The sequence below is a fragment of the Dipodomys spectabilis genome, unplaced genomic scaffold (genome assembly GCF_019054845.1).
Source record: "Dipodomys spectabilis isolate Male_0828 unplaced genomic scaffold, ASM1905484v1 ptg000112l, whole genome shotgun sequence".
NCBI classification, from domain to species: Eukaryota; Metazoa; Chordata; class Mammalia; order Rodentia; family Heteromyidae; genus Dipodomys; species Dipodomys spectabilis.
The window spans coordinates 1,740,858-1,804,637 of record NW_024870789.1 but is presented as its reverse complement, the minus strand read 5'-3'; the positions used below and the strand labels follow the sequence as shown (position 1 = coordinate 1,804,637).

At 42.1% G+C, this 63,780-nt stretch overlaps 1 protein-coding gene across 1 annotated transcript; it reads left to right on the top strand.

Annotated features, from left to right (window-relative positions):
- Positions 1-3,034: 3,034 nt before the first annotated feature.
- Septin14 (septin 14) lies at positions 3,035-27,549 on the top strand. The gene is made up of 7 exons (XM_042688158.1): positions 3,035-3,105; positions 5,443-5,604; positions 7,929-8,025; positions 10,523-10,691; positions 11,667-11,799; positions 12,780-12,985; positions 27,540-27,549. Exons 1-6 carry the CDS (start codon positions 3,085-3,087, stop codon positions 12,954-12,956), a joined length of 759 nt encoding a protein of 252 aa, XP_042544092.1. The 5' UTR covers positions 3,035-3,084; the 3' UTR covers positions 12,957-12,985; positions 27,540-27,549.
- Positions 27,550-63,780: the final 36,231 nt, after the last annotated feature.

Genomic DNA, 63,780 nt, shown 5'->3' with positions numbered 1-63,780 from the left:
TTTAATCCTTGATCAGCATGCTTATAGCTCCATTTACCTCTCTCTTTTTTTTTGTAGTGAGACATTTGAATTTCATTCTCTTAGTTTTTAAATTAAATTAGTGTTGTTCTGAACTTGAAAAGGCTGTTTAAGGGGTTACAGTTTAACATGTACTTCCTGTTTGCATTCACCCCTTCCATCATTCTCCCTCATAACCTCCGATCCTCCCTCTCCCAGGCTCCTCTTACACTTCTCACTTCCTCTGCCACATGTGTGCATCGCGTGTTCTCAGATATTTGTCCTGTTTCCTTTTTCACTCACACATCTCCTCCCACCACCCTGTTCTACAATCTTGAAGTCATTTGGAATCACACACTTTATTGTTAACTGTAGTCTCCTTGAGATGTTCATGATCCCCAGACTTATTTGTCTTATTTACTTGAAACTTTGAACTTCTGTGTGTGTGTGTGTGTGTGTGTGTGTGTGTGTGTGTGTGTGTATCAGTTGTGGGGCTTGAACTCTGAGCCTGGGCACAGTCCCTTAGCTCTTCAGCTCAAGGCTAGCACTCTACCACTTGAGCCACAGCGCCACTTCTGGTTTTTCTGGTGGTTAATTGGAGATAAGAGTCATAAGGATGTTCCTGCCTGGGCTGGCAATCCTCAGATCTCAGCCTCCTGAGTAGCTAGGATTACAGGTGTGAGCTACTGGCTCCCGGCTTTTTGTACCTTTCTTTAATCAACAACTGTCCATGCTTTCGCCAGCCTTTAACCACCATTGTATCTTTCTTTCTGGGAATTTGACTTTTTTGGATTTTGGGGGGAATCCTTTAAGCCACCCTTTAAGGGTTCAGAGGATTACTTTTTTTTTTTTTTTTGCCAGTCCTGGGGCTGAACTCAGGGCCTGGGTTCTGTCCCTGACATTCTTTTGCTTAAGGCTAGCACTCTACTACTTGAGTCACAGCGCCACTTCTGCTTTTTTCTGTTTATGTGGTACTGACGAATTGACCCAGGGCTTCATGCATGCTAGGCAAGCACTCTACCACTGAGCCACATTCCAAGTAACACTTTTTTTTTTTTGGTGCTGGTCTTAGGGCTCGAACTCAGTGCTACCTAAGAGCTCTCCCTGAGCCTCCCCCCACACTTTTTTTGGTCAGTCGTGAGGCTTGAACTCTGGGCCTGGGCACTGTCCCTCAGCTCTTCAGATAAAGAGAGCACTCTACTACTTGAGCCACAGTACCACTTCTGGTTTTCTAGTGCTTTATTGGAGATAAGAGTCTCATGGACTTTCTTGTCTCGGCTGGCTTTGAACCATGATCCTCAGATCTCAGCTAGGATTACAAGCCTGAGCCACCAGTGCCCGGCTCCTGAGCCTTTTTCTTTTTGTGCTTATGGCTAATGCTCTAGCATTTGAGTCACAGCTTTACCTCTTCCTCCTCCTCCTCCTCCTTTTCTTCCTTCCATTCCTCTTTCCCTTCCCCCTTGTTCTTTTTGGTGGTTAAGGGGAGATAAAAGGCAGGCTGGCTTTGAACCACAATCCTCAGATTTCAGCCTCCTGAGTAGCTAGGCTTACAGGTGCTGGGCCAGAGAGTCACTTCTAACCCATGATCTTTTTTTTTTTTTGGTCCAGTCATGGGGCCTGAACTCTGGGCCTGGGCGCTGTCCCTCAGCTCTTCAGCTCAAGGCTAGCGCTCTACCACTTGAGCCACAGCGCCACTTCTGGCTTTTTTCTTTTTGCTTATGTGGTGCATGCAAGGCAAGCGCTCTACCACTGAGCCACCTTCCCAGCCCATAACCCATGATCTTATGATGATCTTTCTGTTCATGACAGGGGAAACTGGAATTGGAAAAACAACACTCATAAATACATTGTTTAACACTAATCTGAAAGACAGCAAGTCCTCACATTTCCACTCCACTGTTGGACTTAAAGTGAAGATATATGAGCTCCAGGAAAGCAATGTGCACCTGAAGCTGACTGTGGTGAAAACTGTGGGGTTTGGGGACCAAATAAACAAAGAGGCCAGGTGGGTGTCTCATGTTTCAAGGAATTTACCTCTTTTCCTAGGCTAAATAGCAATGTCCTTCCAAGATGATTGCATGTTTCCTTCTAGATTTTAATTTTTTCCTCATCAAGTAATGTTCTTATTAAATTGATGCCTTTACATACCCAGCTGTCTGATTTTCTTACAAGATTTAAAATGAGCAAATTACAACAAAAATAGTTATTTATGTAGTTTCTAGTAGCTTTAGCTTATTTTCTTTTCTTCTTATGATATTATAAGGAAAATTAATAGTTCCTATATCAGATTTATACTCTCTGTGATAGAGGAAAATAAATGGAGGCAAAGAAATATGCATTTTTTGGACCAGTCCTGGGGCTTGAACTCAGGGCCTGGACATTTTCCCTGACCTTCTTTTGGCTCAAGGCTAGCACTTACTACTTGAGCCACAGTGCTACTTCAGTTTTTTCTGTTTATGTGGTACTGAGGAATTGAACCCAGGGCTTCATGCATGCTAGGCAAGCACTCTACTGCTAAGCCACATTCCTGGCCAAGAAATGTTTTTAGATTCCTACTTTTTTTGTGTGTGTGCTGGACCTGGGGCTGCTCAGGGGCTGGGTGCTGTTCCTGAGCTCTTTAAGACTCTTGCTCTACTACTTTGAACCTCAGCACCATTTCTGGTTTTCTGGTGGTTAATTGGAGATAAGAATCCCATGGACTTTCCTGCCTGGGCTGGCTTTGAACTCAGATCCTCAGATCTCAGCCTCCTGAGTAGTTATGATTATAGGCATTAGCCACTGGCACCCAGCTTGCCTAGTTTTTTTTTCTAAAGCCAATGTGAGAAACTGTTTAGTATACATATATATTAATTCTTATTAAATGTTGAAAAACAGATTTGTATGTTGTTAATCTGTTATGCTATTTTAAAACATAATTTTAGCTACCTACCAGTGGTTGAGTACATCGATGCTCAATTTGAGGCCTATCTTCAAGAAGAACTGAAGATTAAGCGTTCCTTCTTTGAGTATCATGATTCTCGAGTCCACGTGTGCTTATACTTCATTTCACCCACTGGACATTCTCTAAAGACCCTTGATCTGTTAACCATGAAGAGCATTGACAGTAAGGTATGTTTAGCAAATCTGCCAGCCTTACAAGACTTAATATGTGTTTTGAGATGATAATCTATTATAAAAGCATCTGCTTTGTTTGTAATTTGTATACATATTTCAATTTTTTCCTTTTAATCTTGACAGCAATTGTTTGAATTTTCTAGTATTTCCATAACAAAATGCCACATAACAAAAATTAAAAAAATCATTTTCTTGTAGTCCTATAGGCTGGAAGTCCGGGCTGGAAGCTCAAGATGTCAACAGACTTTTTTCTGTCTGCCGGAGGGCTGCCTCCTTGCCTCCTCACACTGGGGCTTTCTCTGTGTCTCCTTAAGGACACTGATCTGGGTTGATCATCACAGTGATGGCCTCATGTTGACTTAATTACCTCCTTATAGACTCTACCTACAATACCAGATGGAGGGGGTTAGTGAGGGCTTCAACAGAGGAGCTTGGAGGAGGGACCATGGACCCTAGATAGGACTCAACCTCAGGTTACTTTCTAGACAAATTTAATAAAGAATTAAACCTGTCCGCTAAGGGAGATGCTGTTAAGCACAACTAAAATAGAACTTAATTAATTTTTCTTCGATTAAATGCTAATTCAGTTCAAGCTTCATTGCATGTAGTATGGGCATCAATTTTATGAGGGTTGTAGGGTAAAGATAATACCATGAATCTCTGCATGGTGTGAACCATGCGGCTTTTCTGACTCTGGCTACAAGTCCTACCAGAGCTGACTCAAGATGCAGGAACAGGCAGGCAGCTACTATCTGCTATGTGAAAAGAGCCAACAAAATAAAACTCCTTTAACAAAAGCTTGGGAACTATGGGGACTTCCTTTTAACAGGCTGCGTATCTCAGACTAAACAAATGGACAACCTCTTTGTGGCAAAGTCTTGTAAAGGCTAGATCTTGGGGTGGGAGAACTGGATAAACACTAGTCTGTGAGGATAAAGGCACTAGACAGGGTTAAGGACATTATCTCTTCCCTGAAATTCTCTCTCCAAGATTAAGTGCTTGATTAATCATTTATTCTGTAGTCAGGGGCACGATTTTTTTTCTTTTTTTAAATTAAAAAAAATTGTGGCTGGTCCTGGGGCTTGAACTCAGAGGTGCTATCCTTAAGCCTCTTTGTGCTCAAGGCTAGCACTCTACCACTGGAGCCACAGCACCACTTCCAGCTTTCTTTGAGAAGTTTATTGGAAATAAGGGCCTCATGGACTTTTCTGCCCAGGCTGGTTTTGAATTGCGATCCTCAGATCTCAGCCACCTAGTGTGTGAGCCACTGGCACCCAGCTTGGTTTTATCTTAATCTTATGGCCATCTGTTGAAGTGTTCCTGAGTATTAAGCTGTCTTTACAGGAAGCACATTTCCACCTCAGGTATGACATGCAGGACATGGAAAGCTCCTACTTCTTACTGTGAGTCATTCATGATCACTAGAGCAAGACATTCCAAAAATCTACCTAAGTTTGAATCTACCTTAGAAAGTCTGCTTATTTACTGTGCTTATTTACTTGTATATACTGAAATTACATTTGTGTACATTGAACTTTAAACATCTATGTTATAATATTTTGGATTTTTGTAAGGATTTAAAAAGTGTGGTTTGGGACATCTAAAAAAGAGCAATTTCCTAAAATCTGATGTTTATTTATTCCCACAGTAATGCTGATTTTTTAATATCTGTAGCTATGATCTAATTAGATAGCCTAACAGTAGTATAGTATACTTTTTATGTTTTCATATTGTTATTTTTTTCTTTTTGCTTTTTTTTTGTTGGTTGTGGGGCTTGAACACTGGGCCTGGGTGTTGTCCCTGAGCTCTTCTGCTTGACGTGAGCCTCTACCACTTGAGCCATAGCGCCACTTCCTGTTTTCTGAGTGGTTTATTGGAGATAAGAGTTTCATGGGCTTTTCCTGCCAAAGCTGGCTTTGAACCCGAGATCCTCAGATCTTAACCTTCTGAATAGCTAGGATTACAGGTGTGAGCCACTGGCACCCAGCTTGTTCTGACTTTTATAACTAAAGATAATAATAAAAAATGGCAGTTAGACAAATAGTTAACTTCAAATCCCACTCCTTAAACTTTAAATTCCTTAACTCCAAATGTGTTAGAAATGTGAGATTTTTAGAAGTACAAGATTGAGACTTCTAAATGTGAATTCTGGTAAAGATCAATCTTCTAAGGGAATGTTGATTTTGTACTAACAATTCTGTAAATAAGGCTTAACCATCACTAAGTAGCTATATATATTTATTTCCAAAGGCAATAAGACTTAAACTGCAAAATATAGGGTGAACAATAAGCCCTTCAGGGTGAGATTCTGTGTGTTTCCTTTCTTTATAGGTCAACATTATACCGTTGATTGCCAAGGCCGACACAATTTCTAAAAGTGATTTGCAGAAGTTTAAGAGTAGGATAATGCATGAATTGAACAGCAGTGGTGTCCAATTGTATCAGTTCCTGGAAGACGATGACGCAGCCGCTCAAGCAAACACCTCAACAAGCGTAAGTGCCTAACCTGGGGTATTAACAGAAGTGGCCAATGATATATGAGTTCTACTGCAATATTTGTGTTTGTCCTCTGTATCTGACAAACAGGCAGGAAACAATGTATTCCCCCCCTCCAAAGACCACTGTAGGAAATAATGTAATTTTCCTCCCAAAGTCCACTGTAAGGAAATAATTTTTAAAAATGTTTTCCAAGAATCAGTTAATCAAAAACAGATTTCTTTAGATTGAATTCACATACCAAAAGCTTCACTTATTTAAAGTATATAATTTATTCACTTTTAATACATTCACAGTCACCTTGGCAATCAGTTTAAGAACATTTTCTTCATTCTGTAGAAGCAGGAAAAAGTATAGGTAAGCATTTAAACTCAAATTAGCATATATTTCTATTTCTTTTTCTTTTTTTGGTCAGTCGTGGGCCTTGAACTCTGGGCCTGGGTACTGTGCCTCAGCTCTTCAGCTCAAGGCAGGCATTCTACCACTTGAGCCACAGCACCACTTACAGTTTTCTGGTGGTTTCTTGGAGATAAGAGTCACCCGGACTTTCCTTGCCCGGGCTGGTTTTAAACCATGTTCCTCAGATCTTAGCCTATGAATAGCTAGGATTACAGGTGTGAGCCACTGGTGCTTGGCTATCAAATTAGCAAATATTTCTGTAAAAGAAATCTCATCACAGAATCTTCTCCTTTCCCCCTCCACCTCATGCTGTTTCCCCAGTGAGCTCCCCCTTTATTCACTATTATTATCACCATCCTCATTTTAGGTCTAGACTCTGGAAATAAGCAAAAGCAAGTGATATTTGGCTTTTGAGGCTTGGTTTATCTTTCTCAACAGGATGACTATTGTTATGCAAATGACATAATTTTAGTTTTCTTTATGGCTAAGAAATACTCCTTGGTATGCACCTCTATCTATATATCTACATACACACACACATTACCTTTATCCATTCATTCATTGGTGGGTACTTATGTACTCCTGACATTGCATCTAGAATATAATAGGTAATTGATAAATGTTAATTCCATTTTCTTCTCTTATTTCATATATTAACATACTTAAAACCAAATACATTTATTAGTTGAGAAACTGAGTAGTATATTTTCTTTATTAAAAATCTTCTTTATGGGCTGGGAATGTGGCTTAGTGGTAGAGTGCTTGCCTAGCATGCATGAAGCCCTGGGTTTGATTCCTCAGTACCACATAAACAGAAAGTCAGAAGTGGTGCTATGGCTCAAGTGGTAGTGTGCTAGCCTTGAGTAAAAGAAGCTCAGGGACAGTGTCTAGGCCCTGAGTTCAAGCCCCTAGAATGGCAAAAATAAATCTTCTTTATGTCATATCATGAGTATTTTGGCCTCTCCTACATTGTATTTCTAGAAGCTGAACTATAGGGAATCCTAATATAGAATAATTTTTTTCTTGAGCAACTAATAAATAAATGTTATTCTGGCATTTGACATAATGTCAAAACTTAAACCTTAGCATTTCCCCTTTATTGATAAATTTATATTTTAGGCAATACTAAGATGACACTCTTTGTGTTTACATCCTGGAACTGATCCATGCAAAAATCAACTAGCACAGAGGTTCTGTGAAGTATTAAAATCACATTCAGGGTAGATCCCTTACTTGATTAAATATATCATGATATTATTATTATTAGTTTTTAGTCCGGTCGTGGGCCTGAGCTCTGAGCCTGAGTGCTGTTCCTCAGCTCTTCAGCTCAAGGCTAGCACTCTACCACTTGAGCCACAGCGCCACTTCTAGCTTTTTTTTCTGCTTATGTGGTGCTGAGGAATCGAACCCAGGACCTCATGCATGTAAGGCAAGTGCTCTCCCACTGAGCCACCTTCCCAGCCCCCCATGGTATTATTTTTTAAATATGTTTTTTTATTGTAGAAATAGTGTACAGAGGGGTTACAGTTACATGAGCAAGGTAATGAGTACATTTCTTATTGAGCATTGTTACCTCCTCCTTTGTTTTTCCCCTCCCAACCCTTTCCTCCCTACTTCCCCAACTCCTTCCTCCCTCCCCCCCACAAGTTGTAAAGTTCGTTTTCAACATAGTTCTTGTACATCTCATTGTTGCAATGGGTCAACCTGTATCCCTATTTAAGCATTTTGTTTTTTTCCCCTCCCCTCCCCAAATTAGAAAAGTCTATATACAAGATGCAGGGCACCAGAATTAAATATAGTGAAAACAGGGGTTATACTATATATCATGATATTTTTACCTGTGTCATTTTTATAACAAGAAAAAGAATGACAACTAATCCATATTATTTAAGGAACTCAGTTTATATTCTTCCTATTTCTAGGGCCTGTTGCCTTTTGCTGTGGTGGGCAGCATGGAGGAGGTGAAAGTCGGGAAGAGGATGGTCAGAGGTCGCCACTACCCTTGGGGAGTTTTGCAAGGCAAGTATGATGAGAGTGAGCATGCTCTGTAATGATTACACCAAATACACATTATATGCCTGTGTAGTCTCAAGCAGCTTTTCCATTTGAACTAGTATTGGTAACTCTTGGTAAGCTGTGAGCTAATAGTTATTAATGAGGAGTGTGAGGAAGGGTGGAATAGAGGACCGATTGATCAATGCAGGGTCCATACATAGATGTAGACGTCACAGTGAAATATATTAGTTTGTACAAGTATTGAATATGAGTGAAGAAATAAATTAAGTACACACACATGCACACAGTAAATGCCCAGTCCAAGCTTAACATAAAGTTGATAAAGTAAAATGAGGAATTAATTATTTGTTGCAACCTGGATGAAATGGGAGCTCATTCTGCTGAGTGGAGCAAGTCAGGCACAGACAGCAAGCATCATATGATCTCACTTCTACATGGAATCCCAAACCCTGGACTTTTGGATGGTGTTTACTGGAGGCCAAGGATAGTGGGTGGGGTGGGGAAAGGGTTGCCATCTCTATTAACTGGCAGTTAGGAGCAAGAAGCTCCTAAGTTGTACAGAATGCTGACTGCAGACAGATGGAATGTACTATACATCTCAAGAAGTTTGAAAAAAAGATCTGAGAACTTTACCATAAAGAAATAAAAATTGGGGACTCTAGGCATTCACACACAGTGAGTCCAAAGGAGAATACTCTTAGGGAAGGAACACACAGGTACAATGCCTATGTGCCTCTGATCATATAAAATAATATGTATCAAAAATGAACTCTAGGAAATGGAAATAAGAATTTTTTTCGTTTGTTTTACTTATTTCTTTTTCTTTTCTTTTTTGCCAGACCTGGGGCTTGAAGTCTGGGCCTGGGCGCTGTCCTTGAGCTTTTGTGCTCAAGGCTAGTGCTGTACCACTTGAGCCATAGCTTCACTTCTGGCTTTTTGTGGTTAACTGGAGATGAGAGTTTCATGGACTTTTCTGCTTGTTCTGGCTTCATACCACGATCCTCAGATCTCAGCTCCTGAGTAGCTAGGACAATAGGTGTGAACTGTTGGCCTGGCATTCTTTTCCTTTTTGCTTTGTTTGTTCATTTATCTGTCTTCAGGAGGACAAGTGGGGGCACAGAAATGGAGGGACAAAGGTTGAACAAATATAGCAGTGGTATTCACTAAATACTGTGAACTCTACAACTTGTGGGTGGGGACAAGAGGGAAAAACTGGGAGAGAGGTAAAGAAGAGGTAACATTGTCCAAAAGAAATGTGTTCATTACCTGATTTATTTATGAAACGGTAACTCCTCTGTACCCCTCACATGTATGTATGTATGTATGCATGTATGTATGTATGTTATGTATGTATGTATTTTTGTTGATCATAAGGCTTGAATTCAGGGCCTGGGCGTTGTCCCTGAGAGCCTTTTACTCAAGGCTAGTGCTCTACCACTTGAACCACAATGCTATTTCTGGCTTTTTTGTGGTTAATTGGAGATAAGAGTCTCACGGACTTTCCTGCTCAGGCTGACTTTGAACTGTAGTCCTTAGAGCTCAACTTCCTGAGTAACTAGGATTATAGGTGTGAGCCACTGGTACCAAGCTGTACATTACCTTTATAATAACAATAAAAATATTAAGAAAAGAAATAAATATTTGAATCTATATCTATCTATATATCCCAGCTTAAATATTAGAATTCAATAATTAAAGGTTGCATAGTTCTAAAGTAGTTTTGTTAGAAGAATGTATGTATGTATGTATGTAAGTATGTGTTTGCTGTTGATGATACTGGGGTTTGAACTCAGTGTCTTGAGCTTTTTAGGCTTGCTTCCTTGTTTGGATTGGCACCTTACCATTTAAGCCACTTTTTCAGCAGGGCTTTTGCTGGTTGTAATGGAGTCTTTCAGAATGGCTTTGAGCATTGATCCTCAGGATCTCAGACTCCTGAGTAGCTAGGATTGGAGTGAGCCAGTGAGACCCATTCAGATGAATTTATTTAAAAAAGATTTAGCTTAGTGAAGCTACATTATATAGTCTCTTGGCTGTGAGAGATTTCAAGAATCATTACAGAACACTAATACAACTTGAAGGAAATTCATTGTATTTACTAACATAATTTATTTTTCACTATTACTAATATAATATTATAGGTCATGTAGTTCAAAGAATTATGGCTGTTTATTGTTTTAAATGTTTAACATCACTGGGGGGAGGTTCAGATAAATGGAGAAAGGAATGATGGGTGAATACAGTCACAATACTCAGTGTACCAATGTGGAAATGAACCAGGCACCTTGAGGGGATGGGTGGGGTTGAGGTGGATGAGAGAAGAGAGAATGAGGGAAGGGTGACACTAATCAAGATGCATTGTAATCATAAATTGATATGTTGAATTAAACCCTTTGTCCAACTACTTAGTATAAAACATGTTTATCATCCATTAATTTACTCAAGAATATTTGCTGAGTTCCAGTAATTCATGTACTTGTGGTGGTTTTATTTCTTTGACTAGTGGAAAATGAAAATCACTGCGACTTTGTTAAGCTCCGGGATGTGCTTCTTTGTACCAACATGGAAGACTTGAAAGAGAAGACCCATAGCTATCACTATGAATGTTACAGGTACCGCAAATTGAAGACAATGGGCTTCACAGATGTGGGCCCTGACAACAAGCCAGTTAGGTGAGTTTAGAATCTGCTACCACACCTAAATAGGTGAGTTAGAAAACCCCCAAACCCACATGGTGCAATGGTTTGTGAATGGAAATGATTGTACTTTTCTCATCTTGATCCAGCCTAATTTTAAAAATCATCTTCAGACTTGGATTGAAATTCTAGGAGTAGCATAATGAAAGAGCTCGTTTATATGCCAAAGTGTGTCTCCAGTGCAGACACAAATGGAAATGTGTGACTAAGATAAAAATATTATTTGTGTGGATATTTGATAACAACAACAACAGCAGCAGCAATAACAGAGGGTTGGGGAAAATAACGAAGCCTTAGCAAAGGATATTGAAGAGTTTGGCAGAGGGAAGTGTTTCAAAGCAGAAGTGCAATGTCTCTGAAGTCAGGTGGAGGAAGTGTGGGCACTGTGCTGGAGAGGGGTGGTGGAGGTAGGGAAGGAAGTGTGGTTGCTGTGCTGAAGAGGGTGGATGGTGGTGGTGGTGGTGGAGGAAGTGTGGGCGCTGTGCTGAAGAGGGGTCGTGGCGGTGTGGAAGGCATGTGAAGCACTACTTATGACCATTTATATAGTTCTTTGAAAAGAGTCCAATTGAACGCTCTTAAGTAAACAATACTTTAAAATATGCTTTGCTGATTTAAAATGTTAAAAAAGCAATGTCATCCCTACAAGGTTGTTTTGAATTTTATTGCCCAAAGATGTGAACAAGTATGTTATAATGGACAGTGTTTGGAACCAAAAAGTCTCTGATATAAATGTTTCAAAATTCTTATTTTATGTAGACATACATATATTGATTTTATTTATTGGGCCCGAATTTTTACATTCCATGGTATAGCAATTTCTACTTTGTGTTTGTCCATGTAGCAGAATATTAGCCGCTGTCATCTTCAGGGCCTAGCACACACATACACACACAGTTTATATGTGATTTGGACTAGCATTTTAACAGGAAAGTAATGACATTTCCTTTTTAGTTTTCAAGAGACATATGAGTTCAAAAGACAAGAGTTCCAGGATCAGTGCCAGCGGGAAGAGGAGGAGTTGAAGCAGAGGTTCATGCAACGCGTGAAGGAGAAGGAGACGGCGTTCAAGGACGCTGAGAGGGAGGCAAGTTCTGTGTTTGCGAGTTTGCGTTGTGCCATCCCCTGGAGCTCAGTCTGCTGTTGAGTTTGTGCATTTGCAATGGCTGTGCAACTTTTTTTTTTTTTCAGATAGGCTTGCTATTATCTGCACTGATAGATATTGCAGAGACTCTGCTTCCCCTCTGTCCTGGCCTGGAGCTGGAGGGCAAGTGGGGATATGTTGTTCCTGGGTCTCTGGATACTACAAGGCTTCTCTGTTGTTGGCTTGTTCTTGCTTTGGCTGTTTGTGGAGGAGCTGGTTAGCACTAGTTGCCTTTATTTGGCTGCCTTGCCTGCCTCCAATGTGACTTTTAGTGGAAAACTGTATAGGAAGAGATTTTTGTGGAAAAAACTGTTGAGAAAGCACACTTCTCTCTCTCTCTCTCTCTCTCTCTCTCTCTCTCTCTCTCTCTCTGTGGATGTTGGGGGGAAAGCTTGCTCAAGACCTGAGTGCTATCCCTAAGCTTCAAGGCTAGTGCTCTACCACTTGAGCTACAGCTGTAGTTCTGGCTTTTTTGGTGTTTCATTGGAGATAAGAGTCTCACAGACTTACTTGCCTGGGGTTGGCTTCTAATCATGATCATGATCAGTAGATCTCAGCTTCCTGAGTAGCTAGGATTACAGATGTCAGCCACCAGTGCCCAGCCAGCTGATTTTTTTTGGTTGGTTGTGGGTCTTTAACTCTGGGCCTGGGCATTGTCCCTCAGCTTTTTAGCTCAAGGCAAACTTTCTACAACTTGAGCCACAGCACCACTTCTGGTTTTCTGGTAGTTTATTGGAGATAAGAATCTCATGGACTTTCCTGGCCTGGGCTGGCTGGCTTTGAACAGTGATCCTCAGATCTCAGCTTCCTGGGTAGCTAGGATTACAGACTTGAGCCAACAGTGCCCAGCCAGACTGACATTTTTTAAAGAAAGACAAGCATCTTCTTTGAGATCACATCTGCACTTTTTTTTCTTTTTACAGCTGCAGGACAAGTTTGAGCACCTTAAAAAGGTTCAACAGGAAGAAATAATGAAACTCGAAGAAGAGAGATCGAAATTGGAGGAAGAAATAATAAATTTTTGTAAAATGAAAGCTGCTTCTGAAGCGCCATACTCCCAGGTGACCAATATGAGGAAGGACAGAGATCGTAAGAAATAGCCATTTCTTACCATTATCTCTGTTGTAGGGTGCTACCATTCTCTATCTACCTGTGGGGTTGTCTTCATAGCATTTAGTTCTCATTGCTCTTCTAATTTTTAATATTTGCTTACATATTGCATATCTTTTTCAAATAGAATGTGAAATACTCAGGAAAATGTTCTGTGACCTAGATTAGTACAAAGATGACACCAGTAAGCATTTTAAAAGATAACCAACCAAAGCATAGAATGTAGTATTACAGTCAGACATGGTTAGATGTATACATGGTTAGCATTGTGTGACTCCAGTAATAACTTTAAAAATTCACATTTCAGTAGAAGCTGTGGGCTTTTGTTGTGGCTAATACACATAAAACATTGCTATGAAAAGAGAAATATGAGGCATATTTTCCTCATCAAATTCTGTTAGTTACAATTTCTTGATAATTTTCATTAACTTTGATTAGAACGCCTTGGCATATTAGAAAAGCTTAGGGTGGGACAAAATGCAATGGGCAGCACTTTGGTGTCAGTATTATGCCTCACAGAGTTTTGGTTATAATTAAAATCATTATCAAAATTATAGAGAGTAAGAGTATTTTTTTAAAAAACTTTTTTTTTGACTTTACATACTGAGCTTCCTTCATTTAAAATGCTTTTCTTAGCAGGATGCTGGTGGCTCACGCCTGTAATCCTAGCTACTCAGAAGGCTGAGATCTGAGGATTATGGTTCGAAGCCAGCCTGGGCAGACAAATCTGAGAGACCCTTATCTCCAATTAACCTGTAAAAAGCTTGACGAGGAGCTGTGGTTCAAGTGGTAGAGCACTAGCCTTGAGCAAAAAAGGTAAGGGACAGCACCAAGTCCCTGAGTTCAAGCTCCAGTACACACACACACACACACACACACACTTTTGTCCAGTTTTCCTATTTAAATACCGTTGAGTTTTTCTGTGACACATTCTTCTAAAATGCAGCCTCTCAGGGAAGTTTACTCCAGCTACATCTAGGTTATGATACAGAGACCTTCTCCTTTTCATAAAAGAAGATACTTTGTTCTTTTTTCCCTTTTTTATCGTGAAAGTACTGTACAGAGGGGTTACAATTACATGGGCAAGATAATGAGTACATTTCTTATCAAGCATTGTAGCCTCCTCCTCTGTTTCCCCTTCCAATCCCTTCCCATCCTCCCCCCCCGCCCCCCCCCTTCCCTACCTCCCACCCCCCCACCAAAGTTGTAAATCTCATTGTTGCAATGGGTCCAGCTGTATCCCTATTTAAACAATTTGTTTTTCCCCTTCCCCTCCACAAATTATACCGACATCAAATACAGTGAAAGCAGGGGTTATACTGTGGGGGAGGGATGTACATAGCAACAAAGAAATAATCTTATAAATGTGTTAGAAACAATCGCATGAAAGAAAAAAACATTTGAATACATATCTTAGGGTTCATTTCTTTAACATCACCTTATCTGACCTTTTCTGCTTGACTCATACATATACTAGATATTGCAAATAAGGGAAACCATGGGACATATGTTTCTTTGGGCCTGGCTTACTTCACTTAATATAATTTTTTCCAAGCCTTTCTATTTCCTAACAAATGGGGCAATGTCATTCTTTCTGATGGAGGCATAGAATTCCATTGTGTATATATACCACATTTTCTTTTTTTTTTTTTTTTAAATTTTATTTTATTTTATTTGAGAACATACTGTACAGAGGGGTTACAATTACATGGTCAGGATAATGCATACATTTCTTACCAAGCATTGCAGCCTTCTCCTTTGTTTACCCTTCACCTCCCTTCCCAGCCTCTCCCCTCCCCCCCACCCAATCATATCCCCCCTCCCCCCCCCCTCCGACATTGTAAAGCTGGTTTTGACATGACATTTTGTACTTCTCATTGTTGCAACAGGTCCACCTGAATCCTTAAACGACTTGTTTGTCCCCATCTCCTCCACATGTTATACTGACATCAAATATAGTGAAAGCAGGGGTTACACTGTGGGGGAGGGACATACAAAGCAACCAAGAAATAATCTTATAAATGCGTTAGAAACACATGCATGAAAGAAACAAAAACATTAAAATACATATTTGAGGGTTCGTTTTCCTAACATCACATTCTCTGACTTTTTCCGCTTGACTCATACCTATACTAGATATTGCAAATAAGGGAAACCATGGGACCTATGTTTCTTTGGGCCTGGCTTACTTCACTTAATATAATTTTTTCCAAGCCTTTCCATTTCCTAACAAATGGGGAAATGTCATTCTTTCTGATGGAGGCATAGAATTCCATTGTGTATATATACCACATTTTCTTGATCCATTCATCTACTGAGGGGCATCTGGGTTGGTTCCATATCTTAGCTATAGTAAATAATGCTGCAATAAACATAGTCGTGCTGGTAGCTTTAGGGTGGTCTTGTTTGTAAACATTTGGGTAAATGCCCAAAAGTGGGATTGCTGGGTCATAGGGGAGCTGTATGTGAAGTCTTTTGAGGAACCTCCATACTGCTTTCCAAAGTGGTTGAACAAGTTTACACTCCCACCAACAATGCAGTAAGGTTCCCTTCTGTCCACATCCCCTCCAGCATCTGTTGTTATTGGAGTTCTTGATTTTTGCCATTCTAACTGGGGTGAGGTGGTATATCAATGTTGTTTTGATTTGCATTTCTTTTATGGCTAGGGAGGTTGAGCATTTCTTCATGTGTCTATTGGCCAAGGATGATATTTTGTTCTGTGGAACTTATCACTGCATACAATTTAAATATAACATTTTAAGAATATTACAATATAGCTTTAACATACTTAAAATTTTAATGTCTAGTGATAATGCCTTTACTTCACAGATGTATTTTACATGCAAAGTAGGAGGAAAGGGAGGAGAATCCACCCTTAGCTTCATAGATGTTTATCATCTGACAGATGTTACAATTTTTGGAGAAAAAAATGTAATATGTAATCTCGTAGTAGAAAAGGGCAATTGTTTTGCTCATTTGTGCATCCATTCTGGGGGCTAGAACAATTTTTGACACATAGTGGATATATTTAGATAAATAAATGAAAACATTAGCTATATTATATACATAGATAGTTGAAATTAAGTACTTAACTTTCTTTCAAAGGAAATGTAGCTTATTACTGCTTTTCAACATGGTTTTGAGTTGTATTGCTGTAAGACATCTTTTCTTTCTTTCATTCTAATCTCATATTGTTGAAATTGTCATCACAAATGTTATTTCATATATAATATCAATAAAATTTACCTTGTGAAAATTATCACTCTTTTGCATTTGCTAACAAACATTTTAGGTACTGGTTTCAGAATACATAGTTTTATCAGAGCTGGACATTTTACCTTAAAATAAACTATGCTATTGTTTTGTAACAAGAAGCATTCATGGCCTGATTTCAGTGGATCCAAACATGACTCACATGGATGATACTGTCTCCCCAGGAGCCTGGGGATGCTTAGGAGGACTGGACCGGCCTCCCAGCTCACTCTTCAATTTGCACCAAGATTCCATTTCTTTCCTATAGTTTAACTGAGCTCTTCTTTGCATGTTCAAATATTAGGACTATTACATAGTACAAGTCAAACATTTGAATGAGGTATTTGGCCTTATGTTTATGGGACATATTTGATATAGACATAGAATAAACATTGAGCAAATATGCATGAGAGATTTGCTGAAATAAATTCAGAGCTGAGTGTTATGGTATAATTTAACTTGCCATGTTAAGCCCTTATTGTGATGGCCTGTGTTAACTAAGAAAAACTCTGGGGTTTCACTCTGCTCAAGATCACAAAAATCAGCTGGGCACTGGTGGCTCATACCTGTAATCCTAGCTACTCAGGAGGCTAAAATGTAAGGATAGTGGTTCAAAGCCAGTCTGGGCAGGAAAAACCATGATGCTCTTATCTCCTATTAACCACCAAAAAGCTATAGTAAAGCTCTGTCTCACATGGTAGAGTGATAACCTTTAGCAAAAAAGCACAGGGACAGCACCTAGGACCTGAATTCATGCCCCAGAATACCCTCCCCCCCTTTCTCTCTCTCACATACACACATACACACAAGATCAGAAAAATCCTAAGCATCACATTTGGCAAATATACACCACCTTTATACTTGGTCTATCCATCCATTTAATAATTCAACATTGCATATGAAGAGCTAGATCTCTCAAACTCTGCGGTCTTGTCATTTGATAATTTGTGAGAGTGGTTCCATGCACTTCAGGGTGTTCAGTAGTAACCTGGACTTTACATTGGATTCCTGTAACAATTGTCCATCCTGCTCCCTCCAGTATTCTGATAGTCACAAATGCTTTCATTCATTGACAATTGCCCAGTGCAGTACAAACTTGCTGTTTACTACTAGTAAATGCCTACACTAGCATTGTCTTTGTGGTATGTTCAGGTTTTAGGGCTAAGATATCCTGAAATTCCCACTTTAATTCAGTTCAATGCTGATCTCCCAATGCTGGGTCCGTGGCGCAGAGAAGCCACACAAGTCCCTATCTTCAGACACCTCTGTAGGGTCTTGGGGTGAGGGTTCTAGAGAAGAACCAGACTGACTTTTGGATTCAGCCTGGTGAAGCCCATTTTCCCACGCTTTCGTCATGATAGCTAGCACACCTCTAAAAGCCAAGCAATATGTAGATCTTTTTTTTTTTTTTTTTTTTTTGTCGGTTGTGGGGCTTGAACTCTGGGCCTGGGTGCTGTCCCTTAGCTCTTCAGCTCAAGGCTAGCGCTCTACTGCTTGAGCCACAGCACCACTTCCGGTTTTTCTGATTGTTTATTGAAGATTAGAGTCTCATGGAGTTTCCTGCCCAGGCTGGCTTTGAACTGTGATCCTCAGATCTCAACCTCCTGAGTAGCTAGGATTAAAGGCATGAGCCACTGGCTCCCAGCTAGATATTTTCTTCCTGGAGATCAGTGCAGTGGGGAAGGGAGGTTGGACCCCCGAAATGAATTCCACTTCTTCAGCTCTAACTCAAGCTCCTGTTCCGGGGTGATTGACACTCCTACCTCATTCAAGTTCAATAATACCATATTGCATACTGAAAATTTGCCGAGAGTATAGATAGTATAGATAATAAAATCTCATACATACAAGCAAGTAAAGCACATTAACACATTGATAATCACTTTTTATTGAATTATCACTTTCACTGTGTATATGCATAACAACATTTTTTTTTTCTTTTGGGTCCGGTCGTGGGGCCTGAACTCTGGGCCTGGGCGCTGTCCCTGAACTCTTCAGCTCAAGGCTAGCACGCTACCACTTGAGCCACAGCACCACTTCTGGCTTTTTTTTTCTGCTTATGTGGTGCTGAGGAATTGAACCCAGGGCCTCATGCATGCAAGGCAAGCACTCTACCACTGAGCCACCTTCCCAGCCCCGCATAACAGCATATTATGTGATACACCTTACGTTATAAAAATTTAATGCAAAACTCAGGAGTATGAGAACGAAAGACATAATCACATGAACCTTGGTGTCTGCAAATGCTGCCCAAATTTATTATTGTAATTAGTTCTTAGGGCATTTTCTTTTCTTTTCTTTCTTTTTTTTTTTTTGTTGGTCTTGGGGCTTGAACTCTGGGCTTGAGCACTGCCCCTCAGCTCTTCAGCTCAAGGCTAGCGCTCTACCACTTGAGCTATAGCACCACTTCTGGTTTTCTGGTGGCTCATTGGGAATAACAATTTCATGGACTTTCCTGCCATTTCATGGACTTTCCTTTCCTGGCTTTGAACTGTGATCTTCAGATCTCAGCGTCCTGAGTAGCTAGGAGCTGGAGGTCTTTCTGTCCTTGGCTCTCATGCTGTCTCTGGTTCAAACATCAGCTCTGGCTCTCTGTGTTAGAGGAGCACTAGCACTGGTGCTCTACCAGCATCCCAAAGGCCAGTCTGGAGTGCTGAGACGGATTCCACCAAGGTACTAGAGCTCAGACCTGAGGACACAGCAGCCTCTCGGGCTGAGAGGGAGTCATGTTCCAGTTTGACACCAGTGTTCAGCCTCTATACCCCGACAGCGCCCAATGCTGAGATGGAGGCGTCTTGCTGCTTGGCTCCGCCGCTCCATATGGAGAAAGTACCAGTTGCTAGTGTGCCACAGAGCTGCCAGCCACCATGGCTCTGCTGCCAAGTGCCAAAAGCACACTGGCTTCCAGGACTGAGACCGAGCCATGTCCCACCTTGGCTCTGGGGCTAAGTCTGGAGAGAGCACCGGCCTGCAGTCCTCAGCGGGAGCCCGATTCCACCTTGGCTGTAGTGAGGGAGCAGGCACCCTCCACTTCTTGGGAATCTGAGCTGCTCTGCAGGGACTCCCTCCATGCTTTGAGTGTTCTCTGCATTTTGCTATAGAGGAACAGCTGATATCTAGTTTTTTTTTTTTTTTGTGAACATACTGTACAGAGGGGTTACAATTACATGGGCGAGGTAATTAGTACATTTCTTATCAAGCATTGTAGCCTCCTCCTTTGTTTCCCCTTCCCATCCCATCCTCCCCCCCAATCCTCCCCCCTCCTCCACCCAATCCTCCCCCCCCCCCACCAAAGTTGTAAAGTTCGTTTTCGACATAATGACTTGTACATCTCACTGTTGCAATGGGGCCACCTGTATCCCTATTTAAATGATTTGTTTTCCCCTTCCCCTCCACAAATTATACCGACATCAAATACAGTGAAAGCAGGGGTTATACTGTGGGGGAGGGACATACAAAGCAACAAAGAAATAATCTTATAAATGTGTTAGAAACAATCACATGAAAGAAAAAAAAACATTTGAATACATATCTTAGGGTTCATTTCTCTAACATCACCTTATTTGCCCTTTTCTGTTTGACTCATACATATACTAGATATTGCAAATAAGGAAAACCATGGGATCTATGTTTCTTTGGTCCTGGCTTACTTCACTTAATATAATTTTTTCCAAGTCTTTCCATTTCCTAACAAATGTGGCAGTGTCATTCTTTCTGATGGAGACATAGAATTCCATTGTATATATATACCACATTTTCTTGATCCATTCATCTACTGAGGGGAATCTGGGTTGGTTCCATATCTTAGCTATAGTAAATAATACAGCTGATATCTCGATAGAGCAATGGGCATGGCACTCTCACTTGCCCCTGGCTCTGCCCTCTCTATTATGATCTGACTTTTTTCACTGTGATGCAGGTCTCTGCACCCTTTCCTATGAGTTCCGCAGGACTCCTTCTCTCCTCTCTAGGTTGTCCTTCTGTTGAGAGAATTTGAGCTCTGACCTTCCCTTCCCTACTCTTCAGCTATTCCAGCCTTTGTCAAGGTGCACCAGAGTTGAGGGTTGATGGAGAGGCAGTGTGTGATGCCCACCCAAAATCCCAGGGCTCCAAAGGTCCTAGAGGAAAAAGCCTCTGCTGAGCCTCACTCCTCAACCCTTGACCAAGTGCAAACAGCCATAGGCTCAATGCTGTGACAGATGATTCAACATTCTACTCATAGACAGCATCCTAAGTACTGGAGACCATAGGAGATTTCACTTATTTCAAGTGTGGGTTATTTACATGTTTACATTGTATTTAAATGCACATTGGAAAGGAAAATATTTACTCAGAAGGATGTAGATGATTTTAAGACACACATATATCAGCCTTGACTGTTGATATGATATGAAAATTCTGTTCCTACTGGAGTCTGGTCATTGTGGTTTTCTTCCGGGATCTCAAGTGTGAATGAGACACTCTCATTTTCACACGGTGTGAAAGAGGAACTTGTGGACTTTAGGCAGAAGTAGTGAATGAATATCACCATACACTACAGGCTTAGGGGAGCTCCTTAAACAGAGACTACTTCCCCCAACTGGATCTCAAGGGCAAAGGGCACCACACAGACAGAAGAGTAAAGTTTTTCCTTCATATACAAAAATCAAAGATGAGGGCTGGGAAGGTGGCTCAGTGGTAAAGCGCTTACCTTGCATGCCTGAGGCTCTGAGTTCAATTCCTCAGTACCACATAAGCAAAAAGAAAAAGCCGGAAGTGGTGCTGTGGCTCAAGTGGTAGAGTGCTAGCCTTGAGCTGAAGAGCTGAGGGACAGCGCCCAGGCCCAGAGTTCAGGCCCCACGACCAGACCTCCCCCCCCAAAAAAAACAAAGATGATCACTAGAAAAAAGCCCACAGCTTCTGTCCTCAAATACAGAAAAGGCCAGAAATGGACAAATCATGAATGAATGTTAAATGGGTTAAAAATAAAGTCTCAAAGGTTTGGGTGTGGCTCAGTGTTGAGTATCTGCCTCATATGTGTGAGGTCCTGTGGTCTGTACTCAGCACTACAGAAAAAAATAATAAAAGTAGAATCATTTTGTGATCCATGAAATTTCAAATGTCAGTGTTCCCAAATAAATTTATTTTTGGGTCTGCATTCACCACATTGTTGTACCCACAACCCAATTAACGCTTCTATACCCGCATTTTTAAAAATTCTGCCAACCCTCTACAAGAAGGTCCTACTTTTTACTTTCCTGATAGAGAAACTGAGGTCTAGTCCAATAGCATCCACTCCTCACAGTTGTAACAGCTCAATATGGCTCCCAGTGCCTGGGTGTTTTATCTTCCACAGCATTGGGAGTGGAACACAGAGCCTCACACCTGCTAGGCAAGTGCTCTGTCATGAGCCTCACCTCAGCCCAGCAAGGTGGATGGCACACGTGATTTGGTGAGGATGTGACAGCTGCAGTTGCAGACCTCAGGCAGGAAATGGCAGGTGGCTTCCTTGGCCCAAACCTGGGCCCAAACCAGACTTCCAGCCTTACCTATTAGTCTGCAGTGAGCCCTCATTCATGCCAGGGCATGTGGAGGGGTGCATGAGGGGATGTGTGGACAAGGGTGACCTAGCTCTCCTTGCTTGTGAACTTGGACCCAACAGAGCTAGCTTTTGTGAACCTATGCCATCCACCGAAGCTTCTGGCCTCCAAGTCCACAGAATATCAGTCATGTCCTGCCAAGCGCATATGAGGCAGGGTGGGTCAGGGGATGTGTGGAGAACTTATTTCTACTGTAACTGCTTGGTAGCTTGACCCTGCAAATAACTACTGTTGGTAAACCTAGGACCCAGGTCAGGTCAGGCTTCTGACATCCACTCACAGTATGCCTGGGGAATGAAGCCCGGGGCAGGGGGGATAGGTAAGTAGAGAATGGCCTAGGCCACCATGCTTGGAAACTTGGGACATGCCAGAACTAGCTTTGGTGAATCTCAGCTTCAACCCAGGCCTGTAGCCAGGTCTAAGTCCTGTGAAATGTCCAAGTCTGCATGGACCTTTTAGCTGTGCTGTTAGTCATATCCCATCCAGGATAAGAGTGTGTGTATGTGTGAAGGGACTGTGGAGAACTGCCCAGTATGGCTCCTGGCATGTAAACCTGCACACTGCCCAGACTCCCTGCACACACCAGTTTGCACTACCCTTTCAGTCATGACCAGGGAATGGGGTGTGTGTGTGGGGGCATTGGGGGTTGGACAATGGCCTATGCTTCCCTGCTTGGTAATGTTTGCAAAGCTAGACGTGTCTTTGGCACACGTAGGCCACAACCCAAACACACAGCCCCAGGTGATCATCTGCAAGGAACTTTCAGTCAAGACCAGGGAATGGAAGAGGTAAGGGTGTAGCAAGGGGAGTGTGTGGAGAGTGGCGGCTGCCAGCCTCTCTAGTAGGTAATCTGGGCCCTGCAAGGATGAGCTGTGGTGAACCCAGGTTACAAACCAGGTATCTGACACCACAGGGAGTCTGCACAGAGCTGCTGGGAATATTTTCAGCCTTGTCCTTCCCAGGCCATGGGGGTCAGAATGAGGTAAGAATGGATATCTGCATTTTCCCGCTTGGTTGTTCTAAGAACTACATTGGGAAAACTGATGTCCTAACCCGGTCTCCAACCTCAACTTTGAGACACAGTAGTCACTCAGACATGTGCCCAGTCACTAACTATGACATGGGGGTTGGGGGGGGAATGGGTGGATGGGTGCATGGAGAATGGTGGCTGATCACCCCTTGCCAGAACTCAGGACCCAGCTCTAGCCTCAGGCCTTCAGTCTGAGTCTTCACAATGTTTTCAACTGTACTTTTAGACAATTCCTGCTCTGGTCCTGCGCTTTGGATGGTGGAGCAGACAACGGTTGCCTACTTTTCCGGCTGGTACTGTGACTTGCTGGAATTATCCTTGGTGGACTCAGCCCTCCAGGTTCAGCTACTAGTCTGCACCAAGTTCTCACCTGTACTTTGTCATATCTTGCCCTGGGCCTATGATCAGGGCTGGAAGTATGTGTGGAGAGTGGTGCCTATCTCTTCCTACCTGGAAAATCAGAGTGTCTAGAACTTGCTTTGATGAATCCAAGGATCTACCCTCAGCTCTAAATCTGCACTGAGCTCTCCTATTAGCTTTCACTCATGGCCTTCAGCAGTTGTGAGGTTGGCTTGCTCAGAGTTCGTCCAAACCCTGCTTGGTGATGAGGGCCCGGCCATGCCTTGTGTTGGGCGACATAGGTATTCACTCTGGAAACTGGAATGAATGGTCAGCTGTGCTTTCTCTCTGTTCATACGCCTGCCATGGGTGCTTCTGTGAGGTTATGGGAAGAGGCTTGAGTGCTATGTGACTCTGTTTGGAAACTTGAACCCACCTTAAGCAGGCTTGACAAAAGGAGGCCATTTATCTCCAAGGATGCAGCACACTGCCTGGTAAGTATCAGGGTGTGGGTTGGGGCTGAGGTTGGAATTAAGGCTAAGGAATAGTGTTGTTAGGTGTCCAGGGTGGTGGTAGGGGTCAGAGTGGTTAGGGCTACTGTTGCTAAGGTTGGTATGATTTGGGTCAGGGTTCAGATTGTAAGATTGTTGATGTTAAGGGTAGGGTGAAAGTTACTCACCTTTGAGCTACTCAGGATGAGAGGTAGAATTAAGTTTTTGTTTATGGTTCAGAAACAGGTTAGAGCAGGTGTTGGGTTTTCCATTAGCTTCACAGAGCATGGTAGTGTTAAGGAATAAGTTATGGCTAGAGTCAGTGTTACAGAAAGATAGTGAAATGTGGTAAGGGAATGGATTAGGATTAGGATTATGGAATGGGTCAGGCTCAGGGAGTGGGTTAGGGAAGGGGTTAGGGACTGTGGTAGACAAAGTATGAGGTTAGAGATCCTGTTAGGGAGAAATGTTAAGATAAGGGTTTAGGAAATGTTGAGGGCTAAGGAACAGGTGAGTGAGAACTTTATGGGATAGGTTGGGGTTATGGGAATGGTTTATGAAACAGGTTACAGAACAGGTAAGAGTTAGGGAACTTGTTAGGGAAAGGGTTAGGGCAAGGGTTAAGCAATGTGTTAGGCATGAATGTGTCAGGTACACAATTATCATCATATGGTTTGGGTTAGTGAATAGTTTAGGGTGAAGCATAACATTGGTGATTGGCTTAGGATATGTGTTAGGGTATGGTTTGGGTTAGGGTACATGTTAGGGTGTGAGTAAGGGTTACAGTTAGGGTGCATAATAGGAGTCCATGTTAAGGTATGGGATAGGGTTAGACTATGAGCCATGTTAAGGCTGTATTAGGATAGGCTACATGCTAGGGTACATGTGAGTGTATGTGTTAGTGTAGGGTTTGAGTTATGGTTAGGGTTATGTTTTGGCTTAGAGTTAGGGCATGTGTTTTGGTATGAGGTAGGACTTAGGGTAGGTGTTAGGGTTTGTGAGTGGCAGGAAACTTGGTGACACTCTTATCTCCAATAAACCATCAGAAAACCAGAAGTGGGGATGTGGCTCAAGTGGTAGAGCCCTAGCCTTGAGCTGAAGAGCTGAGGGACAGCGCCCAGGCCCAGAGTTCAAGCCCCATGGCTGACAAAAAAAAAAATTTCAAGGGTTCTAGCTTTGGACAAAGTCCGTCTCTACTCTCAAGGTAGAAGTTGTATCTCCAAATAAGCTAGATAGATGAGGATTGGATTGAGATTGATTTGGACTGTGTCATCCTGTTTAAAGGCCCTGTACTCTTCCCTTCAGAAACACAGTTACTGCAGAGTGAGTCCTGAGCCTGCTGCCTGAGCCCTTATCTCTACCCTGTGATCTGTTTCAGGCCTGGGCAGGGGTAGATAAAGCCTGTCTACAGCCATCCCAGAGCTGTGCTAACACCTGGCCAAGAACCTGGGAGGCTGTCACGCTGCTCACCTGTAGCCAGTGCACCCCTGGAAGTCCTCAGGCCTCGATGAGGAGGAAGGTGCTGGGCCTGGCTGCCAGGGTTCCTGAGCTCAGAGGATGTGTTGAGGCAAGCGTTGGGTAGATAGCCATTTGCCTGCCTGCTCCAGAGGACTGGATCCCTTTCTCCCACCATGCTGGCTCCTCCAGTATCAGAGGGAAGCAGCAGTAACTACTGTGTTTTAGGCTGCTATGGTGGGTGCCCACCAGACCCCAGGCCCTTTCCAGACTTGGCCTGGATCTTTCTTATGTCCAAGAGAGCCCTGAAACCCAGCAAAGGGCTTCTTGTAAGGAAGATGGCCACAGTCAGAGGACTGAGCACTCTCAGGGCATTTTGCTCTCTCATTCTGGGCAGGCAACATGCTGTCCTGAAAGTTCCCAAACTCAGACTTGGCCAGCTGCTTCATGTGCACATTGAGAAATGAATGCCCCTGTTGCTGACTGTTGTTAGGCCTGGGCCTCTTGAGAAGAGTCACTTCACACTGTTCAGAGGCCTTTATGTTGATGGAGCAGGAGGCCCTTCATCAATCTTCACTCCTGTGGAGAGGAGTCCCAATCCTGAACATCCTGACACCCAGACTCTTTCTTCTCTTTTCCCTCCAGGCGTCACTGGGAAGAAGGGTGTGGATATGCAGCCTGTTCTACCCTCGCACCTTTAAAGGGCCAGCCTGGCTCAGTGGACACAGGCAAGGTACCATGACCAGGTGGAACAGCCTCTTCATGCACCTTCCTGAGTTACATTCCCTACTGAATTTACAAGGAACGTCTTGGCTGTTCAAAAGTATAGGTGACTCTGAAATCCTTCTGGTCCAGCATCAGCAGGGTAGAGGCTCACCAGCTTCACAATGTATACCCCTGTTTCTCTCTCTCTCTCTCTCTCTTCTCTTTCTTTCTCTCTTTCTCTCTTTTCTCCCTTCCTTCCTTCTTTCCTTCCTTCCTTCCTTCCTTCTTTCCTTCCTTCCTTCCTTCCTTTCTTTCTTTCTTTGTGAAAATACCATACAGAGGGGTTACAATTATATGGGCAAGGTAATGAATACATTTCTTTCTTTTTTTTTTTTTTTGGTTGGTCGTGGGGCTTGAACTCTGGGCCTGGGCGCTGTCCCTCAGCTCTTCAGCTCAAGGTGAGTGCTCTACCACTTGAGCTACAGCGCCACTTCTGGTTTTCTGGTGGTTTATTGGAGATAGGAGTCTCACAGTCTCTCCTGCCTGGGCTGGCTTTGAACCGCAATCCTCAGATCTCAGCCTCCTGAGTAGGTAGGATTACGGGCGTGAGCCACCAGCGCCTGGCTTATGAATACATTTCTTATCAAGCCTTGTTGCTCCTCCTTTGTTTCCCCTTCCAATCCCTTCCCATCTCCCACCCATCCTAGCTCTCCCCTCGCCCTCCCACCCCCCCCCCCCCGCACCAAAGTTGTAAAGTTAATTTTTCCACATAACATCTTGTACATCTCATTGTTGCAATGGGTCCACCTGTATCCCTATTTAAACAATTTGTTTTTTCCCTTCCCCTCCACAAATTATACCAACATCAACTACAATGAAAACAGGTGGGGGAGGGACATACAAAGCAACAAAGAAATCACCTTATAAATATGTTAGAAACAATTGCTTGAAAGCAAAAACTTTTGAATCCTTATCTTGGGGTTCATTTCGGCTAACATCAGCTTATCTGACCTTTTCTGCTTGTCTTAGACATATACTAGTTATTACAAATAAGGGAAAGCAAGGGACCTATGCTTCCTTGGGCCTGGTTTACTTCACTTAATATAACTTTTTCCAAGTCTTTCCATTTCCTAACAAATGGGGCAATGTCATTCTTTCTGATGGAGGCATAGAATTCCATTGTGTATATATATATCACATTTTCTTGATCCATTCATCTACTGAGGGGCATCTGGGTTGGTTCCATATCTTAGCTATGGTAAATAATACTGCAATAAACATAGTTGTGCTGGTAGCTTTACTATGGTCTTGTTTGTGATCATTTGGGTAAATGCCCAAAAGTGGGATTGCTGGGTCATAGGGGAGCTCTATGTGGAGTCCTTTGAGGAACCTCCATACTGCTTTCCAAAGTGGTTGAACAAGTTTACACTCCCACCAACAATGCAGTAAGGTTCCCTTCTGTCCACATCCCCTCCAGCATCTGTTGTTATTAGAGTTCTTTTTTTTTTTTTATTGTGAATATACTCTACAGAGGGGTTACAATTACATGGGCAAGATAATGAGTACATTTCCTATCAAGCATTGTAGCCTCCTCCTTTGTTTACCCTTCACATCCCTTCCCAGCCTCCCCCAACACCCCCACCCAATCTCCTCCCCACCCCCAACCAAAGTTGTAAAGTTCGTTTTCGACATGACAACTTGTACTTCTCACTGCTGCAACAGGTCCACCTGTATCCTTATTTAAACGACTTGTTTTTCCCCTTCTCCTCCACAAATTATACCGATATCAAATACAGTGAAAGCAGGGGTTATACTGTGGGGGAGGGACATACAAAGCAACAAAGAAATCACCTTATAAATATGTTAGAAACAATTGCATGAAAAAAAAACATTTAAATACATATGTTAGGGTTCATTTTCCTAACATCACTTTATCTGACCTTTTCTGCTTGGCTCATACATATACTAGATATTGCAAATAAGGGAAACCATGGGACCTATGTTTCTTTGGGCCTGGCTTACTTTACTTAATAAAAATTTTTTTCCAAGCCTTTCCATTTCCTAACAAATGGGGCAATGTTATTCTTTCTGATGGAGGCATAGAATTCCATTGTGTATATATATCACATTTTCTTGATCCATTCATCTACTGAGGGGCATCTGGGTTGGTTCCATATCTTAGCTATGGTAAATAATACTGCAATAAACATAATTGTGCTGGTAGCTTTAGTATGGTCTTGTTTGTGATCATTTGGGTAAACTCCCAAAAGTGGGATTGCTGGGTCATAGGGGAGCTCTATGTGGAGTCCTTTGAGGAACCTCCATACTGCTTTCCAAAGTTGTTGAACAAGTTTACACTCCCACCAACAATGCAGTAAGGTTCCCTTTTGTCCACATCCCCTCCAGCATCTGTTGTTATTAGAGTTCTTGATTCTAGCCATTCTAACTGGAGTGAGGTGGTATCTCAATGTTGTTTTGATTTGCATTTCTTTTATGGCTAGGGAGGTTGAGCATTTCTTCATGTGTCTATTGGCTATCCTTCTTTCCTCTTCAGAGAAGTTTCTCTTTAAGTCTTTAGCCCACTTATTTATCAGGCAGTTGTTTCTTTGAAGATTTGTTGTTGGGGGATTTAATTTTTTGGGTTCCAGGTATATTTTTGATATGAGACCCTTGTCCGTTGTATGGCTAGTGAAGATCTTCTCCCAATCCATGGGCTTTCTATTGATCTTGCTAGCTATGTCCTTTGCCATGCAGAACCTCTGCAATTTCATGCAATCCCATTTGTCCAACCTTTCTTTAATTTGTTGTGTTTCTGGGTCTCTTTAAAGAAAATTTCCTCCTGTACCAAGGAAACCTAGGGTTTTTCCTATTCCATCCTGTAATGTTTTTAGGGTGTCTGACTCTGAGGTCTTTGATCCATTTGGAGTTGATTCTGGTGCAGGGTGATATATAAGGATCTAGCTTTAGTTTTCTACAAGTAGTTAACCAATTTTGCCAGCACCATTTACTGAAGAGGCTGTCTTTCTTCCATTCTATTGTTTTAGCTCCCTTATGGAAGATTAGATGGCTATAGGTCTGTAGGTTCATTTCTGGGTTTTCAATTCTATTCCATTGGTCCTGAGGTCTGTTCTTGTGCCAATACCAAGCTGTTTTGAATACTATAGCTTTGTAGTGGAGTTTGACATTTGGTATTGATATTCCTCCAGCACTTTTCTTTCTATTAAGGATCGTTTTTTGCTATTTGGGGTCTTTCATTGTTCCATATGAATTTTTGGATTGCATCTTCTATTTCCTTGAAGAATGAGGTTGGAATATTGATAGGTATCCCATTGAATTTGTAGATAGCCTTGAAAAGTATTGCCATTTTCACGATGTTGATCCTTCCAATCCAGGAGCATGGGAGGATTTTCCACTTTTTTTTTTTTTTTGGGTCCGGTCATGGGACCTGAACTCTGGGCCTGGGCGCTGTCTCTGAGCTCTTCAGCTCAAGGCTAGAGTTCTACCACTTGAGCCACAGCGCCACTTCTGGCTTTTTTCTTTTTGCTTATGTGGTACTGAGGAATTGAATCCAGGGCCTCATGCATGCAAGGCAAGCGCTCTACCACTGAGCCACCTTTCCAGCCCTGGTTTTTCCACTTTCTAAGTTCTGTTTTGGAGGGAAAAGGGGAGGGGAGGGAGAAAAAAAAAGTTCTGTTTTGATTTCCTTTTTCAAGTTTTTAAAGTTTTCATCTTAGAGGTTCTTCACTTCTTCGGTTAAGTTAATTCCTAAGTATTTTATTTTTCGTGGGGCTATTATGAATGGAGTTGCTTTCCTGATTTCAGCCGAGCTTTTCTCATTGTTGGCATAAAGAAAAGCCATGGATTTTTGAGGGTTAATTTTATACTCTGATACTTTGCCAAAATTTTGCATCAGCTTGACTAATTTTGGAGTGGAGTCAGTGGCATTCTTTAAATACAAGTTAATGTCATTTGCAAAGAGGGAGAGTTTTACTTCATCTTTCCCGATTTGGATCCCTTTTATGTTTTCATCTTGTCTTATTGCTATAGCTAGGCATTCTAATACTAAATTGAAGAGAAGTGGAGAGAGTGGACATCCTTGTCTCATTCCTGTGTTAAGAGGAAATGGCTTTAGGTTTTAATCATTAAGTATAATGCTGGCTGTAGGTTTGTCATATACAGGCTTTATTGTATTGAGGAATGTTTCCTGGATTTCTAGTTTTTCCAGAACCTTCATCATAAATTGGTGTTGAATCCTGTCAAATGCTTTTTCTGCATCTATTGAGATAACCATGTGGTTCTTATCCTTGCTCTTGTTGATGTGATGAATTATATTTGTTATCCTTGCTCTTGTTGATGTGATGAATTATATTAATTGATTTGCATATATTGAACCAGCTTTGCATCCCTGAAATGAATCCTGTTTGATCGTGGTGTATGATTTCTTGGATGACTTGTTGAAGTCGATTGGCCAAATTTTTTTTGAGAAGTTTTGCGTCAATGTTCATCAAGGATATGGTTCTATAGTTCTCTTTCTTTGATGAGTTCCTGCCTGGTTTTGGAATGAGGGTTATCATGGCTTCATAGAATGAGTGTGGGAGTGAACTTTCTCTATCAATTTCATTGAGGAGTTGGAGGAGTATTGGTGTGAGCTCTGCTTTGAATGCCTTGTAGAATTCCGCTGTAAAATCATCTGTTCCTGGGCTTTTCTTAGATGGGAGGTCTCTTATTGCTGTTTCTATTTCAATGCTTGATATGGGCCTGTTAAGATGGTTTGACTCATCTTGGTTTAGTTTTGGCATGTCGATATTTGCTAGGAAAAAGTCCATTTCTGCTAAGTTCTCAAACGTATTAGCATAAAGGTTTGAGAAGTATTCCCTTATAATGTTCTGAATCTTGGTTGTTTCTGTAGTGATGTTTCCATTCTCATTTCTGAGTTTATTTTGTCATTTTTTTGAAGAACCAATTATTTGTTTTGTTGATTATTTTTATGTGTTTTTTTTTTAGATTCTAATTCTTTTAATTCTGATTTAATTTTAATTATTTCTTTCTGTCTACTGGATTGGGGTTTATCTTGCTGTTCTTTTTCGAGGAGGTTCAGATGTTTCATTAAATTGTTGGTTTCAGATCTCTCCAATTTGTTGATATAGGAACTCTCTGAGTATTGCCTTTGTTATGTCCCAGAGGAGCTGGTAATTTGTGTGTTCATTTTTGTTGAATATCATGACATTTGAATTTCCTTTCTAATCTCTTCCATGACCCACTCATGATTCAGCAGTGTGTTGTTCAGCCTCCATATGTTACCGGACTTTCTTTGGTGGCTTTTGGTGTTGAGTTCTAATTTTATTCCCTTGTGGTCTGAGAGAATACAAGATATAACTTCAATGTTTCTGAATTTGGATGAGAGTGCTTTGTGACCTAAAATGTGGTCTATTTTGGAAAATGTTCCATGTGCTGCTGAGAAAACATGTATTGTGATGCTCCTGGGTGAAATATTCGGTAGATGCCTGTTAAATCTAGTTGACCTATGCAGTTGTTTAGATCTGAGGTTTCTTTGTTGTGTTTTTGCTGAGTTGACCTATCTAGTGGGAATAGTGGTGCGTTAAATTCCCCAACAATTAATGTCTTTGGATCTATGTGAGCTTTGAGGGAAAGTAGTGTTTCTTGGATAAATTTGGGTGCTCCGTTGTTTGGCAAATAGATATTTAGGATTGTAATATCCTCCTGAAGGAGAGATCCCTTAATTAGTATGTAGCCACCTTCTTTATCTCTTCTCACTAAATTTAATTTGAAGTCTATTTTATCTGATATTAGGATTGCAACTCCCGCCTGTTTATGGGGGCCATTTATGTGTTAGATTTTGTTCCAGCCTTTCACATTAAAAATGTGTTTGTTTTTATGGGTACTCGAACTCAGGACTTGATCCTTTGGTTCATTGACTATCAGTCTACCAACTTGGCCACACCTCCATCACCACATTCAGATGGTCTCAGCATTCATGCTTCTGTTCAGTAGCACATGCATTCTTTCGAGTGCCCATTGGGGTTGCATGTGACTTTCCAAGGATGGCTCCAGCTGCAGCCTCTTGAAGAGGTAGGGGTAATTAGGGGCCCACTGCAAAATCTCTTCTAAACTGAGTGGGGTGCCTCTTGCCTATGCTCTTGCTATAGAGGAAGCGAGGTGTGTGCACGATGGTGGGAAGGCAGCTTAGACAGTGGGAATAGAAACAAAAAGTTTTCCTTGTCAAATGACCCCAGGGCTTAAGTCACCACTATATGGACCCACCTTCCAGCCACTGGGCCTCTGGACTAACCACCCTCAGTTGTCAATCTTCAGTTTGCAGGGCCACAGTTGTTCAGAGGTTGGCCTCAGTATACCTTACTTTTCCCTGCTCTGTGCATTCCCATGGAGCTCCCCACGAACAGATGAGTTCCAAAGGTTGCAATGACCATGCTGCAGCCCCTCGGGTTTCAGACTGTGACTGTAGCCACTGCTGCCTCCTTTTTGGCTGCTCACCCTCATCCCTCACCTGTCAGTGCCAAAAGTTCCTCCAGGAGAACCCCTCCACCCAAATATACCCCAGACTTCCAGTGACTTCTGGTGGTCAGTATGACCTACATGACCACTAGAAGAGCCTGAGGATAAATGTTACACACAGACATGAAGAACTAGTATGAGGGCTTGACCTTCAAGGCCTCTGCAAATGGAGGTTTGACCCCTATAAATTTTGCTTGACTATTAATTTTTCATTTTCACACTGAACACCATATACTTTCCTTTTGCTTCCTTTATCGGGTTTTGTCTTACTCTCTCCAAAGAATTATTCTAGTGCGGGCTGATACCATGTCTCTGGTGATGACACCAGCAGACCCAAGAGGAAAAGGAAGTGAGACATAGAGTACCCATCCTTTCCAGAGAGTCCACCACAGGTCAGAAGAGCAAGTATTAGAACAGTGGGCACAGCTGCTGCCTCCCTCTCTGCTGCTGCCTCCCTCTCTGAAGCATGGCTCAAGTTTGGAGGATTTCAGGACATCTGAAATATAGAATTATTGAAATATTGAATTATCCAAGACCAAAGAAATAACCACAACTAGTACATTTTGTTCACAAATATACCATGGAGCTCCAGTGAAAATAATCACTCAGATGAAGGTAGGACACTTTAAAATACAGAGAAACAATGAGAATGGCACTAAAATAGGCAGGAATACTTTGTAAGCAGAAGATAAGGACAAGGGAGATGAATTGCATTTGATTAACTGGGAAATGGATAGTGACAGAAAAGAAACTACTAAAGGCAATGAATGTGAAGATGGAGAGGGTGCCATGGAAATCTCAGATGGTGCTTCTCATGCAAGTAGTTATTCTTTGGCAAGTGTTGATAGGAAACCTGAGCTTCCTAAGGCAAGACCTGGCTTTATTGCCTAGTTGGACTAAAAGTGAAGATCCTCCTGCCTCAGGTTCCTGAGTTCTGGCATTACAGTCATGCACTACCACATTGCTGTTTGAAACATTTAACTTTCATGCTAGATTATTGCTTTTTCACCTTTGACCTTTATAAGCCTTACTTCGACATTTCTGGACCTTGCCATAACATGTCTGTTAGGATTATGAGGAAAGGATTATTCTAACAGCTTCCCATACTGAAACACCTAACTTGGGTACTTGTCAAATCACTGTGCTCATCTGGCTGTCCATTCTGTCCATTCTGCTCTGTTCCTTAAGAAGTCTGCCGGATTCTCAGCTGTATACCAGAAGAACACAGAGGTGGAGGGTTTAAGATGGCAATAAGAAAGAAGAAATTTGCTTCACTGAAACGTCTGTTATTTGCCTTATTTTTGTTTGCCATGTTTACCTTGTTCACATATTACATTCTTTTTTTATGGTATGATGAAGTAATACATTTATTTTCCTCAGCCAAAAAAAAAAAAAAAAAAAAAGAAAAAGAAAGAAAAAAGGAGAAAAAATGAAAAGAATAAAAAAAGGACAAAAAGTCAGAAGAGATTAAAGAAAAAAGCACACACACACCTATACAACTAAAATAAAAATTATGAGAGGGAAAAAAAGATGAATAGAAAACAATGTTTAAAAAATTAAAAAAAAATACAAAAAAGAGTTCTTTGATTTTTTTTGGGGGAAGGGAGGAATTGGAAGATCCTCTCTGTGTCCATAACTAGTCTCTTGGTGGAGTCTCTGGTCTGCTTGTAGTGTCTGGTTTTCCTGTGGCTTGATTGGTTTCTTCAGTCAGTTTGTTTGAGCAGGCAGAAAAATGTTCTGCATAATCCAGGATTTTGTGATCCTCCTCCCAGGTTAGTTCAGTGTGAGGGAGATCTGCTTTGAGTATTACAAAAGAGGGAGATAGCTGTTTCCTCTAGTTTGGAGATGCTGTGATGAGGCTAGGTTCTGGGTAGGGTTGAGGCCTTTCAGCAAACAGTAGCTTTTCCCTGATGGGATAGCTCCAGAGACACTCACAGAGCCCAGCCTGGAGCCATTCTCAGGGTATATGTTTACTGAATTTCAATTGATTTTCTAGGCTGCTATAGAGAGGGGCAGGCTCTGGCTCTGTTTACCCAGTGAAGAAAGTCACTCCTCCAGGGGTGGAGCTTTCTCTGCCTGAGCAGGGTGGCTTTCCCCTGGGTGGAGCTGAGCCTGGCAGGTCAAGTCAGGTTCCTGTGACCTGCTAAATGACTCTTGTTTTCTTCCAAGGCCTGAGTTGGAGTTAGCTGCTCAGCTGGGCCTTTGTCAGTATCAAAGATGGAGATCTCCGGTGGTGTATACCCCTGTTTCTTGTCCTGATTTCCCCATTGGTCCCAGGAGGTTGAGAGCTGAGGCTAGGGATGGCAGACAGATGGAAGCAACCACCTGGCGGTAGCCATGACATGTGACCACAATATGGGAAGGGCCCTGCTTTCCACGAAACCTTGTTGGATGACCTTGAGGGAGGCACTGTAGTCTGGAGAGCATGTAGAAAAAGCAGAATATTTATTTATTATTGTCCTTGGGTTGCTATGACAAAGCACTGCACACTGGTGGTTTGGAGCTATAGAGATCTGCTTTCATGGCTCTGAAGTCTTGAAGTGTGGAATCAGGGTGTATTATGGGCTACATTACCTTGGGAGGTGCAAGGGCATGGTGTGTTCCAGGTCTCGTCCTAGTTTTTAAACCTGTGAGGGCAGAGTACCGTCTCTAGAGTAACTTCCCTGTGTGCAGGGACTTGAAAGCTATGTTGAGGTAGAGCTATGGTGTCACCAAGCAAATGGCTTCTCAAACCATGGGAGTTATCCCTTGCGGTAGCTAATGCTTTGTTTCAGACAAGATCCCCATCTAGGTAGTCACACAGCCACCTGAGGCCTCAGTTGCTGCCATGAGGCAGGATGCAGAGGACACTTGACAATAAACATTTTAGACATAAAGGATGCCATGAAAAAAATTATGAATCCTACTCATTATGTTCATGGGCCTTGAACTCAGGGCCTGGGCACTGACCCTGAGCTTTTTTGCTCAAGGCTAGTGCTCTACCACTTTTAGCCACAGTATCACTTCTGGTTTTCTGGTGGTTAATTGGGCTAAGAGACTCATGGCTTTCCTCTCTGGGCTGGCTTTGAACCACAATCCGCAGATCTAAGCCCCTGGAGTAGCTAAGGTTACAGACTTTTGCCACCAGTGTCCAGAATGCCTTCAATCTTTTCAGGGCATACACAGAAATAGAATACCTATCAGTCTATCTGTCTGTCTGTTTGTCTGTCTGGTCATCTGCCTTTATGTAGCTCTATCTAACATCATTCACCGCACTGTATGGGATCATGTCCCCATCTTAAGTACATAAGGCTTTCCAGTTTCCCACATTTGTGCCAACACTTTTTTTATGCCCATATTGGGGCTTGAACTCAGGGCTTGAATGTTATCCCTGAGCTTTTTTGCTCAAGACTAGTGCTCTAGCAATTGAGTCACATATATACTTCTGGCTTGGAGGTCAATTGATGATAAGATTCTCAGGAATTTTGTGTCTGAGTTGGCTTTTAACTGTGATCCTCAGATTTCCGGAGGATCTCCTGAGTTGCTAGGATTACATGATAGCAAAGAGAATTTGTGATATGAAATCTGCTTATAGCTTAACTCAAAATTGTTTGCAGGTGGTCCTTTGCTCTTCCTCTTTCAATCTTTTTTTTTTTGGGTCCAGTCGTGGGGCCTGAACTCTGGGCCTGGGCGCTGTCCCTCAGCTCTTCAGCTCATGGCTAGTGCTCTACCACTTGAGCCACAGCGCCACTTCCGGCTTTTTTCTTTTTACTTATGTGGTGCTGAGGAATGGAACCCAGGGCCTCATTCATGCAAGGCAAGTGCTCTACCACTGAGCCACCTTCCCAGTCCTCTTTCAATCTTTTGTTAGTCTTTTTTTTTAGTGTGATTTTCTGTTTATAGGTTGTTTCTTGGATGCTTCTTTTATTGTCCTACATTCACTCAGAAAATTTTGTCCCATTATTTCCTTTAGTGTTTTCTTGACCCTTTTCTTCTCCTCTCCCAGTATTCCTGCATTACTACATTGCCCTGGTTGATGGTGTCCCACAGATCATCACAACAGATTATTTTTCTGAAATATGTGTGTCTGTTCTTCAATTTTGTGATTTCTATTGGTCCATGTTTGTTTACTGATTGTTTCTATAGTTTGCCATTTTCATCCTGAGCTCCCTAACACTGGTCAGCCCTCCTTGAATTGCAAGGAAAAAATTCGGACTTGTTACTGTGGACAGTGTAAGGGGCTTCAAGCCCTGTTAGGATGCAGACCGCTGTTGCCTGTGATAGAATCATGCTGTCTATTTCTCTTTAGTGGCTTGTATCTCCTTTGAGGAATTGTAGAGCCTTCAGAACTTGGGCAATATTGTTTACCTTACTGAATGTCTGAGTGCTCTATCTTGTTGTTTACATCCTGAGATCTCAAAAACTTTTCAGCCCTCCCAGTGGTAAGGAAAAAAACTGAACCTGTGATTGTAGACAGTATGAGACACATTCTCTCTTGCTAGGATGCAGACGAGAGCTTCTTGGGAAGATTGCTGCTGTCAATTTCTCTATGGAGGCTTGTCCTTCCTTTGGGGAAGATGTAAGTGCTGAAATGTGTCTTTGAATTTCTGCAGTGTTTGCTTGTTACTATTTCAGTTATTGTCCCTTTTTATTTCTACAATTTTCATTTTTATGTTTTGTCTCTTTACTGATACTTAGAATTTACTCATATATAAGTTTCCCCTTACCCACAGGTTTTTTTTTCACAATTTCTTTTCTCTGCTGTCTACTGCAGTGCTGATGTAGTACATGGAATATTCTAGAAATATGCATTCATAAAATTTACATAATTGTTATGATTGAATGCTATTATGGTTGTCTTTAAAAAATTATTGGTGGCTGTTGCTATTCCCTTACTGTAGCTAATTTCTATGTTGAATTCTGTAATAGGTATATCTGGTTAGAGGAGAACATAGGTAGGCACATTTACACTAAATAGTACCAAGTAAATGGAAAGAAAAGCTTCTGTAGGAGGAAACTTGAATTACTGGAGAAAAAAGTTATCTCTGATCACAAAAGAGGAAACAAATCCATTAATTTTTTTTATAATGTTTTGAAAACATCATATTAAGCTCAGGGAGAATTTAAATCTATGGAGAAAATGTGTAAGACTGTGTTTCAGTTTCATAATACATAAATGTAGGAGTAATTGAAAAGGAAGAAAGCCACTTAAAAAAGACAAATTCAGGGGGTGGTAGAAGGAAAAAATAGGAAAAGGAAAAAGAAGAGCCAGAAAATTAGAAATGAAATGATTCAATAAACAGTGACAAATCTATTAAAATATATGGCCTATTAGAATTTTATTCTCAGGCATTATGGTTATGTGAGAGGGTCAGATATTTGGGATAGAGGATTTTTGAGGTTCTCAAATCTTTCAAAACACTTTCTGCTTAGCTACTAATTGTGTAAGTGTAAGATGCTCTGAGCAAATAATACACATGCCTAATATTCTTGCATAGATGGTGATTGCCACATCTTCAGATCTTCCCTACCTGCAGAGCCTCCAGATCCTTGCCAGAAGTCTTCTGAGATCTCCCTTCACATCTTTATTCCTCAGGGTATATATGAATGGATTCAGGGTATGGGTGACTATGGAATTGAAGAGAGAGAGAGTATCTGGAGGGGGGCTTCAGGTACATATATAAATGGAAGATATGCAAAAGAGAGAGACCACCACTAGGTGGGAAGAACAAGTCCCAAAGGCCTTGTGCCTTTCCTTGGAGGACTGGATCCTGAGCACAGGCTGGATCATGAGCCATAGGAGAGAAGGATGAGAGCTAGGGGGACAAGCACAAAGAAGGCCACCAGCACCACTAATATTGTATCATTCACAGTCTTGTCAGCACAGGACAATTTGATCATGGCTGGCACCTCACAAAAGAAGTTATTACCTGCCACTCACAGAAGGGCAATTGTACAGTCAGAACCACTTGAATGAGAGAGGTGCCAAAGCCATGGATCCAGGCCACAGCCACCAGCTGTTGGTAGGAGAGTGGTGCATGATAATGGCATACTAGAGGGGCCCACAGATGGCCACATAGCAATCCAATGCCATGGTGGACAAGATAATGCATTCAGTGCCTCCCAACCAGTGGAAAATTGCATATAGCACTGTGCAGCCTCTGTAGCTGATGGTCTTCTTGGAACTACCCATGTTGAACAGTATCTGGGGGACTGGTGGTGGTATAGCAGTGGTTCAGAAAGGACAGGTGGTTGAGGAAGATGTACATAAAGCTGTGGAGTTGGGAATCCAGGTGGGACACCAGCATGATGGAAATGTTTCCCAACGTTGGCAGAATGTAGGACATCAGGAGGACCATAAAGAGAGGGAGCTCCAGCCATGGTTGCTCAGAAACACCCAAAAGGATGAAGTCTGTCAGGGGATTCCCCCAAGGAGTTGATTGTCACCTCTCATGCTGAGGCATTTGCTGGTAGCTGTCAAGAGGTTCAAATAAATAACTTCTGAGTTAAATAGATAAATAAATCATTTTCTGATGCCAGTGTCTTCTCTTTCATTGTCACAACCCTGTTTTACCCTGCTTACCTGTGTGAAGATACTGGGGTGTGGAGGAGTCAGAAGCAAAGTCAGAACGGCAGGATACAATTCTTAGTTTCTCCTTTCTCTTAATGAACTAAACTAAACTGTGTAGTCTCTCAACACTTCACTTCTGCATCTGTTAAAATCTGCTTCAATGTCAGAATCTTGAAGATGGTAAAAGTCTTTATGTGATGCGTATTGTATGAATGACAATTTTAAATATCATTTCAGCTCTTTCAAAATTTTATTGTTATTGTAGAGTTGATATACAGAGGGATTATAGTTACATTAATCAGGTGCATGCATACTCACCCTCTCAAGACACAGGGTGCAGTGAACACTGCTTCCTGCTGGAGGGCACTCTAGGCATGTGTGCTGTCCTCCTCAGGACCGGGGGTGCAGTAAGTGCTGCTTCTCGCTAGAAGGTATGGCTAGGCACATGCGCACCATGCTCTTCTCCTCAGGACCTGGGGTCCAGTGAGTGCTGTTTTCTGCCAGATGGTGCTCTAGGTGTGCTCACCTGTCCTCCTCTCCTAAAGTCCAGAGGTGCAGTGACTACTGATTCCCACCAGAGGTGGCACTAGGCTTACACGCCATCCTCCTCAGGACGTGGGTGCAGTGAGTGCTGCTTCCCACCTGAGGGCGCTCTAGGCATGCACATCCTCCTCCTCAGGACCTGGAGTGCAGTGAGTGCTGCTTCCCACCTGAGGGTGCTCTTACCTGAGGCAAGTTCACCGTCCTTCTCTCCTTAGGACAGGCATGGGGTGCAGAGAGTGCCGCTTTCCACCAGAGGGCACTCTAGGCATGTGCACTGTCCTCCTCATGACATGGGGTACAGTGAGTGCTACTTGCTGCCAAAGGGCATTCTAGGTATGCACATCACCCTCCTCTCTTCAGGACCTGGGGTGAAGTGAGTGCTGATTCCCACCAGAGGGTGCTCTAGGCATGCACACTGTCCTCAGGACACGGAGTGCAGTGAGCACTGCTTTCCACCAGAGGGCACTCTAGGCATGGGCACCGTCCTCCTCTCCTCAGGACATGTTTTGGGTGCAGTGAACGCCACTTCCAGGAGGCGCTCTAGCTGTGCACACTGTGTTCATCTCCTCAGGACCCTGAGTATAGTGAGTGCTGCTTCCCACCAGAGGGTGCGCTAGGTGCATGCACACAATATCCCTCTCCTCAGGACCAGGGTGCAGTGACTACTGATTGCCCCCAGATGGCGCTCTAGGTGTGCACGCCATCCTTCTCAGGACCTGGGGTGTTGTGAGTGCTGATTTCCACCAGAAGGCGCTCTAGGGATGCACACCTTCCTCCTCAGGAACTGGGTGCAGTGAGCTCTGTTTCCCGCCAGAGGGCAGTCTAGGTGTGCTCACCCATCTTCCTCTCCTCAAAACTGAAGGTGCAGTGATATATAAGGATCTAGCTTTAGTTTTCTATAAGTAGTTAACCAATTTGCCAGCACCATTTACTGAAGAGGCTGCCTTTCTTCCATTCTATTTTTTTTAACTCCCTTTTCAAAGATTAGATGGCTATAGATCTGTGGGTTCATTTCTGGGTTTTCAATTCTATTCCATTGGTCCTGAGATCTGTTGTTGTGCAGTTTCCAAGCTGTTTTGATTACAATGGCTTTGTAGTAGAGTTTGAATTTTGGTATTGATATTCCTCCAGCACTGTTCTTTCTGTTAAGGATTGTTTTTGCTATTCGGGGTCTTTTATTGTTCCATACAAATTTTTAGGGTTCCTTTATTTCTTGAGGAATCTGGCAGACTCAACAACAAAGGGAATTGGAAGCTTGCCTTTGGTGGCACCCATAAAATTACAACCACTTAACTGAGAAGAGGGCAAAAATCTCCCAGAAGTCCTCTTTCATGCTGAGTATGAAGTACTTTCTTGTAAGACCCTTCGGGAGTTTAAACAGACCATAACCACCTCCCCTTACACTATGGGCATTCTCGGGGGACTAGCAGAGGCCGAACATCTAATTCCCCATGACTGGGAAAACCTGGCCAAAACCTGCCTAGACCCCAGTCAATATCTACAATGTGAAATGTAGTGGTATGAGGAAGCTTGTAACCAGGCTCTGAAAAATCGACATGCCACACTTTTCTGCCTTTTGTCATAAGAACCCAAGTTTTTAGTCATATCTTTTGGCTCTTTGCCACAAGACTCAGAGCTTTTAGCTACATCTTTTTGGCCTTGGTCAGAAGACTCAGAACTTTCAGCTACATTTTCCTGTTGTGTGAGAGCTTCCCACACAGGCCCATGTTTTGTGGGCTGAGGATCTTGGAGAGGCTGCAACACCACTATCATTACATTGCACAAAGACCAAATTTTAATGGGATTTTCTTCCCCAGGCTTTGAGCCACACAAAAAGATTGTACAATCCCCCTCTGTGGCTGCCCTTGCAGCATTTCCTGCGGAGGTTACAGACAACCATACTTTTCTATATACAGGGCCAATTTCTCCATATCCTTTCTTTTTGCTTGTATTCCTGACTCCACCAGCAACACACTCACCGGCTCAAGATACCTGGCCCCTTTGCTTGGAGCTAACCCCATTGATTACCCTGGCAGTTCTGAAGCATGTCCTTGTGCATGTTCCTAGACCACTAACTCTTCAGCATTCCATGGCTGACCTATATTCTTTGGTTCTCCGTCCTTCATTGCAAGCCCTTGTGCCCCACGTTGGGAGTCAGATGTTGTAACCCACCGTGTGACCAGGAACAACACAATGAGGTATTCCTGACCGTGCAACTGAAGTTTAGGGTACCAGAGAACCTGTACCTTCCGCCAGCAACAGATCCCAAGATTCTACTCACCAAAGGTTTTACTGGTCTTGTTCAAGGAAGGTACAAACTTCAACATGTGACATTTGTATACAAGTGGTAGATGACCTCTTATTCTGGGAAGGAGAGTGAAACAGTAAACAGCCTACAATTTGCATAAACCTAAGTCTACCCTCAGGCTTAGGGTTTAGGGTGAGATCTCAGTTCCTGTTAAGCCAGGACTGATTGATCTTAGGATTGCAACTCCTGCCTGTTTATGGGGGCTGTTTGCTTGGTAGATTTTGTTCCAGCATTTCACATTAAAAATGTGTTTGTTTTTATGGGCAAGATGTGACTCATGAAGGCAGCAGATAGCAGGATCTTGCTTTTTAATCCAACTAGACAGTCTATGTCGCTTAATTGGAGAGTTAAGTCCGTTAATGTTGAGAGATAGGACTAAGAGATATTTGGGAGTTCCTGCCATGTTATCCACCTTCTGGGGGGCTGCGGCAACTGGGTTCTTCCTATGGTTCTTGGATTCTCGGTTTGGGTATGTTTTCTTGGCCTTTCTTGTGGTCTTGTTGGTTTTCTATGTGTAGGACATCTTTAAGAATCTTTTGTAGGGCTGGTTTGGTGGAGATATATTATTTCAATTTTTCTTTGCTATGGAAGGTTTTTATTTGACCTTCGGTTATGAAGGAGAGTTTAGCTGGGTACAGTATTCTAGGTTGATAGTTGTTTGTTTTTAGGGCATGGCATACATCATTCCAGGCTCTTCTTGCTCTTGTTGTCTCTGCTGAGAAATCTGAGAAATTTGATTCTAATTGTTTTCCCTTTATAGGTGATTAATCTTTTCTCCTTGACAGCTTTAAGGATCTTTTCCTTGGTCTGAATTGATCCTGTGTGGATTATAATGTGACGGTGGGATGTCCTATTCTGGTCTGGTCTATTTGGAGTTCTAAAAGCTTCTTGTATCTGAATAGACCTATCTTTTTGCATGTTTGGGAAGTTCTCTGCTAGGATCCTGTTAAACAAATTTCCTAGACCATTAACTTCTGTCTCTAAGTGCTCCTCTACACCCATTATCCTCAGATTAGGCCTTCTGATGGTGTCTTCCAAGTGTTGGATGGATCTATCATATTTCTTGGATTTTTCTTGGATGGTTGTATGTTCTTTCTCTATAATATCTAGGCTGTCTTCAATCCCCAAGATTCGATCTTCTGCATGGTCTAACCTACTATCAAGACTTTCTCCTTTGTTTTTTATTTCTTTTCCTTCTAGTAGGTCGGAATTGATGGCTTCAAATTCTTTGTTGGAGCTTTGTTTTAGATCTTATATGAACTTCTTTACTTCCTTAATTTGGTGTTCAGTGTTTATTCTCAAATCACTTAGTTGATTGATTATGGTTTCCTTGGACTCCCATTCCTTCTGTTGGGTTCCATGCAGCATTCCCTTTGTGGTCTCCCTGACTTCTTTCAGCTGTCTGCTTATGGATTCCATGAATGCTTCTATTGATCTTTGTCTATTCTCATCCTGCTCTCTCAATATTTCTTTCTTTGATTAGCTTTGTCACGTTCACACAATTCCTGTAGTTCTCTATGAGTTTTCTCACCCTGCTCATTCCGTTCCTGACTTTCTTTTCTGCACAAGGATGATGTCAGTTCCCACTTCTACAGGCTGTCTTGCCATCCTCTTTGTTGACATCCTCTTTCTGCCATGGTATAGACACTATCTCCTCAGGCACACATGCAAAATCAATGCTTCTACTCTGCCCTCTTCTATAATATGTCTGTACCTTTGCCATGTGTTCCAGTAGGTCCATTCTCTTGTTTGCTCTCAGCCTGTCAGGTTTCCTGTACCCATGGCAGGCCAGCTCTTCTCACCTGGAATCTTCATCCCCCTTTCATGGCCACCTCTTCCACTAGCATTACTTGGGATTTTCCATTGTGTGATTGTGAAGTAAACTTGTACCCTTCCTTGTAAAATACAGACCCTTGTTTCCATTCTCACATCCAACCATGATTTTCAGCTGCTCACTCACAGTATGGATCATCATTATGAACACTACCAGCATTCCTACAGCAGACATATCCACAAAGCAGTTTATACAGTGAGTGTTTATATAATCACTGAGTAACAATACAAGAGTATCAGAACTATCACATCAGCACAGGAATGCAGGGGAATTGCTTAGAGAGAAAGAAATTGGTGGTGGGATCTAGTCCAAGGCTGAGTAAAGAACTAGTAGGAGAATAGGTGAGTTTCAAGCAGCCTTAGGTAAGTCACTCACCATCTTTTTTTTTTTTTTCTTTTTTTTTGTTTATGTGGTGCTGAGGAATCGAACCCAGAGCCTCAGGCATGCAAGGCAAGCGCTCTACCACTGAGCCACCTTCCCCAGCCCCACTCACCATCTTTTTTAAATGTCTGTGACCTCCCATGAGAATCTGACCCAGTGGCAAACTGGGTTGTTCCCTGACAGGATGGAGGATGTTATTTGTAAGGGCTCTGTCTTTTCATCAATTAGTGTCTTGAAATTGGGTGTAGAGATCACCAGCTAAATATGGCAAACCTCCTACCATCTGCGTGTCAATTCTAGTTCACTATGCTCCTGGCCCATTGATGTGGGACCTGGCCTCCCTGTGATTGTGTCTGTGTTTGCAAGGTGTTCAGTAGAATGCACATGCCTCACGGGGTCTGGGAGGACTCATTGTCTCCTCCCAACTTTGGTGATGTTCTGAGTGGCAACTGGTGCCAAGGCCCCCTCAGAATTCTGCCACATTCCCTTGAACCTCATCCATGGAGGTCATTGCTAGTATTCCACATCTCTCTATTGCTGCAAGTGGTAGAGCACTTGCCTTGCATGCCTGAGGCCCTGGGTTTGATTCCTCAGCACCACATAAGCAAAAAGAAAAAAGCTGGAAGTGGCGCTGTGGCTCAAGTGGTAGAGAGCTAGCCTTGAGCTGAAGAGCTGAGGGACAGCGCCCAGGCCCAGAGTTTAGGCCCCACAACTGGACCCCCCTCGCCCCAAAATAGGCTGAAACACAAACATGAAACATGAAACATAAACATGAAAATTAACATGAAAATAAGTGAGTCTGCTCAGAAAAGAGCATCATAGCAAGTCAGATTTCACTTCTTAGGGAGGTTTTCCTATAAGGTGTCAGCTCTTGCTTGGTATTTTAAGTGAAGAGGATTGTAAACATCTTGTCTGTTCTTTTGGGTGATGGGTACTTTGTGGGTATTTGGTTTAGTTTGTGCTTCTTTGTCTTTGCTCGGGTTAATGAGATCCTGTGTGCTGGTCCCAGACAAGATGGCAACTTCCTCCTCTTTCTCACCTTGCCTAGCAGAAAAATACAAAACGGATACTCAGATTATCAGGTAAATTGGGGTCATTCATGAGCGTTTTTATACAGTTTGCTCTGCTCACTTTGATGATGGCCTGTGGGAGTCAGCCAAGGAGGAGTCTTAAATGACTCAGAGCTAAAACATGAAACCAGCGAAATTTTAAGAAATTGGCATATTTTCGTGTTCTGGTAAGTTTTATGTAGTTGGATAGATACCCCATAGACAAGGAAGAATGGAAGTTGTCATGCAAACAAAAATGTTAGGCCATTCTAGACAATCTTCAGACATTGTTATACTGAAAAAGGCACAGAGAGGTGGATGGGGGAGACAGTGCAACATCAGCACTGGTTTTATTCAGTAGGAAAATGTACAGAAGGCATCCCCAGCAAAGTTAGAGTTAGTCTGTACTGCTGCTACCAAACCAGGAGCTTTTCTGGTTTATTAAAGTGCTAGCACTCTGTTTTAATGAGATAAGTCCCCAACCCCTAATGAAAAAATAATTTAAAGTATTTTATACTTAATTAACTGTACAAAATAATGGGTTTAAATATGACATTTTCATAGTTGTATCTGCTGTTCTTTGATGATAATCTCCTACTCATCCTCCTCTCTGTTCCTTCTTCTTCCTCCTACTGCTTCTCCTTTTCCCAACTAGTCCCTCTTCTGATTTCATGCTCATCTTCAGATATACTCGTAGTCGATTATTAGACCTTATCCCCCATTGTGTACATACTTAATCCAGAAATTTATTACTCAATTATAAACCTCTTAAGACAAATTCCTTAATAGCAGTACTACCTCTTTATACCTATATATTTTAAGCATTCTTATTTTTAAGTTTTTCATGTCTCCTTTCTATCCCTCCCCTATCCATGTTCTTCTCTGAATATTACATTTCTAATTTCCATAATTTTTAAGTGTTTCACTTTTTAATTTTTAATTTTTGTTTTTCTACTTTTTCTTGTCTCTTTTTTCTTTCTCTTTCTTCTTCTTTTTTCTCTCTCTCTACTATCATTCTATCCAACCTATTTCCTGCTTTGTGATTAGGACTTAGTTAACTCTCCCTCTGCCTTTCCACATCCCTCTATTCCTATTTTTACCCACATCTCTCCCTAAACCTAATAATTTCTGGTTTGCCAAATTCTTCTGAAAGGTTAAAGTTTGAGGCAGTGACCACAACTTGTTGCTTGTTTCTATCTAGCAAAGCAACACGTGGTGGTAATCAAAACACCTGGTTGATTGTGTGCCTATATAAGACCTGCAAATCCTTAGCTTGGGGCTCTCCTCCTAGGCTCCACTGTGTCAGAGTATAGGACGAGGCCTGAGTTGCAGCCTGTTTAAATAAAACAGCTGTAGAGTCTGACTCTCGGTGGTCTTCTTGCGGGGGGTTCCTGCGACCTTGGCATAACATATTAGTGGGGGCTCATCCGGGATACCCCCCAAAGATCCCCGAGACATCAGACTCCAAAGGTAAAACAGCGCTGTCTTTGTTAATTTGTTTTGTCCTGTCGTTTGTCTGTTTTACTTTCGTTTTCCCTTGTGAGGATGGCCGCTCCGATTTGTAAAGAGTTGTCCAAGTGGACACGCTTGCACGACAACCCTGGAGGAACTGGGAGACATCCCAGATCCTCTTGTGGGGCGGGGGTAACCCTGCCTTGTGGGTTGGGGGTCCTTCCTTGGAACCCTGCCATGTGGGGCGGGGGGGGGGGTCCTTGGATCATTGCCCGTGTGAATTGTGGGGAGAGGGTCGGTTCAACTTGCCCACTGTGGGTCTGCTCCTTCTGCTACAGGAGTCTGTGGACCAATTCGGGAGATCTCCACTTCGTAAGCTTTTTTCCCCATAACTGTCAGGCCTGCGTGTGTCTTGTTTGTACTGTTTATTGTGTTTTGGACTGAACGACTGATGGGACTGGAAACCATGGGCACCACTCCATCTAGCCCCTTAAGAGGAAAAGAAAAGGTACCCCCCTGGTTTTTCAGGGAGATAACTTGGAAGAAGAAATTTTTCCTCCCCCATACTCCCCTTCCCAGGTTCCTTTTGCAGAACCTGAGAATGATCAAGAGGAGGAGGGATCTGTAGAACCCTCAGCACCTGCCCTTAAAGTTTCTGAGGGGCCATTCACTCGATGACGCTGTGGTATCAACCCCCCTTCTAGTAGAGCTATTTTTTCCTTACCCGCTACAGGTCCTGTGGATGCGGATGGTCAACAGCAACTCCAATATTGGCCATTTTCTACCAGTGATCTATACAATTGGTGCACCCAAAATGTCCCCTTTTCTGAGAAACCCCAAGATTTAATTTGTTTGCTTGAAACTATTCTCTTTACTCATCAGCCCACTTGGGATGATTGCAGTCAGCTTTTACAGGTCCTTTTTACCACCGAAGAGAGAGACCATATCAGAGAGGCAGCCTGGAAACATATCCCTGGCCCCACAGGAGCGCCCATCACGGATCCTGCCCTGATCGCTGCCTATTTTCCTGAGATCCGACCAACACGGGACTACAATATGGTTGAAGGTAGGGAGTGACTCCTCATCAACTGCCAGGCTCTGTTGGCAGGTCTCAAGGCAGCAGCTTGCTGACCTACTAATATGGCCAAGGTTTATGATGTAAGACAGGGAGGTAGTGAAAGTCTGGCAGCATATCTTGAGTGGCTCATGGACGCTTTTAGTCAATATACCCCATATGATCTTGAGACCCAGGAGTCAGCTCAGATGATTATGTTTGCCTATATAAATCAAATTGCACCAGACATAAAGCAAAAGTTGCAGGCTCTAGACAAACTTGGTGAAAAGTCCATTAGGGATCTAGTAGCCGCGGCAGAAAAGGTTTACAGTAAGACAGAGACAGAGGAGCAAAGACAGGAAAGGAAGGACAGAGAACACGAAATTGAGCGTGAAAAGAGAGACCGGGCCAAGGAAAAGAGGCCAGACTTGTTGGACTCACCACTATCGCATGCTGAGTATACCTGGTTCACAGACAGCAGCAGTTTCATTCGAGATAGAAAAAGGTACATGAGTGCAGCAGTCACCACAGACACTGAGATAGTGTGGGCAGAAGCACTCCCCCAGGGAACGTCTGCACAAAGAGCAGAACTAGTGGCACTAACAAAAGCCCAACAAATGGAAAAAGGGAAGAGACTAAACATGTACACAGATGGTCGGTATGCTTTTGCCACCGTGCATGTCCATGGAGCCATTTACCAAGAGAGGAGGCTGCTGACAGCTGAGGGAATTTTAAGCCTCATCCAGGCCATATGGGAACCAGCAAATATTTCCATTATGCACTGCCCTGGCCATCAAAAGGAAACTGATTTTATAACCAAAGAAAATAACTTGGCTGATCAGGCAGCTAAGGAGGCGGCCCTCCAGCCCAGAGAGGAAGTACTGACTCTAGTAGACCCAGGGCCACAAGCTTGGCCTCCTGAGCCTCAGTACTCCCAAGAAGACTTGGATTGGATAAAGAAAATTCCCATGACCTATAAACCCCTGGAAAGAGAAGGAAACAAAGACTGGTGGGAAAATGGTGAGGGGAAACTTATCTTGCCACAAAGATTGGGCAAGGGGATTCTTAAGATAATTCATCGTCTCTCACATGGGAACCCGAAGAATGCAGGACTTGCTCTGACACTCAGAAGTAAAAATTAGGCAAGGAAATCAACTCATTGAGGACATTGTTAAAAATTGTAAAGCCTGTCAGCTCACCAATGCCCCCAATCAACTGGTTACAGAAGGAGCTTGCCTCCGTGGAGATAGGCCAGGTGTGTATTGGGAAGTAGACTTCACAGAAATTAAAACTGGAAAATTTGGATATAAATATTTGCTAGTTTTTGTAGACACTTTTTCAGGATGGGTTGAAACCTACCCAACAAATCATGAGACCATGAACATCGTGGATAAGAAGATCCTGGAAGAAATCCTACCCAGGTATGACTTCCCATCCACCATCGGGTCGGACAATGGACCGGCTTTCACCTCAAAAGTAAGTCAGGGAATAGCCGTGGCACTGGGGACGGATAGGAAATTGCACTGTGCTTATAGACCCCAGAGTTCATGGCAGGTAGAAAGAATGAATCAGACTCTAAAAGAGACCTTAACTAAATTGGCCTTGGAGACTGGCGCAGACTGAGTATCGCTTCTTCCTTTTGCCTTGTTTAGAATAGAAATTCACCCTATCGGCTTGGCTTTACTCCTTTTGAAATAATGTATGGACACCCTCCACCCATTATCCCTAGCCTTCAGACTGAATTGCTTGCTGATTTGGATGATACTGAATTGCTGTGTAGGCTTGACTATTTACAGCTGGTGCATAAGAGAATGTGGCCCCAGCTTAGAGCATTATATGATTCTGCTTCTATTCCTAGCCCCCATTTATTTAAACCAGGGGACTGGGTATTTGTTTGAAGGCACAACTTGAGCTCTCTGGAACCACGGTGGAAGGGACCTTACACAGTGCTACTGGCTACACCTACTGCCCTTAAGGTGGATGGCATTGCTGCTTGGATACACTGCTCCCACACCAGACCAGCTGACCCCTTTGCCCTGGACGACCACGAGGAAACATGGGAAGTCTCCAAGCATCCTACCCAACCACTCAGCATATGCCTCAAGAAAAGAAAAATGGACTGATTGTTATTGGTATACCCATTCAAGATCAAGAACTGTTGGAGTTTAGTTTTGGGCCAGAGCCACAAGATTGTGGCTCAGGACTATAAGTCAAGGGGTGGGGGGAATGAAAGGTTAAAGTTTGAGGCAGTGACCACTACTCGTTGCTTGTTTCTGTCTAGCAAAGCAACACGTGGTGGTAATCAAAACACCTGGTTGATTGTGAGCCTATATAAGACCTGCAAATCCTTACCTCGGGGCTCTCCTCCTAGGCTCCACTGTGTCAGAGTGTAGGATGAGGCCCGAGCTGCAGCCTGTTTAAATAAAATAGCTGTAGACTCTGACTCTCGGTGGTCTTCTGGTGGGGAGTTCCTGCAACCTTGGCATAACACTTCTTTGTGGTTCGTAGCCCATTAATACATAGTTGTTTGATGTTGAATAGACATATCTGTTGAACTAGATTGTATCTGCAGATTTCTGACTGTGCAACTACAGACTTTGGTTGATGCTTGCCTTAAGATAGTGTTCTAGCACAAAACTAGTGTTACTTTCATCCCAAATGGGAAGAACAAACGGGAAAAACAAAAGAAAAATGGCAAGTCCAGGCATCTCAACTCTCACTCATGACAATCAGGGGACAGAACAGATAATGTATAATCCAGAGGAGAATTCCCAAAAGCTCTACAAACACTACTGGTAAACATGGTAAGTGAAAATATTGAAAAACTGCAAAGGACTCAGTGTGAGCATGATAGGAGAGAGAGGAGGCAAACCAAAGGTCAATACAGGAATATCATGAGCGTGAGGAAGCTACTCAAAGATTGATACAGAAATTGCGTGAGCAGCTTGAGAACACTCCAAGAGAAATAAAGGAATGACATGAGTTGGCTGAGATCAGTCAAAGAGACAGGAATTGCGGGAGCTGGCCGAGAACAGACAAAGAGAAAGTCAGGAATGGTGTGAGCAGGCTGAGAACACTCAAGGAACTACAGGTATTGTGTACGTGAGGAAGCTAATCAAAGAGTAATACAGGAATTGAGAGAGCAGGATGAGAATACACAAAGATCGCTAAACGCATTCATGGAATCGATAAACAGAGAGCAGAAAGAAGTCAGGGAGACCACAAAGGGAATGCTGAATGGAACCCAACAGAAGGCATGGGAGTCCAAGGAAACCATAATCAATCAACTAAGTGATCTGAGAATAAACACTGAACACCAAATTAAGGAAGTAAAGAAGTTCATACAAGATCTAAAACAAAGCTCCAACAAAGAATTTGAAGCTATCAAAGCCGACCAACTAGAAGGAAAAGAAATAAAAAACAAAGGAGAAAGTCTTGATAGTAGGTTAGACCATGCAGAAGATCGAATCTTGGGGATTGAAGACAGCCTAAATATTATAGAAAGAACATACAACTATCCAAGAAAAATCCAAGAAATATGATAGATCTATTCAATATTTGGAAGACACCATCAGAAGGCCTAATCTGAGGATAATGGGTGTAGAGATAAACCTAGAGACAGAAGTAAATGGTCTAGGAAATTTGTTTAACAGGATCCTAGCAGAGAACTTCCCAAACATGCAAAAAGATAGGCCTATTCAGATACAAGAAGCTTTTAGAACTCCAAAGAGACCAGACTAGAACAGGACATCCCACCTTCACATTATAATCCACACAGGATCAATTCAGACCAAGGAAAAGACCTTTAAAGCTGTCAAGGAGAAAAGATCAACCACTTATAAAGGGAAACCAATCAGCGTCACCTCAGATTTCTCAGAAGAGACAATAAGAGCAAGAAAAGCCTGGAATGATGGATGCCATGCCCTAAAGACCAAGAATACTGTACTCAGCTAAACTCTCCTTCATAACCAAAGGTCAAATAAAAACCTTCCATAGCAAAGAAAAACTGAAACAATGTATCTCCACCAAACCAGCCCTACAAAAGATTCTTAAAGATGTCCTACACAGGGCTGGGAAGGTGGCTTAGTGGTAGAGCGCTTGCCTTGCAAGCCTGAGGCCCTGGGTTCGATTCCTCAGCACCATACAAGCAAAAAGAAAAAAAAGCCAGAAGTGGCGCTGTGGCTCAAGTGGTAGAGCACTAGCCTTGAGCTGAAGAGCTGAGGGACAGTGCCCAGGCCCGGAGTTCAGACCCCACAACCAGACCCCCCCCCCAAAAAAAGAAAAAAGATGTCCTACACATAGAAAACCAACAAGACCACAAGAAAGGCAAAGAAACTGCACCCAAACTGAGAACCCAAGAACCATAGGAAAAAAACAGTTTTCGCAGCCCCCAAGAAGGTGGATAACATGGCAGGAACTCCCAAATACCTCTAAGTCCTATCTCTCAACATTAACAGAATTTATTCTCCAATTAAGCGACATAGACTTTCTAGTTGGATTAGAAAGCAAGATCCTTCTATCTGCTGCCTTCAAGAGTCACATCTTGCCCGTAAAAACAAACACATTTTTAATGTGAAAGGCTGGAACAAAATCTACCAAGCAAACAGCCCCCATAAACAGGCAGGAGTTGCAATCCTAATATCAGATAAAATAGACTTCAAATTAAAATTAGTGAGAAGAGGTAAAGAAGGTCGCTATATACTAATTAAGGGTTCTCTCATTCAGGAGGATATTACAATTCTAAATATGTATTCACCAAACAATGGAGCACCCAAATTTATCCAAGAAACACTACTTTCCCTCACATCCCACATAGATCCAAAAACATTAATTCTTGGGGACTTTAACATACCACCATCCCCACTAGATAGATCAACTCGGCAAAAACTCAACAGAGAAACCGCAGATCTAAACAACTGCATAGATCAATTAGATTTAACAGACATCTGCCGAATATTTCACCCAGCAACATCAGAATACACGGTTTTCTCAGCAGAACATGGAACATTTTCCAAAATAGACCACATTTTAGGTCACAAAGCAAACTCATCCAAATTCAGAAACATTGAAGTTATACCTAGCATTCTTTCAGACTACAAGGGAATAAAATTAGACCTCAACACCAAAAGCCACCAAAGAAAGTCCTGTAACAAATGGAGGCTGAACAACACACTGCTGAATCAAGAGTGGGTCATGGAAGAGATTAGAAAGGAAATTCAAATGTTCATGATATTCAACAAAAATGAACACACAAATTACCAGCTCCTCTGGGACACAGCAAAGGCAGTACTCAGGGGCAAGTTTATAGTTCTGAGCTCCTACATCAACAAATTGGAGAGATCTGAAACCAACAATTTAATGATACATCTGAGCCTCCTTGAAAAAGAGCAGCAAGATAAACCCCAATCCAGTAGACAGAAAGAAATATTTAAAAAATAATTAGAATTAAATTATAATCCAAAAAACCATAGAAAAAATCAACAAAACCAATAGTGGGTTCTTCAAAAAAATTAACAAAATTGACAGACCTTTATCAAATCTTATCAGAAACAGAAGAGAACACACCCAAATAAATAAATACAGAGATGAGAATGGAAACATCACCACAGAAACAACCAAGATTCAGAACATTATAAGGGAATACGTCTTAAAACTGTATGCTAATAAGTTTGAGAACTTGGCAGAAATGGACCTTTTCCTAGCAAATATTGACATGCCGAAACTAAACCAAGATGAGTTAAACCATCTTAACAGGTCCATATCAAGCATTGAAACAGAAACAGCAATAAGCGACTTCCCATCTAAGAAAAGCCCGAACCAGATGGTTTTACAGCAGAATTCTACAAGGCATTCAAAGCAGAGCTCACACCAATACTCCTCCAACTCTTCAATGAAATTGAAACAGAAAGTTCACTAACGAACTCATTCTATGAAGCCATCATAACCCTCATCCCAAAACCAGGCAGGGACTTATTAAAGAAAGAGAACTATAGACCCATTTCTTTCATGAACATTGATGCAAAACTTCTCAACAAAATTTTGGCCAATCGACTTCAACAATTCCTCCAAAAAATCATACACCACGATCAAACAGGATTCATTTCAGGGATGCAAAGCTGGTTCAATATATGCAAATCAATTAATATAATGCATCACATCAACAGGAGCAAGGATAAGAACCACATGGTTATCTCAATAGACGCAGAAAAAGCATTTGACAAGAACCAACACCCCTTTATGATGAAGGTTCAGGAAAAATTAGGAACCCATGGAACATTCTTCAATACAATAAAGTCTGTATATGACAAACCTACAGCAAGCATTATACTTAATGGTGAAAAACAAAAGCCATTTCCTTTTAACTCAGGAACGAGACAAGGATTTCCACTCTCTCCACTTCTCTTCAATCTAGTATTAGAATGCCTAGCTACAGCAATAAGACAAGATGCAAACATAAAGGGAATCCAAATAGGAAAAGAAGTAAAACTCTCCCTCTTTGCAGATGACATGATCTTGTATTTAAAGAATCCCACAGACTCTACTCCCAAATTACTCAAGCTGATTCAAAACTTTGGCAAAGTAGCAGGGTATAAAATTAACCCTCAAAAATCAATGGTTTTTCTGTATGCCAACAATGAGGAAAGCGTGGCTGAAATTAGGAAAGCAACTCCATTCATAATAGCCCCACAAAAAATAAAATACCTAGGAATTAACTTAACCAAAGAAGTGAAGGACACCTATGATGAAAACTTTAAAAATCTGAAAAAGTAAATCAAAACAGAACTTAGAAAGTGGCAAAAACTCCCATGCTCTTGGATTGGAAAGATCAACATCGTGAAAATGGCAATGCTTCCCAAGGCTATCTACAAATTCAATGCGATACCCATCAAAATTCCAACCTCATTCTTCAAGGAAATAGAGGAGGCAATCCAAAAATTCATAGGGAACAATAAAAGACCCCAAATAGCAAAAATGATCCTCAACAGAAAGAATAGTGCTCGACGACTATCAATACCAAATTTCAAACTCTACTACAAAGCCATTGTAATCAAAACAGCTTGGTACTGGCACAAGAACAGACTCCAGGACCAGTGGAATAGAACTGAAAACCCAGAAATGAACCTATAGACCTATAGCCATCTAATCTTTGATAAGGGAGCTAAAAAAAATAGAATGGAAGAAAGACAGCTTCTTCAGTAAATGGTGCTGGCAAAATTGGTTAACTACTTGTAGAAAACTAAAGCTAGATCCTTATATATCACCCTGCACCAGAACCAACTCCAAATGGATCAAAGACCTCGGAGTCAAAGCAGACACTCTGAAAACTTTACAGGATGGAATAGGAGAAACCCAAGGTCTCCTTGGCGCAGGCCGAAATTTTCTTAATAGAGACCCAGAAACACAACAAATCAAAGACAGGTTGGACAAATGGGATTGCATGAAGTTGCAGAGCTTCTGCATGGCAAAGGACATAGCTAGCAAGATCAATAGAAAGCCCACGGATTGGGAGAAGATCTTCACTAGCCATATGGACAAATGTCTCATATCTAAAATATTCCTGGAACCCAAAAAATTAAAACCCCAACAACAAATCTTCAAAGAAATAACTGCCCAATAAATAAGTGGGCTAAAGACTTAAAGAGAAATTTCTCTGAAGAGGAAAGAAGGATGGCCAATAGACACATGAAGAAATGCTTAACCTCTCTAGCCATAAAAGAAATGCAAATCCAAACAACATTGAGATACCACCTCACCCCAGTTAGAATGGCAAAAATCAAGAACTCTAACAAAAACAGATGCTGGAGGGGATGTGGAAAGAAGTGAATGCTCTTGCATTGTTGGTGGATTTATAAACTTGTTCAACCACTTTGGAAAGCAGTATGGAGGTTCCTCAAAAGACTCCACATAGAGCTTCCCTATGACCCAAAAATCCGACTTTTGGGCATTTACCCAAATGATCTCCAAGAAGACCACACTAAAGCTATCAGCACGACTATGTTTACTGCAGCATTATTTACCATAGCTAAGATAAGGATCCAACCCAGATACGCCTCAGTACATGAATGGATCAAGAAAATGTGGTATATATACTCATTGGAATTTTATGCCTCTATCAGAAAGAATGACATTGCCCCATTTGTTAGGAAATATTAAGACTTGGAAACAATAATATGAAGTGAAGTAAGCCAGGCCCAAAGAAACATAGGCCTCATGGTTTCCCTTATTTGCAATAACTAGTATACGTCTGAGTCAAGTAGAAAAGCTCAGAAAAGTTGATGTTAGGGAAATGAACCCTAAGATATGTATTCAAATGTTTTTTTCTTTCATGCGATTGTTTCTAACACATTTATAAGATTATTTCTTTGTTGCTTTATATGTCCCTCAGCATTGGTATAACCCCTGCTTTCACTGTATTCTATGTTGCTATAATTTGTGGAGGGGAAGGGAAAAAACAAATTGTTTAAATAGGGATACAGGTGGACCCATTGCATCAATGAGATGTACAATTCGTTATGTCGAAAATGGACTTTACAACTGTGGTAGGGTGAGGAAAGGGGGAGGAGGATTGCGTGGGGGGTCGGGGGAGGATGGGAAGGGATGGGAAGGGGAAACAAAGGAGGCTACAGTGCTTGTTAAGAAATTTACTCATTATCTTACCCATGTAATTGTAACCCTTCTGTACGGTATTTTCACACACACCAAAATAGAAAACAGCCACACAAGGTAGATGTAGGAGGATTTTTATCTGAGACCAGTTTGGACAAAATCCAATAAAAATAGAAAAAGCTGGCAATATAGCTCAAGTCATAGAGTGCTTGCCTAGGAAGCTTGCCGACCAGTCTTCAGTTGTCAGTACCATAAAAGAAAATAAAAAGAACCTAATTGTTGAGTTTGGCTTAAAAAAGAAGAAGTAATAGAGAAGCTGGCTCATATAGAGAAAGCTCCGACCCAGATTTCCACTGAAAAATTTACATAAATTAGTGGGCCATCCCTATTGGGTAGGTTTTCTATAAGCGAGGGAATGATGTCCCTATGCTACACTGTGATTGGTTAACATTTTGTACGTGAGGACGCTCAGTTTGCATGTCAGTTTAGGACTTCCGGGGACCGTTTATTCTGGCGGTTGCGACAGGAAGAGGCCCGGAGGAGGGCTGTCAAGTGCAGCTTGTGGTCCTTGAGGAGAACAGTGTGATACATCCACAGATGGTTGTCACCATTGGTTCAGACGTGAAGGCCAGGTGGCCTTGGGCCCTTCTTAGGATGTGCCTGGCCTGAGGCTCCTGAGGGCTCACGCGAGTTTGCCTTCGAATCCTGGGAGGTGCCAGGTGAGAACTTCTGCGAGACATGCAGAGGCCCAGGCCGATGACACTGCAATCCAGGACTTGGAGGGGGACTGATTTAATTGGAGTGTCAGAGAGGCTTTTCTGCTTAGTCTGGCTTCGAACTACGATCCTCAGATCTCAGCCTCCTGAATAGCTAGCATAACAGGCACACACCAACAAATTGCTTTCTTAGATACTTTTGTTGTCATTTTACATTCTCACATCTGTTTTCTGTATGGATAATATTTTTAAATATACTCAACTTTTATTTGCATGTTTATTAGCATCAATTAGTTGTTGATCATTACAAGGTATTTTCATTTTTATATGTCCATATATACATACAATGTACCTTGAACAGATTCACCCAGTCACCTTCCTGTTTCCCCTGTGTCCCTTCTCAAAAGTGTGTACTAGCTCATTGTTCCATTTTCAAACATATACATGAAGTATTTCAAGCATATTCACCATCTTTCATCCTGTCTGCTCAACTTCCCCATTTCTGTGAGTACCCATCCCCTGCACTAAAGGACCCATTTTACAATCCTGTCATTTATTTCTAAAGCACATGCTAATTGTTCAAAGGGAGTCTCACATTGTTAAATTGTTCAAAGGGAGTCTCACATTCATGTTTCAGAACATACTATAACCTGACTGATCATGTCCTATCTATGTCCTATCATTCAACAGCTTTTGGTGAGTTTGACTTTACCATTCTTATTTACAGATGTAATATATTTAATTTTAATTAAAATGTAATACATTTCAATATTGTTTATCATCTAACATTCTATTTTTGCACATCATGAATATATATATATATATATATATATATATTTTTTTTTTTTTTTTGGGTCGGTCATGGGGCTTGGACTCTGGGCTGGGCACTGTCCCTCAGCTCTTCAGCTCAAGGATACTGCTCTATCGCTTGAGCCACAGCACCACTTCTGATTTTCTAGTGGTTTATTGGAGATAAGAGTTTCTTGGACTTTCCTGCCCGGGCTAGCTTTGAACCGTGATCTTCAGATCTCAGCCTCCTGAGTAGCTAGGATTACAGGCATGAACCACTGGCACCCGGCTCATCATGAATATTTTTGTGTGTACATATTATTCTGTATTAGTTGAAATTTTACATCTAGGTAGAAATATAGTGCCAATAGTTGACCAAATATTCTGGATTTTCTAGCTTTATAATGACATCATCTAGAAATGTTGGTGGTTGCATATTTTCCTTCAATTCTGTGCTCTGAATTTTTTAATGCTCCCTGTGTACTGATAGGTTTTTTTTCGGGTACTGTTTAACAGAAGCAATGATTCCTATTGAAGCCTTCTTCCTGATTTTAAAGTAAATAATTTTAATATTTTTTACTTATAAGTCAGGTATTGATTCCAATTTTCATTAGTTAGGATGAGCCAATCATTACCTTTCATTAATTTTTCACTCCAGTCATTATTTAAAATAAAATAATATAATAGTATAAATAATGTAAGGTAAATTCTCAAACTTTACCACTGGTTCCTTATTTAGTGATAACTAAATAAGCTTTCAGCTCTACAGATGTTCACCTCTCTTCTAACTGTTTGGAGGAAAAGTCATACAATTTGTGAAACTGAGCATCACTTTCTAACCTTGAGGTCAGTAAGGACCAGATTCAATTTTGGGTGAAGGTGTGAATGCATACAAAAAATAAACAGTATTCTCTTTGAGAGCTTGTTATTATAGATTTACTAGCACACCTTGGTCAAGACTGATGTTTCCTACAAGTTCAGTTATTTTCCTGTTAACTAACATGGAGAGAAGGAAGGAGGAAAAGAAAGGAGAGCATCTATCAGTGTGTCTATTAACCTTTGCATGATGATTTTTTGTCTTTAGCTATGGAGGTGCTTCACTGGCCTCTCCCTTGAGAATGCATATATGTTCCTTGCCATTGTGTGTGAAGTGAGGCTCTTCCCTGTGCTACTGTTTCTCTGCTTCCAGAGAAATCCGTCCTCACCAACACCTGAGAGAAAGAACATGTTGAGGAAGGTAAGAACCATAGGGACAGACCTCCCCCAAATGGGGATATATATATATATATATATATATATATATATATATATATATATATATATAGTGCATATATATATGCACAATGGAATTTCACTCATTCATTAGAATGAATGATATTGCATCATTTCCAAATAATGAGAAAACTGGAAAAAATTACATTAAGTGAATGAAGTTAGGCCCAGAGAGATAAAGGATCCCTGGTTTCCTTTATATGTGGATTTAGCTTCATAAGTAAATATGTTGGGTGGTATGTAAGTGTATATAAATGTATTAAGGGAATACAGTATATTCCAGGGAGATCTCAAAGTGTAAATTCTTTAAAACCCATAATCAAACTTCACCAAAATAAAACACCAGGAAGTAGGTCTTGAAAGAGGTAGAGTGGGGTCAGTGGGGAAGGGGTAGTCAATGAAGAAGAGAAGAGGGGAAACACAGAAAGATTCCAATGTATGTCCTATTTGATGTTGGTGCCCTGCATCTTGTATGCACACTTCTCTAATTTTGGGAGGGGAAGGGAAAAAACAAAATGCTTAAATAGGGATATAGGTTGGCCCATTGTAACAAGACACTATGTTGAAAATGAACTTTACAATTTAGGCAGGGGTGGAGGGGAGTGTAGTTGTGGAGGCGGGAGGGAAGGGATGGTAGGGAAAAAATACAGAAAGAGGCAAAAATGCTTGATAGATAATATACTTATTACCTTGCTCATGTAACTGTAACCCTCTATACAGTATTTTTACAATGAAAATATATTAAAAAAGAATTAAGGAGAATGAGGGAAGGAGTGAGTGGGACAGGGATGGGTACAGATGTTGAAAGGGTTATCATTGATCAAGATAATATTGTATTCATAAACTTAAATAGTACCTCTTTTTACAGCTAATTAAAGTTATGAAAAATTGGATCTTTATTGATGTTTCCACTTCTCCAAATCAAGTAGCAAGGCCATGGAGAGTGACATTCTCCTAGGCACTGTCAGAAGAGGGCAGGGTGAGAGTGGCACAAGGTAATATACTGAGCTCTCAAAACATCTGTGCAGTGTGCAGCAAGTGCCAGGGTTAAATCAAACTCTGAAACTCAGCAACTAATGACTGGGGTCTTGAGAGCTGAGGACTTGAACTCTCCATGACTTGAACCCCATGTCACACCAGGACCCTAAATACCACACTTTCCCCAGGGTTATGTTTTTTGGGTCCGGTCATGGGCCTGAACTCTAGGCCTGGGCACTGTCCCTCAGCTCTTCACCTTAAGGCTAGCGCTCTACCACTTGAGCCACAGCGCCACTTCTGGCTTTTTTTTTGCTTATGTGGTGCTGGAATCGAACCCAGGGCCTCATGCATGCAAGGCAAGTGTTCTACCACTGAGCCACCTTCCCAGCCCTCCCCAGGGTTATGTTGATTAAAGTGCTGCTCAAAGCCCATGTCAGCTTCCCATCAGAGGCTAAGGTCACCTTTGGACTCATGAAACAAAAGTCATCCTGGGAGTTGAGAGGCACCTGGAAATCAGGGTCTATGATCCTGAGAACAGAAAAAGTACTGAGGTGATCTGTGTTGTTTCATATAGAAACCCAATAAATTTTAATAAAAACAGACAGAAATCATTTTCAGCCACTATTTATGAGGAAACAAAATGCAGGGACACAGATGAAGACACCATTTTATCCAGGAGCACCAGATAGCTGAACTTGTCTAGGGGAACAGGAAGAATAAAGAGGTCCAAGACCTGTTTTTCTCATCTTTCTGCATCATTTGGAGAGACCAGATCAAGAGCAGGAAGAAACAAAGTGCTCTGAAAGGTAGGCTCTGTACTTTCTCCCAAGGGGATTTGATCTTTGTGTCTGATGACCAGAGCCAGGGCACCAAGGATTTCAGTTTGTATAGCCCTTAGAAGGAATCTCCTGGGAAAGAAATCAGGACTGGAGACACTTCTCAGGTTCTTAAATGAGCTTAAATGTGCTTAAAATGAGGCTGTGATTTCATCACAAAGCAGGAAGGGTTTAAGAGACTGCTCTCCAGACCCAATTGTAGACCAAATCACTTCTCTAAGAAGCCTGAATAGGAGAGATGACATGTCCTTTCTCTCTCATCCACAAGGGAGGTAGTGCAGGTTATAGAGTTTCACAGAGCAGGAGGTATCTTTTAAATAAAGAAGCACTACATTCCCTTTTGCCTTTCCAGCTCTGGCACCAGTCTTGTGACCATTAACTAAGATTTGAGATCCAGTTTAATCTTTCATGTTTTCTAACAAAAGATGTCTTATTCAGCCTCCTGTAAGATCCAGAGGACTCCCTCATCTGCCATAACAACAGTCTTGTTTCTCGCTTGTGGAAAGACATAGGAGCAGGAGATTCATGATCTAGTTTCCCTTTGACTAGGTAAGGATTTTCAACATGTCCTTGTGCTTGCATTTGTATTCCAGGTAATGGAGTTATCTTGGGGTTGAGGAAGACTTCAGGTTGGCTGGGATGTGGCTGAAGCCACAGGATGTAGAGAAGCAAGGGCTGTGTAAATACCTGGGTGTGGTTCAGTGGGTGTCATTGATAGCAGGTAATCACCCTTGTCCAGCTTTGAATGAAGTTTGTCTCCTGTCTCCTACAGCCACCTAGGGAAGTTCAATGACACCAGCAGCTTTCAGCACTTGTTTAAAGGAGATGCCCTAGGTGAAGTTTTCAACTCAGAATCTCCTACAGCCCTCCATCAATGAGGAACTCTGAGGAGGACATGTTCTCTAGCATTTTGTCCCTGAAGACTTCCCCAACCCCTCCACCTGATTTCTCTCAGCCTCTGGCCTCTACCTTGTCACAAGTGTAGATGTGTTCCTCAGTTTCTGTTGGGTCACACTCATCTCAAAATGTGTCTCAAACTCTAGAACCTTTAATTGCTCTAGAGAACATTATTGTGCTCACCACACATTCTTCTCCCCCTTCTCATTCTCCTCAACCTGTGGCCTGCACTGCACTCAACCTGACTCAAACTGGGTCTTCCTCCATGGAACTTCAGGGAAGTCCCACCAGAAACCTCCCCACAGAGCTCTCCAACCAACAGCTCTAGGGTGCCTTCTCCTATCCCAGCCCTTAACCCTGATATCCTGGAACTGCCAGAGATAGTGATTTGAAAGAACAAAGCTTTCGCTTGTCAGGAGAGAGAAAACCTTCTGAATCCTCTGGGGAACAGGATGCAGTCATTGGGCAGTGAAAAAGGCATTGCCTTCCCTCAGCCCTTCTGGAACACAAAGGGAAAACTTCCTGATTCTCAGGAAGTATTTTTCCCCACAGTGTTGGGGGGCCTGGCCTTCCCTTTCTGAACAGTGAGTCCCTGGTGGCTCCTGTCAAAATGTCTGGTCATCCATTAGACTTACCCTCTATTTTGTTCAACAGATTCTCTAAATACATGCAAGTTCAGAGTAAAGTTCCTCCACAATTCTTTTCACCCCAGCCTTGCTGCCTCATTTGGTCTAATCTCAACACTTCACGCCAGCTTTGCCCTGGCCCCAGCCTCCACCAATGGCTGAGTCTGAGGCCCTAGCCCATGTTACATCTTGTGCACCATTCCCTAGCATGCCATTCACCTCCAATGAGGACCTGTACATTTTCTGGCCTTACAGCCCAGAAAAAGATAAAATGTCCTAGTCTACCTGCTGTTGAACAGGTAGGAAATGTCCTTATAATGAAGCACTTGGAAAGTTATGGGATTTTACCCTCTGTAGTCCAACAGTTTCACAAAGCTTTCACTAAAGAGTAGGCTCCCTGGCAAAAGAGAGGCTTTATCAGTCTTCCAGGTGATTTCATCAGCTTTGGGTTGAAGAACAAGTTAAAACATCATCTCCAAGAGAGGTTCCTGCAGTACCTCTATAGAACAGAGTTCAAGATCCAGCTGTCTCTTCATGGGAAATTCCCATTAACAGACCAGGCAGAGGACAAGCATACGTGTTTACAGAACTCCATCTTTGTAGATGATAGTTGCCATAATATACAAAAGGTAACCTCAGAGTGCTCAGAAGTTTCAGAGATGGGAGAACTCCATAAAGGACCTGGAACATTGTAAGAGCAGGATAGTTAAAGATCTGGATAAGGACACAGCTCCTTGTGAATTTTCCAGGTATCAAAACAGAGAGAATTAGAAATGGGCCATCAAGTCAGGGTTCAGAATACATTTAAATGTATTCTGATTCATTCAAACAAGAACTGCTTATGAAAAAAACATAAAAGCACATCTCATCACAAAATGGGAGCAAGGTCTCTATGCATGTTATCCATTCCAGGGGCATGACAGACCATGTGTTGGCCACCCCCCTTGAAAACTCCAAGTCTAGCATGGAAACTGGCAGAGATCCACCCTTAGAGACTAGAGAAACCTGCAAGGACTCCTCCCCGGAGGTTTTCCACTTTGATGCTGCCGTTCAACAGCTACAGGAGGCTCATATTAAGAATTTTTGGCTGAAGCTGGGAGCTGGTGGCTCATGCCTGTAATCCTAGTTACTCAGAAGGCTGAGATCTGAGGATCGCAGTTCAAAGCCAGCCTGGGCAGGAAAGTCCATGAGACTCTTATCTCCAATAAACCACTCAAAAACCGGAAGTGGTCTATGGCTCTAGCGGTAGAGTGCTCACCTTGAGCTGAAGAGCTGAGGAGTAGTGCTCAAGCCCAGAGTTCAAGCCCCATGACCGACAAAAAAAAAAAACAAACCCAAAACTTTGGCTGAAGTACTAGTGGGGCTTGTGTGTAAAGATTTTCAAGCCCACAAATCACCTTACTTTGTAAAAGGCTCCCCCACATGGCAATTTCACAGAGAGCTTCCCCGAACCTGGCCTGTAGTAACTTCAAGGCCAATCCCCTGACAAGGGGGTCCAGTTCCAGGGAGAAGCTCTTCAAAAAGTAACAAAAAATCA

Bases quoted from the DNA above. Each gene is read 5' to 3' on its own strand.
- Septin14 (XM_042688158.1), top strand. From the start codon at position 3,085: ATGAAGAGCATTGACAGTAAG. The intron at 3,106-5,442 runs GTATGTTTAGCA...CTTTCTTTATAG, and splicing joins TGAAGAGCATTGACAGTAAG to GTCAACATTATACCGTTGAT. The intron at 5,605-7,928 runs GTAAGTGCCTAA...TCCTATTTCTAG, and splicing joins AAGCAAACACCTCAACAAGC to GGCCTGTTGCCTTTTGCTGT.